The sequence below is a fragment of the Ruditapes philippinarum genome, unplaced genomic scaffold, assembly GCF_026571515.1.
Source record: "Ruditapes philippinarum isolate M1 unplaced genomic scaffold, ASM2657151v2 ctg2198_1_1_1_1, whole genome shotgun sequence".
Classification (NCBI taxonomy): domain Eukaryota; kingdom Metazoa; phylum Mollusca; class Bivalvia; order Venerida; family Veneridae; genus Ruditapes; species Ruditapes philippinarum.
Window position 1 is genome coordinate 57,126 of NW_026860985.1, and position 63,367 is coordinate 120,492.

Genomic DNA, 63,367 nt, shown 5'->3' on the forward strand with positions numbered 1-63,367 from the left:
TAACAACTATGTTTTTCTGCAATACTAGACCTAAATTGCTATCATTATTTCAAACAGATAATTCAATGACCTCAATTATTTTGTTGTTTCGAATAGGTTGTACTTTGTATAGTTTCAACAAAAGAACATTAGTGTCTTATTTCTATATCTTTTTCTAGTACTGGAATCAATGTCATAACGGGAAAAATAATTTATCCTTTTCGTTTTCTCGTCGTTTTTAGTTTGTTGCTGTTTGTTGTTGTTGTTGTTGTCATTATGTATTATATCAGACAAGTTAACAGTAAATACATTTTCTGTCCATACATTTTGTTTACAACAATACTTTCTTTCCATGTTCTGTATGCAAGTAAATGAAAACTGATAAACATATAGTTTGCTCCGTATCCATATGATAATGAATGGGCAGCATGGCAAAATAAACATTAGCAGACGACCAGAGAGTCTGATACCAAAGAACGAAAAACCAAACCACAATTATTTCAATTATTTATTTATTTTATACATAGTTTTTATCAAATATATATATACTATCGTTTATATACAAATAAAAGTTATTGCGTAAAAAAAAATATTGCACAAATCAATTGCTACAAGAAATGCAAATAAGTAATATTTTTGATATCTTACATGCAAACAAATATCGAGCGAAACCAAAATCGATACTTTAAATGCAGACAAAATATTCATTGTTTAAATGAATAATTGTTAAATTGATGTTCATAAAGGTTATCAGCAATATAATTATATGAGTTATGTAAAATATAAAATTATCACATCTTTTTTTTCTCAATTCATCCTATTAAATATAGTGCGACAAAAGAATTTATAACATATAACAGCATCCTAGATAGAATACAAATATTAAAAGCATCGCATTTAGTTAATCGTGCAGTATCAAATATTTAAAAATATGAACTGACACAATTTAGAAGCAGGGTGTTTAATTATTTAGACTAAACTACTTATCTTGCGTTCCGAACGCTCTTTAAACCAGTACAAATCAATTAAGATTCCAAGAGGATTAAATACTTAGGCTTATCAATCATAATTGACGTTGTAACGTCAGAGTCGAGACTTGCTTAATTCCTCTCATGACCAAATTATTAAAGTCATACCTAATCTTCTAGTTGATCGTTTCATAATATTTCGTTATTACATAGTAACTGTTACTGATTTTTTTCATTTTATTGAATAATCACACAGAGAATATTCTGCAATTTCAGTAACATTCGTTGCTTCGATAACATAACTGTTGGGTACAACTGTCTAATTCGATATTGCATCGGGTAAAACATGTCCGAAATTACCGACAATCCGTTTCAGAATTTATGTCCTCACATCACGAGTCTACCGTTTTTTAGGGTTGAACGCTAGTCAGTAACTCTATTAAATGCATCTTTAAAACACATCTTGGCATTTACGACTTGTTCTCTGCGTTATCTTCCTTGCCACCAAGACTATTTTTATATGTTCATGATTTGTGTTTCAGTATAGACCTTAAAGGTTTAGAAACACTGTCAGACCTCGGAGTTTGAATCTCATCATCGCCGCTTTCAGCCTGAATTTCTTTGAGTATTTGACAAAACAATTCTGATCCGTTCGGGATATCCCCACGATCTATTTTAAGAGAGTTGAATCTGTTCAGCTTCGATTTCTTCTTGCACTCTTTTAAGTCTCTTCCCGAATGTTCAAAATCAGTTTCATTTACACTGCCTACAAAATGGACTTTTTTCTGCCCACTCGCCGTGCTACTATCACTTTCGCAGCCACTTTCTTCACTTTCCGTGGACCGAATACGCTGCAAATGAACCGTCCTCATCCTACTGGTTATTTTCTTGGTTATATACTTTTCAAACAAAGTTTACTGACAACTAAGTATCAGTCACTTCTTTCTTTTTTTCAGTTCCTTGAAACTTCTTCCGAAGACTGTTTCACAGGATATCATAAAGCTATTTACTTTCTCTCCTCATTCACTGCTAGTCCTTTACACGCAACTTCAATGTCACTGAGTATAAATCATGTATTCTTAAGCTTTATAAATCTTTAAAATTCTCTCCAGTACGACTTCATCGATTAGCTCAGTTATAAAACCAATTTCCTTCTGAAAAATGGTATCTCCCACAAAGTTATATATACCACCGTAAACTGCTTGAAAGACAGAAATCTATATCGGATTTAACAGAGAATCGATCATGTTAATATACTTAAGTCCCGCCTTCTTTTCTTGTCTGCTCTTCGATTTGCTACTTTAGAAATCAATATTAAACAGTCAGGTATACAATGTGTATTAATTTATTATTTATGATATCTTTACCGTTATATCGACACTGGTAGTTTGTATACGACTAGGTTATAGAAGTAAGTAAACATATGTATGAAGTTGTAACAATAAGAAAGGAAAGTGGAATGGTCAACAGGCTTGATATGTATGTGTAATTGTTTGATTAATCTGATATTATTTGTAGGTTAAGTGGATTTTGTATTAGTTTCGGAAAAAGAAATGCGGTACTAATCAAACAAATAAAATATTACTTTGTTTATCTTTGGTTCTATTTATTTATTTATTTATTTATTTTTTTTTTTTTTGGGGGGGGGGGGGGGTCTGTTTTTTGTGGGTTTTTTATTGTTGTTGTTTTATTTATTATTTTCATTTTTTTTTCTTAATCTAACATTCCACATCTGCCTTTGTCCAACTTTTCTCAATTAGGGCACACACATTCGTTCACTTGGGGACCATACGCCGCTGCTCATGGAATGGCACGAATCGTGCTTTCGTAACGTAACGTTCACGAAACATTCTGTGTGCCACATTATCAGCAGATGTTCCTTAAATCTTGCAAGCTTGAATGTATCATGTTAAAATGGGTTTAAGTCGGTGCTATAGATCGTTTCCTGTAGCTCGCATTACAAACTGCCGACAAATTTTAGGGCAAACTTAACTTTCAAATATTCGAGGTCGGCTACCGTCAATATTTCAAATTCACGATTTCCATTATCAATAGATAAAATGCAATAGACAAACCAAAACGAAAATGCTGCACACATTATGAAATGAGCAGGCTGATTTACATCTTCTTTCATACTTTTCAATTTGAAACAAAATTAAATAAATGTGCAAATCTTAAATTTGAAAACTGAGGAATTAAATATAGACCAAATATTTGAAAGTAGCTATTGTATTGACCCCGATTTAGACCCAATAGATATTTTATAGAAACATTGATACATTTGTAAAATAGAAATATAGAGAAACACGAATGTAAATATTGAGCATTTTAATAAATCGAAATCTGCTTTGTAAAACTTTAAAGTCAGACAAAATCCTATTATTGCTATCCAAAAACGTAGTAATGAAACTTTGTCCCAGAACATTGGCCTTCATTGTTTGTTCATCTAAATAAACATTTTCTTTTACTGACAATGCCGTTAAAATTTAAATGGCCTTAAAGAACGTCCCGTTTGACCTTTTGATACGCGTTGAAATTGTCGATGTATTTCCTTCTTTATTTGATACTTATTTATTTACTTTAGACATTCTATGTATGACGTACAAAAGTGGGGTTTGCATCAAGTGACTAACACATGTATAATGTAATGTAGACCTAAAAAGAAAGTCATTAACCCTATTTTAGATCATGGATTTGCTATTGTTTTCGATGTTATTATAAACGTTGCAAACATGTCTACGACAGGCAGCAGTAGAAAATAAGTACAATGTATATGCCTACGAGGTATATACTCAAGAAATAATATCGGTTTCAACGATGTTTATCGTTCATTTAACACAGGTTTTGAGTTTGAAATTGACAATGAAGGGCATAGGCCTGAGTAGTTGATATTTTGCACCGATTTTTTTATATTTATTTGAAATTATCAGCTTCATAGATATGTATGATGAATTGTGTCAGATAGATGACTTTCCACGTCATATTTGACAAAATGGTAAACAATGTCTTCATAGGATCAACCTTCTATTACTGGTTAACGGGCACAGACGGTTGATAATTAAACCATAATTACGATTTAAATTCGGTACTTAATCAAATCTGCTAGTAAATACATGTAGAGAAAATTGCAGATGTTTGCTGACATTGCAATGTTGTAACTTTAGTCGAACCAACGCGTTTTGCATTATGCAAAGTAGTGCCTCTCTGGATGAAACAACGTGTTTTATATCTCTCCTTTTTACGTATGATTTACTTTTAGCCTTGTTCCACGATACTTAGTCTTGGTAAACTACCTTTATTTTATGAAATCAGACAGTATTTGTACATGGAGTGTAGAAAACATTGTCTTTCCATTTGACAAAATTATATAAATTAATAAATTTGCAAGAAAGCAAGAAATTTAAAATTGATCCCGGCGCTGCATGCCTCCAGATGAATCAAAGTATCTCACGAAAATCAAACGTGGAAGAAATGTACATTTTAAGAAAAGTAAAACGATAAATGATTTAAGTTATAATTTATATCTTATGTGTGATTAATGACTGATTTTGCTTTATTTATTAACATATTTCTACTGCGTTACTAACGCAGTTGGTGCTATTTTTGCATATTCTGATCTCATTTTGGTAATTGAGGTAGATTTTAAGTGCCGATTGCAATATGTCAATTACTATCTTTGTTCACTTCACAATATTTTATATTGATACATTTTCAAAACTTTCGTGGAAATTATGATGAACCTAGAGGCCTTAATCTTATGCATGTGAATGTTATTACATGTTATGTTTGTACTTGTATTTAGGACACGCAAAATGAATCGAGCCTTTCTGCAGAAAATCTTGCGTTTTAAGAATAATCATTTGAAACAAGGCTGCTTTGCAACAAAATGACAAGCTTCAAATTGCTATTGTTTTGCTTATGAAAAGAACAAGAAGTCAACTATATTATAAAACAATATAACATACGTTTATTCTTTGAGCAACATATAATAAACTATTGTCAAATACTTGCTCTATGTAAAATAAATGTTTATTGCGTAAATGTTATAATACCTGAAGAATGGTTTTGTATGTTTTGGCGAATTAAGCCAACTACATTCGGATTGACATGCGCAGGCAAGATTTGCAATAATACATGTATATAGACCAGTGTAAAGAAAAATATATGTCACAAATTAACATAATTTATCATGAAAAAACATGAAACAGACAGACAGACAGACAGACAGACAGACAGACATATATTCTATTTAGATTTATACAAAGTGCATTATCTACATACATATATAATTCATATATATAACCTGTCAACGTGATTAACAAAGAATATAGTAAGTAATATAAAAAGTGTTTGTAGTCAAGTTTACAAAGTAGTACAAAATGAAACAATGAAACAAATGAAAGTCATAAAAATGACATGGTTTCATTAATTCTTAAAATGTAAAAATAATCTCACTTGCGTTTATGTTAATGAATTATTTTGCACTACTTAAATTTGACAACAAACTGGCATACAAATTCAAAAATATGCTTATGAAGTTGCAAAAATTATGTTCTGTCGACGATTTAAGATTGTTTAGTTTGGTCGTCGATAAGAGAAGGTAGTTATATTGTGACCTTTAACACTACCCGTTTTATCATGAAGGTCTTAAAAATAACAGCATCTGAGAGCAAAGGTTTTGGTTCTCCTTAATGAGCCGAAATAGGACAAACTTTGGCCCTTAGTAATAGCGATATTTCAGAATAGCCTCTGGGGTAGCGCAAGTCTTGTAATCTTGACATTGTGGGTTCGACTTCCGGGGTGGCCAACTAAAATTACTAATCAGTCTTTTGCATGAGACTTTAAATCGAGGTCCCGTGCATAGGTGCTTAAACACTTGGCACGATAAAGAACCAGGAGAAGCTTCTGGAATTGGAGCGTCTTACTGTATCTGTAATTGCACTATCTTCCAAAATCTAAAATGACTAGGTGAACTCCCCATATGGGCCACCGGTGGCGAGTATAAATAAACGCAAATACACACACACACACACACACACACACACGCGCGCGCACCAACGCACGCACGCACGCGCACACACACACACACACACACACCATCTGGTTACAAATTACGTTATATATATACTAAGCTTACATTGCCCTTCTTCTGTATTTTTACGGATCACATAAATCTATATAACACAGGCATGTATTTATTCATAAAAGTATTATTTGAACATTAGCATATCATTTCGAAGAGTAATACGTTAGAAGTTAATACATTACGTTGTGTTAATGGTATACAAGCTATAAATATGGACACACAATGTATGAACGCAAAAGCACTTTCTATATTTGATAGACGTAATGTGTGTAAACGAGCTGTTGTTAACAGGACAATGATTAATGCTTTAACTATAGTATAAGGCACGACACTTAATTCAATAGAAACAAATATACTTTTGATGGTTCACAACTATTTTAGGTGTGCTGTGGACGGAAATTAAGTATAAAAAGGCTGTTTATATAATTAATGAAAAGAATATTCTACAAAAAAAATAAGATACTATAAAAATTTTACAGTTTATACAAATATTAAAATATATGGCACAGTTTGTACAGATATAAAATATATGGGCAAATAAGAAGTTTAAACATTCATAAAAATGGAAAGAAACTAAAATCCGAAAACTTATAAACCTGGAGAAAAATAAAAACAAATATCATTTGAAAATACTCAAGTTTACAACTGGCTTACGAAGTCATTATTTATCATGTTGTAAAGTTTATGTAGAAATTTTTACGACGCAGTCCGTTGCTGTGAAAAATTGAACGGAAGTAGTATTTTTCGCGCATGCGCAATTTGCGTAGTGCAAAAAGAGCCTCGCCCTAAATAGAAATCTAGTAGAAATTCATAGACAATTCCGAGTTAGTTCAAGGTAGAAAATCATATTAAATAACTTTTAACAGAAACACAAAAGATGCGGTTATAGCTTTGTGGCCAATATTGCCCCCAAAAAGCATGGAAAAGACGAGTGTTTAAGAACTCCCCCTTACGATCACTTGCCTGACATTGAGATTATTGTTGTAAAAAATGTAGAAAAATATATATTAGCAAATAGAAAAGTCAATTTAATTGTTGTTGCAATTGTCCATATAAAAACTATTTTTATAACATAAAATATATAACATTTCTATATGAATTTTATAACATTTAAAATTTAGGTTAATTATCATTCTGAAAAAGAAAAGTCGGAACACGTGATATAATGCATTTTAAGTTTTCAGTTTAGCTAATTTTATCCTTTATCCGAATTGACTGATATGCCAAACAGTATTTTTTAAGTCACATATACATGTATATTTAAATAAATTTTCAAACTCTTGAAAAGGATGAGTGGTTGAATAACACACATTTTATCCGGTTCCTTGTAACACATGGGAATGGACGTCACGTACACTACTTTTCACTTCACAAAATCAATAAACATTGATGAGATTGGTATAAATAAAAGTTACTTAAATTATGATTAATCATTTTCATAGTTTTAAGTAATTAACTATGTCATGGTACTAAAACGACCCGGTTGAATGATATAACTAGCTGGCAAATAACAACCGGTCACGTGTCAATCTGTTTGACACCTCCCGCCTGCTAATCCACTTTCAAAGGAATACCAAATAGTGTAATATTATGTATTACATGGGTAATAAAATGTGATCTTTAACACCCTGCAGTTTTAATTTAAATTACTGATGAAAAAGTCACCTAATGATACCTTGAACAGAGGACTTTTGGTCGTTGAATTTTAAGTCCCGCTAATTTTGTATATCTGTTATATATATATATATATCAATTCACGTTTTAAGTACTTACCGCTTTAATTCATCCAAAAAAATTCTTTTTTCTGGGTGACATGACTTGAGATCACGCCTTTTAAAGCCTTTAAGTACGCTAAAATGTATTCTATCGTTATTGCGCTTTTGCCCTACGCAGAATGCGCATGCGAGAAATGCAACATGCGTTGCTATGGAAAAATCGTAATGTAAAAAGGTGCATTGACACATACAGAGTGAATCTTTAGCCGAACACAACATCACATTGTCAAATTTACTGTATCAAACATTTAGATTCTAGAAAGCGGGGATAATCATGCAATATACAGTCAAAATAAAAGAAGGTAGCATAATAAAACTGATATTTAAACAAATCAATAGCAAAGAATACATCTCATTTTTAGGTAAATAGGTATTTATTTGAACAATACAACATTTCGACTCAAAAATCTTAAAAGATATTAACACATATGTCACTATATATAGTAACAAAATGTAGGATTTCTAGGTCATTCTTCAAAATCCGCAGCCTGCTGCTCGGCATAATTTTTATAATGGGCAAGTGAATGTGCGCACGTGCAAAATTAACTTTCAGTGACTTTCAAGATGGCTTCTGGCGTTGAATGAACTGTAGTTACTTTCACACAAACTTTTAAGTTTAAATGTCATTAAAAAAATCGCAGTCAACTAAGCTAAACATTGAATATTTATAAAAATAAGAAAACGATACAATAACTCAACACAAGACAAAACATGACCCTCAGAAATTTCAAACGTGATTTCAGATTGACTGTAGAAAAAAGATCATATCGGTGGCACATCAGAAAGCACAAAAGTTTATAAAAACTGGCACTTAATAGTATTTGCACACAAAATAAAAAGAGTATTTATCGATAATAACACAATAAACAATATTTTCTTACATCAATTTTGTGTTGTCATGTTTTCTAAGTTAACCGGATTGTTAAACTAAATGATATATATTTGTTATAGTCAATTGTCCGTTATTTAGAAAGGGCGACAATCAAGATTAGAGGCGATACCTAAACGCCGTATTTCGGACTTGAAATAAAATATTACTGCTTTTAGTACAACGAGGCCGACAGTATTTGAATATTTTACCAACCTTAAATGGGAATGGATTAGACTGTCTCTCTCATTAGCGAATATTGATTTGTATTTTAGAATAAGCACTGTCGTTTTGAAAGAAAATGCTCCAACTTTGTTGATCATTTCACATCTATTAGATATACATCACGATGGGATATATCAATAGATATGGTATTTTTATCATACATCTGTGCCGCTTTAACGACTCAGTAAAAACGGTATTTCACACCCGCGCATATGTTTTCACAAGACGGCACTTTTAAGCTTAAAGACACGCTAAATGAAAACGTTAAACAATAAACGCATCAATAAAAAATATTCTTCTTAACTCTAAACAGTTCTTCTTTCTAATACTTGATAAAATATTATTATTATTATATATTATTATTTTCGTGTAGTTTCATTACTGAATTTATTGACCTTGTTAAAAAAATTAATATTAAGCTCGCATAATGCTCGAATAATAAAATTTTATCAAAATTATTCAATAAATTTAGTATTGAACCTACACTCATTCAATATCCTCTTTTGTATTTTTTACTGTTTCCTCTTCAGATAAACCCCAGGACTGGTCATTGTGTCTCAGCTGTTCAGTACTTTGTCCTTTTGTATATTCATTACTGATACTTGTCAAATCATGACGTACTCTTTCAAAATTTCCTTCGAACATTTCTGTAAAAGACCTGCTATCCTCGTCTGCAGAAAGGATTGTCGATGCAGCGCCCTTTTTTTCTCTTGACTCGTCATTACGGGTAAAATTAAAGCAGCTTGGGCTTGAATTTCTTGAATCATTGCTAGGAGATTTTGTATAGTGTCTTTGATTTATGAAAGTGTTTAATTTTTGTTCGTTCGGACAGTCTGTGTTTTTTACGAAAGAACTTGTTTTGTTGAAACTAACAAAATCGTCTAGTAAATCTAAATCGTATGGAGACGGAGGGTCTGCTGAAAAGAATCGTAATAACAAACAAATTACAAACTATTTAATCTTAGTTGTAAAGCATAATTATTGTGCTCGAAATTTTCATTAAAGTAAGATAAAAGTTAAACTTTCTTAAATCTTAAATCGTGTATTATTTTATCAATATCAGACGTAAGCAGCAAAGCCAGGGAAGTCCTCGCAAAATATGTTTCGTTTTAAAGAATATCTCTTAATTAGATAATACAGAAAAAAATGTTTTGTATGTTTTAGAAAAAGATGCGCTTATTACTTTGTTGACTTTATTGTATCTTAATACTCACCGAAAACCTGAGGACAGTCTTCGGCAACACTGACACTTATAGGTGTATTGCTTTCTTTTGGCGCATGATCTTTAACAAACAAGGACTTAATTCACATTATTTCAAAAATATTTATTATAGAACTATTAATATTATGTGCAATGTCTGTTTGAAACTGCATAATTATATTTTAATACTAAAGTTAAGCATTTACTTTTCTGTTAGTTATTATAACAGGTTTCTTTTCAAAACAGTATATAAAAAACTAAAATTTAAACGGATAATGACCATGAACCATGACCATGAACAGAAAGATGATATGCTTACCGTGATTCAAAAAGATGTCTTCGTTCATCTCGTTTCTTAACTGTGTAGCGCTTACATCTTCAATACATAAAAATGATTCTTATTTCACTTGCATAGAAAAAAGGTTCTTAAACTGTTCGATTAGCATGGGACCTATAATGTTCCATTTGTTGATATAATTGTAGCATTTGTTTCTTTTTTTTCTTTTCTTAAAATGATATCAGAAACTGAAATGATTATGGATCATGAATTTTAAGAAATTACTTCATGAACAAAATTAATAATTACTGATTAATATAATGCTTACCGATATCCGGAAAAATATATTCGTCCAGAGCGTCAAAGGTTAAAGATGTAGCGCTAAGATCTTCAATACAGAAATAAATATTATAAAAAAGATCTCATCCAAATTGTATATACTTGCTCGATTGATCATCTTGATTATTTGTTTTATAAGCTTCACATGTACATAATCTTAATGCTTATTCATTATTATTATTATTATTTAAAAAAATCACGGATGTTTTTGTAAACATTGCCATTAGCCTGTATAAATTAATGTTAATTTTATTAATTAATTATTTTACCTGGGTTTTCATTTAGCCATTTGGTTACAAACTGTTCTGAGTGATCAGGATCACAATTACTTAAAGAGTTCAGCAAACCAGGTGTTTCCTCTGCAATGAAATTATTAAATTCAAATACATGGTAACACTCATAGTTAATTTACTCATGTTCTAACAATAAATTTCTAACTAAAACGAAGACAATATTTCAGTACAAATCTGACCTAAATTTTGAGAGACAACTACTGAATATGTTTATTATTATGACCTAAAAAAGAAAATGAACGCGTAGTTTTGATGTGCTAAGAGGGGATAAGATGAAATAACGAGGACTAAAGTTTAGCCCCAGAAGAAACAAGTTTAATTATCAACGTTGAACAATACAAAATCCGTCTGATTTATTTAACAATCACTGAATAAAATAATGAAGCCACATATCAGTATTGAATTTTTGTAATTGTTTTAGTAAAAAAATGTGTAAAGTTAAAAATGTGTAGTTACCGCTGTCATACTTGATGTGCATCGTCCCTTCAAATACAACACTTTGTCTTACACCTTGTCTAAGTCTGTAAATCCTTGGACATCTTTTAAAAGTTTCTAGATACGGCAATATGTTAATACGATTATTATCTGGTTCAATATCGAGTTAAATATAAACAATGATAATAACAGTCAAGCAATTTAGACGATTCTTCTGTAAGACTGCCAAACATTTGATTACTAATAAAGGAAAACAGTAAAACTGTTTCATACAAGCATGCTTATAACACAACTTCAACCACCCGCAGATGTGACTTAACATATAACAAAAATAAATTTAACTGAGTTTGAGGGATTTTCCTATTTTCGTTTATCATTATGATACATCAAACTTATTTTATTGTTATTTAGCATAATAACAAAGCAAGAAATAATTATATATGGATGCTGTTGGCAAGTGGGAGTACGTGATCCTGTATAACATTTTTTCATCAGAAAATAAATTGTTTTAGAACAAAACAGTATAATCGATCATATAAATGTTCATACTAAATCAATATTTTAAGCTTTTATTGTTTTTTATCAATATTTGGCATGGTTATGGTACATATGCCCATTGTAGATCAATCTACTTTTAAGTAGTTTACATAGGAATTAAGTTCGTTCTCATATACAAAATATCTCAATTATTACCTCTAAAATTTTCAACATGCTGTATAAACTGATTGTAATAAACAAATTACCCCCATATTTTCTGATCTGCTGTATAAGTGATCTATAGCCATAAAATTCAAGGGCCTCAATCATGCATTGTGCTCTTGAAAGAGGCCCAGCTATGACCTTTGACATCAGTTCTATCGCTCTCCCACGTCTTGTTGGTTTCGAACAAATGGAATTATATACGTCTTTGCTAATCTCTCCCTTTTCTACAAACAATTCTTTTATCCTTTTGGGCTCGATCTCCGATACTATGCAGCTATATGCTTCTATAAGACTTTCCTTAACTGATCGCATGTTCATATCTTAAAGGAATTAAAAATAGTCAAAAATAATAAGTTACATTATGATTATTTTTTCGCTTTCGGTATCAAGTTCAGCTGTATATTGCAAAATGTTTCACTTTTAGAATGGTGATTAACCAATGATTGAAAATGAAAACTGTTTAGAATAAAATATAAAAAATACCATAAAATCATAAAAACTGCCCAATCTTTTAAAAATTAACTCTGAACGGTATTCATAGACATTTCTGTTGGTCACATTGATTATTGACTATTTTTGCATAGTAGAATATATATATATATAATTTGTAAGTTTCAAATCATACACTGGTCTTACTTGTATCAAGTTTGAAGCAATATGCGTTCAAAAGTATAGTTTAGAAGTAACATTTGTTTTGTTTGCATAATTTCAATATTTTGTGCCATATTACTATTGCAATAAATCAAAACCATATAGCTTAGATTTGTAAATGTTCTACACAGACCAGTGTATGGAAGATAATTTTCATTCATGTTTTAAAGTATACTTTGTAATATATGCTGACAATGTCTCACCCGAGATTGCAAGTGTAACACATACACGAAGTATTTCTTAATATTAAATATTTGAATGCAGAATCTCTCAAAAAGTAAATAACTTGTAAATTAAATATATAATCAATGGTAACTATTAATAATGAAAGAAAAGAAATACTTGCAGTCACGTCATCTTGCTATGTAATTAGTTATTTACTTATGCATACATGTAATTGTCTCTTTTGAGAGTTTTTAATTTGCAAAATAAAGATTCTTCTTCTTCTTCTATAAAACTTCACACAATTATGGCAAAATTAGGAGTTATTTTGAGATTTATCTGGGCACTCACCATTCACACTTGAATGGACATAATGCAATGTTAAAAGATAATGACTTAATGGCAAGGTTTAACCGTTCGTTTGCATTAACGTTGTTTATAAGGTATTACCTTCTATGTTTAAAGGTATTACCTTCCTTACGCATTTTGCCACATTTAGGTACGCGACACTGAGGCATATTTTAATCTTTTTTCAGATCGGTTTGCTTGTGTTTATGTTGATGTGTAAGCTAAATATTATCATTGCAATCTTAACAATAAAATATTTTCATATTGTCATTTTTGATATTATAGCAATGAAACAATTTATTATGATTATACATGTATTACAGATTATTTAGAGTTTCATAAATTCTTAAAAAGAGTTCTTCTAAAAAAAGAGGTTAAGAATTTAAAAATAATCTTAATTGACTGCTTTACCTTCTTCTCTAGATTGGACCAGATAAGTTACAATTTCTGGTTTCTCATTCTCCAAGTATGTTGTAAACCTTTTAAAAACATGCTCATCTGTACACATTATAACGTCTAATCTGCCATCACTTGTGAAAATATCTGGCAATTTCTTTGGCTCTAACATATCTTCGAGGAAAGCTTTGTTTTGGCTAATGTCATCTTTCGTTACTTTGATATTGAATAGAAAAATATGGTGAATGGTTAGTAGAGCCAGAAATAACCGTTGTTGAGATAAATGATATTACATGCGAGTTTATCAGTCTAACCTTTTAATATTTTTATACTTGAAACATTTGATAAAGTTGATCAGTCAGAATTTATGTTATGTATATACTGTCTTTGTTACGGACGTCCGTGGCTGAAAGGTTAAGGATGTTGTCTTCAAACAACTAACCCCGCACCGCTGTGGGTTCCAATCCCGACAGAGACTTTGAATTATATCATGTGCGAAAGCTTTTCAGTTATCAGAACGTCGGTATTTTTACTCCGGTGTCCGTTTGTGCCTGAATTAATGCATGGAAAGGCATCGAGGTCTTTCTCGACCAATAAAGCTGTAATGTCCGCCATAAGACCTATAAAATATTGGTGTGGCGTTAAACTAAACCAAAAATAGAAAAAGAAAAAAATGGGATACTTTCAAATCAAACTGTTTTTTTAAAAAGAAAACATTTTTGATTTAAATGAGAAAAAAGTAGTTAGTTCAAAACAAAGATATAAAGTCTTACCATAGTGACCCTGGCGTCTGGAACTGTAGAGATAATTTATGATGGACTTCAGATTAAGTCGCTGCAGTTCCGACGTAAATTTCTCGATTACTGTCGATTCACATTTTTTCAAGAAATTCAAAAATAGTTTGCATCTCTGCTCACGTGAATTTGTCTCCACAATCTGCTCTCGAATATCCTGGTCTGACAACATTGTTACAAAAAGCATTGGCTCCATCTCTTGTAAAAGAAAGTTTTCGTTTCGTCGTATGTCATCTTTTGTTAAATAAAAATCTGAAAATGAATTAAGCCTGCTTTAACAATATTTAATCATATGTATATTTGTTATCTTAAAATCTTCCACGAGTACTCGAGTTAAAGGGGAAAGCATACAAATGTTATATTTTTCACAAAATGCTACAATAGAAGTGTTCTTTAAAATCATATTTAACCGCCAAAGGACGATCAAATAAATAAGACTAAGATACTTCTTTTTTTTATAAAATATGTATGCGTATACTTTTTATATGTGCATACGTTATTTTTGTTTTCTTTTTAGGAGTCATTTACATTTGTATCCAGTTTGAAGGTGTAAATACAATTAGTTGAATCATTGTTTCTAGTATGTGGTTCAATAATAGTTTTTACCTGCTGATACTTCTGTTTTGATTCCTGAAACCTTCCTGAGAATGTTTTCTTGATCCGTATCTACTAAGGCTTCACCAAATAAACAAACTTGTATGTCGTCATTTTCTGATTTAAGAATCATTCTTAGAAATGCTTCAGTCATAGATGGCTCCAATTCGTTGCGTTTTTTATTTTTGTCATCATTTAAAGTTTTGTAAGCGTTCGCCTTCCTCTCATTTGTTTCACTTTTGTCGTTATTTAGTGTGTAAAAATCAATGAAAATTTCTACCATTTTGTCTACATCTTTCATTTCTTTTTCCAGGAATGTGAAATGTTCAACTATCTTCTTTTTTGTCAACTTGCATGCACATGTTTCTGAAACAACAAGTATTCTAATCAGTTGGAACCTATCCAAATTTCAAACGTTTGCTTGATAACGTCATAGAAATTGACAATAATATTTAAATCTTATCTTAATTAAGTATGGTATTTAAAAATACGTTTATTCGACAACAATGTTGCATTAAATTTTCAGTCATTATTTAAAAAGACTCATAGGGTGCTTCTGTATCTTTCAGTAAATTACAATTACAATTTCAAAATGATTGAAATGGTCCCGTAAGATCTATGTGTCAAACCTTGCATAGAAAATGATAAAACGGTGATTTTTTTATGTAACCGGTGTGTATCGTAATAATAATTTAGTCGATATATCAACATACTGTAATATTTCGAATTTCCTTTAATATGTTCTATAATTTTCGTTCCTTTGAGTTCTGCTGAAAATTTCTCTAGTGGTGCATGTTCATTTGTTACCATGAACAATATAAATTTTTTGCATTTTGTTTTCTCATCTTCTTCTTCATTGTTTATCAGTACCATACCAGATGTCCTTCTTCTCTTTTGAAATATCTTACTGTAGTGTTTTGGTTCTAGATTTGTCTTTAGATAAACATAGTTTCTTGCAATGTCTTGTCGACTGATGATAAAATCTGCAAACAAAATAACAAAATGCTAAAGTTCTTGACGTCTGGATGAAACGTTTTTGTCACTTTGTTATTTTTTTAAGTCTGGACTATATCAACACGCAAGACAATTTGCAAGTTTAAGGGGCACAGGAGCTACTGACTAAAATGGTTTAATACAATATATTTTCGAATAAGATACACATTTCTAACAGCAAATGAAATTATAAATTTTAATACTGTTAATTCAAAGATTAATGTTATTCTCATATAATGGTGAAGTCATTTGATCAAATTTTGTATCATATTCATGCACTGGTAGAAGACATATGTCGAATTTATGTCATTTAATATTAAATTACAATAATATTTGCATACCAGGCCAGTTTATTTGAATTTTCAAGTTCACTTGTTTGACTTCTTTTCTCTTCAGATTATCAATTTTGCTGCGATCAATCATTTCTCTAACCCATCTTTCTAAGAACTTATCAGACGCTTCGCATTTCTGTAGAAGAAGCATGCGCGACCGTTCTGACATGCATTCAAATGTTATTTCGATGCATGAGAAAACTACCTTCTTTACTCCACACTGCATATCTTCCGATACCTGTGATATGATATTGTTCATCATCTATGATTCAATAACTTGACAGTGTATTTAAATTTTAATTCAATATTTAACAAAATGCAAATGAACTTCGTGATAGAAAAAATAACTGTGGAAAAACTTTACGAACCAGAATCAAAGTAAAAATATTGTTCATTAAAAATTACCAAACCAAGTTACTGCAATTATGCAAATATTATTTGGTTATTGTTTCTATTAATTAATCTTAGCCAAAACCGTTCAAATGATACCATTTGTACAAGAAAGTCGGCCGGTTTTGGAGAATTTTGCTCAACGATCATTTGTTCAACTTCCCTGGCTTCTCCTCTTGGTCCTACCATCACAACATTTATGCTAGTCTCACCTACAACATCTTATCGGAAAGCAATACAATAATCAGAGAATTATAAATACATATCAAAGACAGTGTCAATATTCTATATGAACCTAGCAATATTCATAAATAGAAGGCTCTAATGCTTTTCAAATATATTAAAAGGCAAAATTAGTAACAACTCGATTGATATGTAAAAGGTGACGCGCAGTAAACTTCATTATAGTCTCGTGATGATATATAATATGTAGCATTTACAAATAAATGTTGTCCATGTCTTAAAACATATTTATTTTGATTAAAGGAATATCTATTCAAATTGATCTAGTAGAAGCAATAATTTAATGAATTATATGTTAATATCTTCTTTTGAGAATGCTTATATTTCATTTCCATTTAAATCTATCAGTTCGTTATTGAAATAAATTCATAAACAAAACAAACCCATTCCAACTGCAACCTCCTTGAAATCTTCCATTTCTATTACCGGTGAGTCACTGGCTAAGGCAAAAATATTCATTTCAATCATATGTTTTCTCCTGTTTTTCTATGTGAGAAATAGTCACGAATTTCTTTACATTACGTACTGTCAAAACATTTCTTGAAGAAGTTTCAAAAATTTTATATCAAATGAAATCTCATTTCAGATCCTAAATGCATTTATAAAAAGTATCTCTGGAACTTGGCCAATATTCTGACATAAAAATATAATATTATACAATTATTGACTAGATGACATATTGACCGAGGCTATAGCCGAGGTCAATATGGCTTTCTGCCGGTGAATATCACATCATATTCAATGACACACTAGTCAATAATTGTTTTATTATATGAATAGGATATAAGAATTAAAAGAATCACAGAAAGTACAATCTTTTACATGTACAACTTTTGCCTGTTTCGTTGAAGCGCGGGAAAAAGTCGCAAGTGAAAGGCGTGCAACAACTTCCTGAGCGCTGCGCATACAAAAGTAATTCAAGTTTATGCTCATCATTGCATAGTAACTTTAACTTTAAACTATGATAGTAAAGTGATTATATTTTAATCGAGAAATATACTTTAAAGAACAATACGCAACAATATATTTTAATAAGCACGTGTGATTAACAGTCTATGATATGTGGTCATTGAACATGAGTCTCAATTTATTTTTACACTGGGAAAATCCAATTTAGCCAGTGAATATGATACTACACCCAGTTAATATGATTCTTCAAAAAGTTCTGTTGACTTCTGTTTGGACCATTGAGATTGCAGCTATATCAATATCATATAATATACCTTATTATGTATGCATTTTCTTGATTTTACATACTGTCAATTATTGACAAACAAGGTAATATATTAACATTTCTTCTCAAATATCAAGGTCGAGATAAGTAATCCATTTATTTTTACAGGCATAGTTATAAACAATGCATTTTATTCTTTTATTTTTAAGATTTAAAAACATGTTATGAGCCACGATCGACTTCTATAATTTTTCACACTTTCAGTGGAAATAAATAATGCATCATACATGGATTGAAATGATTCGGCCAATCCGCTGGTCATTTTATAGTATATATATCCGAGATGGTTTGGGAATGAATCCAAGGATTAACAATATTAATTTCTTCTGTCATATTTTCAAACAAAATTAAAATACATAAATTACAAGAAGGATTGAGTAGATAGCTTTAAGCTTAAATGAAACTATCTCATGTCCAGACCAGTTGAACTTAAATTACGTTCTGTCTTCTTTTGACATAATAAAAGCAGTAATAAATATTTACTTTCCATTTTATATACAAATTATCATTATACATGTATTTACCTTTAGTTGTATCCATCGGTGAGGCTGTATCGTTTTCAACGAGTTTTAATTCACTAGGGTATTCAGATTCTAGGACAGAATAGAACTCAATAAAATGATTTTTGGTCTTTCGAGAGATCGATTCCTCTAATTCTTTAAGTTTGTTGCTATTGGGAGAGGCATCAAGAATTGACTGATGTTCTTTAAACGTTAGAATTTCTTTGACAAGTAGTGTATCAATGATATCCAACAAATCTATTTCGTCTCCAATTAGTCTTAAAATGTAGGACAACCTTTTAGTCCATGCTTTGTCTTCTGTTACATCAACTGCTGTATCAAGTGTTCGAGGTTTGTTAAAATGATTAGGTTCTGAAATAAAAATGTTTGCACCATTACCTTTCCTTCTGAATCTGTTATATAAGACATATAAAATATGTACACAAATTATGTTCTTTCTTTGTTCTCTCTCTATTTGTCTGTGTAGCCACATAAAATGTAAATAGGCACATAAAAGCTTATGGAATGAATGTAAACAAAGAGAAGTACGGCTACGTATAATTCCTGCTGTCAAATAAGTATCCAAATGTTAGCATGGATAATCAGAGGAGCGGACGTATTTTTCCTTTTCTTAAAATTCTAAGCTTCAATATCCTTGCTGTATAACAAAATTTTACCCTCAAAGTTGTCAAAATCATCCATGAGGCGTCCGCATTTTGCCTTTTTGAACGAATCAAGAATCTTTCCAACAAACCATTCCTCGTTATGCGCCTTCCTAGACATTGTCACTATTGACTTAATGAGTTTATCGCACTTTTCAATTCTGTGTTTCATTTCGTCTATAATTTCCATATCAATTTCTGTGATCAAGCCCTTCGAGAATACAATGTCTGCTAGCTCGTTAGGTTCTAACTGACTTTTCATTTCCTTGTACTTCTTTTGAAGGAAACTTACCAATTTCCTGACGGTAACGTTTGTCTAAAATTGATTAATAACGATAGGTAGAGTTAAAATGCATTCTTATTACATGTATTTTAAATGTATTGTGTACGAAAATCGTTTAGAAAACGATAAAATATTCAATTTTCCAAATTATTTTAATCTTAATCGTTATAAATTAAAAAAACTAAGTGGTTGAACCATTTACATGACCTGTGCTATCTATACTGAATATTTGCAGTACGATATGTTAAAGCAGCTAGGTCAAATATTTTATTCAAACTTGAGAAAAATGTATTAAGATGTAAGGAAAAGTAAAAAGGTTCAAAATTCAAGTAATATTTTGCATATTAAATGCGATTAATGACTGATTTTTCAATATTTACAACTATATTTCTACTGCGTTATATATCTATAGCAGTAAAGGCCATTTATGCATATTTTGACCACGTTTTGGTAATTTAGGTGGTTTGAAAGTGCCATTGATGATGTGTAAATTGCTTTCTTTTGTTGACTTCACAATACTACATATTCAAATACATTTTCAAATTTTTCATGGAAATTAGCATGAATCTGGGGGCGTGTTGCTTTAAATCATTTTCAAAATTTGTTTTAAACATAGGTGTGTTCAATAAACATAATGTAATACAAGCACAGGGCAATTGCAAACTTAAAGATCAACCAAAATATAAGATTCTAATGCTGCAAGTATGTTCAGTTAAGGTATTGATTAAACGCTGTGATTAACACAAGTCTTTGCCCTTGATGCTAGCATACTGAAAAGTAGGAGGTACTTTAGGCAGACTGTTTTAAATTTTGCACTGCGTACACCGATTTGATCTATGAAATAACAAGTTAAATGTTGATGCTGCACATCAAAGACGCCGCCAAATGATGTGAACAGTCAATTAGCATTGAAAATCGTTCTCTATTACAGTGGAATATTGGAAGCACAAATCATTTTTTCTCCATGTTCTTGGTATGTGCTCGTTGTTAAATAATTAAGTTGCATTTTTTTGTAAAAAGTAGAACCTAATGCATAAATTCACAAAGTAATGCCATGTCTGAAATGTTTGTCTGTTGCAACAAAGATTGAAACGTTTGGTCGAAACAAAATGAATTGGATAACAAGTAAAATTGAAATGATTGGTATACTTAAAATAAATTCAAGACAATATGTGCCGAGAATATATCCATTTAAATATTGGTGCGAATTGCACAATGTTCAAATGATTTTGAGGACGAACTATTCTGCAGTGATCTCCCCTAACTGGTCATAGCGTAACCAGTGCGCAGAGTTTGGTGTACTTTATTAACGGTTGAGGCAGAACCCGCCTCTCTTAGAGTGGGCGTGGTTTAGGCTTTTTAACTTGTAATTTAATGATTCGAGAAGTGATATTGATAAAAATTGTCCTTGTTCCCTTCCACCCCGTCAACGAAGACTAAATGCTAGCATACGGGGCATCATATTAAAAGTGGCGACAATTTATGGCGGAGCCGAACTTCAACAGAGGCGGAGCAAATGAAATGAGTGACACTGCTTTAGTCGCTAACTGTCTTTAGAACGATCGACTATAGACTGGCTCATTGGCATGTTATTTATTATGAAGATAAAATAAGATAATGATAAAAATAATATGATATTCAAATATGGCACTATAACTTCAGTTAAACGTTTATTTTAATCACTTAAGGCTCTGTGACATGTTGTACATCAGAAAAGCTTATTTTATTAGAAAATTTTTAAAACAGTGTGATTTTGTTAAAACAAAAAAAATATACACAAAATCAAGTCTAAAATTGTCCCCATTGCTATATGGACAAACGCATATCTACTACACGTCGCGTGCACGCGGCGTCTAATCAGTTCAACCTTTCATATTTTGTTTGAGCTATATAATATAGTTTGATCATCATTAGCTAAAACAAACTGCAGGTCAGTTTCAACCGCGCTTACCTTAACAGAAGGACTGAAGTTAAAAGCAGGTGTACTATGGTCAGAGGTGTCCATATCTGCAAAATAAGCTGTTATTAGCAAGCTTTAAATAAAAACACGATTTTCGAGGGTGCCGATATCTCCAATAAGTTGCGCATAACATGTTTACAATGAAAACATAACTTCAAAAGTGACAATATCTGCAAGACAGTTACGCTAAGCATGTTTTAGATAAATGTGGATTTTCATTTTTTTTATCTGCAAAAAAGTTTTACTTCCAGAAATATCAGAGGTGTCAATATCTGCAAAAAACCTGCAATTAAAATGCTTTAAATAAGCACAATTTCAGAGGTTTTGTTGTGCTTGTGGCATTTTAGTGCTATCTATTCGGCATCTTTCCTGTTGGGTTGTTCCAGTATTCCACACTTGAATACTGTTGAATCACCCTTAGAATATGAGGCCTGCTTTTTAAATGTGTCTTTTGACATTAAATCTGTAATATGCAGGCTTCATAACCTCAGATCCCTTTCAAAATTCCATTTTAGTTAGTTCCGCCTATTGTTTTCTCGTTTAGGGCACACGCATTATTTACTTGGGGACCATACGCCGCTTTTCATCGAATGGCACTAACGTGTCACATTGAAAGTTCCATGATAACCGCCATATGAACACATCTGCGGATGTTTCAAAATTCTAAATTTTACCAGTTCATGTTAAATGTTAAATTCTGCTTAAGCCGCTGCAAGGGGGCGTGGACGGTAGTTTGTACTTGATACTACCGTCCATGAACAGGCTCAATCAAACCGGGCCTGCAACATTTTCAATTTTGCCGCGTTGGGCTTTCTATAGGGATTCTTTTTCACTCTATTCAATATCAGCAAAATAAGCTACGCTAAGTATGCTTTAGATTAAACACCTTTTTAGAAGTGCAAGTTTCTGTAAAATAAGCTGCATTTAGCATGTTTTAAGTTTAAACATAATTCCAAAGATGTACATATCTGCAAATAAGCTGCAGTAAGCATGCTTTAATCAAAACACAATCCATGTATTGTCCATATCTGCAAATGAAATAAGCTGAATTCCAGCATGCTTTAAACAAAAACACCATATCAATGTCGTCGCTATCTGCAAACAAAATAAGTTGACGTTACCTAGCTTTAAATAAGAGCACACTTTTAGAAATGTCCATATCTGTAAGGTAAGCTTTAAATAAAAGAAAACAATTTCAGATGTACCATAATCAGCAAAATAAGCTACGATAACATGCTGTAAAGCAAAATACAACTTTATTTCATTCTTTATAAAATGATTTTAAATTTTGATATAGAACTAGGAAGAAACAAATTCCACATTACCTGACTCAACACTGATACTGGTACAATAGTCACCATACTGTTGTTTGTAGGTATCTGTTGGTGACAACAAGGTATGCATTTCCAATTTACTTGATGACTCCTGGCGGCCTAAATAATACCATATAAAAACATATGATTAAATTTTTCTAAAGTAATGAAACGCCGATTTATCGTCAAAAACATTTTTTTGTATTGGAAGTTTTGAATTGTCCCTGATTACAGATAATAAAATAATAAAACACAGATCATTATCAATAACAAATAACCATGTATCAGTATTTGTGAAAAATAAAAATAAATAACATGCAATTTGATGTGATAGATATAAATGAATTATTTGCATGTATAACATGGCAATTGAAAAAAAAATGCAAAAATGTAGCAGAAGAAATCATAATATTATTTAGTTTCATTACGTATAGATATATTTTGACACATGAGATGTAAATTAATGTTCCACGATAGTATAATCTTAAATGTGCAAGTTAAAAGGTAGTTTTAGTTCTAGTAGATAAATCTTTGTTCTGAGTTAACAAGAATACTTAAAAGACATTTAAATTTCTATCCAGTCAAACAAACGGTAAGAGGTTTTCATATAAATTTAATTTTTGTTGAAAACATCTGCTAAAGGCTTAAAATCTAACTGATGATATGCTTACTTTGTGAACGGTGAGGACTCTCTTGGGATATGTACGACGGTACTGACTGCGAAGGCCTTTCAGCAAATGATACTGGTGGTTCATTTGCTGTATTTGGTGGTACGTGTACCAAATACATAGTGTCACCTGCGACATGTTTGGGTAATTCTGAAGGATAGTTAGAAGAGGGTGATTTCTGTACCCGCTTTCGATATGGTTTATCCCGATCACGACCTAAATAAAAGAAAATATACAACCTGTTTATATTTCATCATAATCTTAATATATATATTCATTTTCACCTACTACTGTCTAATCGCTAAATCAAGTTGATACTTTTGCAAAAATGATATACTCTGCATTCACATAAGTATTTCATACACCTATAATTAAATTGTCTTGTGTATAATTTATAGACTTTGTTTTTGGAATTCGTACGTTTATAAACCCCGTTATAGGTACAAAGTGGTCGGGGAGCTTCCACAGTGTACCTTACAATGTAAAGCAATACATTAAAAAGTTCACAATCACATACAATTTCATTTGATAATTATTTTCTATAATACTATAAATACTAATATATGAATACTATATGCAACAAGCCTTAAGAATAACGTATAAAAACATGAAAATTTTAAAATGGTTTTCAATATTCAAACAATTGTTCATTGTTCAAGTAGAGTGAGTTCAGATAATTTCTTGTTATTTACTTTTGAATATTTTGACAAAGGCCCATTCTCAGTAATAATTGGATGAAAAAAACTTCCTTTTAATAGTTCCTTCACTGTTGTAAACTGACAATATTTATGACAGTTTCTACAACAAATAACTTTGATTTCAATTAAGCCACTTTAATGTATATACTTTACTTCTTGTCTAATATGTTAATTTAGTTAAAAAGTGACATAATCAGAACCACAACTTGTGTACAAATTGAACATTTCTAGAGAAAGAATAATGACAAATACAGAATATTACAATCTTTACAATTAGAAATGTTTTCATTCAAGTTTGATTTTTACAGAAACAAGTTATGTACTATTTAAGTGGTATAAAATTGTTAGAGGAAACAAAAGCCATATGAATAAACTCAATAAAGAGTTTGGTGTCGACTTTGAGTGTATTAAAACTAAAAAAAGTTCCTTTTTTAGAATGGACGAGATAAGGGAAGATGGAATTCTGCTTATACTTTACTCTTTTAGATTTATTAAAATTATAAATAATAAAATAATCAATAATTAAAAGATTAATTCGAGATATACTTCTCAGTCTTATTCTTCTCTTATATATATGAAATTTTGCATTCAAATTTTTTATTATTTGGTTTGTAACACTGTCCAGATGAGTGTTACCGAATAGAATATAAAAGAGGCTCATATTATTGACATTAATGCTACATTTTCTTAAGTAAATAATTGGTCGCAAGAATTATATCATTCATTCTAAATTGGAACCATAATACTTTTTGATCTTTGTTAATTTTATATGTATTGAATTGGTTTGAAAGTTAGGATCAATTTGACCAGATATTTCATTCAATAAAATCCATTTTTGTAATGTTCTGATAATTTTAATCATATTATCATAGATAGAGCGGCATCCGTTTTATATTTGATGATTGTTAATATAGTTTGTGGGATAGGGAGATTATTTTTGTTTTTCTGCTAAGTATTGTACATTTAATTCTGGTAGATATAAATGGTCTGCTGCTAAAATAATCCTTTAATCCTACTATACAAGATATGTTTGTAAAACATGTATGTCCCCTATCGGCAGCCAATTAATCATGTGGCCAGGTTAGTGTGACTGACTTTGACCTTTTCACCAAAAATTCAATAAAGGTTATCTACTGGTCATGCCTAGTCACTAGGTCATTGTGACCGTAACGGTTTTGTGCATAAATTTGATTACAAAGTGATCACAAATCTTACCAAATAATGTATGCATAAATTTTATCTTGTCGTGTAGGCCTACTTAATAATATATTTTTTATTGTATTATTTGTTGGAAACTGTTTTTACATACAAGGTCAATGTCACTTTAACTCTTAAATCAATCGGGGTTATCTATTAGTTAATACCAATGCATCAGTGAAGTTTGAAGGTAAAGGGCCCATAGGTTTTTGATATAGTGATAAAAAAACCGGTTTTCCTTTGAAGTCAATATGACCGATTGACCCCCAAAATCATTTGAGGTCATCTTCTGACCACATGCAATGCAATTGTGTAGTTTGGAGGTCAAGGATTGATGGGTTGTCGAGTTATTGACATTAACATTTGACCCCTTGATCCCAAACACATTAGGGGTCCTCTCCTATGCAGTTTGAGGACAAAAGGCCAAAGGGTTTTTTAAGGTATTGATCGGAAACTGTTTTTACCTTCATGGTCAATATGATCATTGCTTTTGACCCCGTAACACCAAAATCAACATGCTAATACCAATGCATCTACAAAGTGCGAGGGCAAAAAGCCCATGGGTTGTCCAGTTATTGATCGGAAACCGTTTTTGTGAAGGTCAAAGTCCCGTGAGTTGTTGAGTTATGAATTAGAAACCATTTTAAACATTCAAGATGAATTTTTGTTTGTTTGTTTGGATTTTTACGACACGTCAACACATAACTGGCCATATCGTGCCGAATGCTATAATAGGCTTAAAATGTTATGTAAAACTTTGTAAATGACAATGAAAATGAGCCAATTAGATCCTAGAATACAGGTTTATCTCTTTCAAAAAATCAATGATGTTTTTTGATGGAATTGTATAAAAGAGTTCTTTGAGTGAATTTACACAATAAAATCTATAACGGGCCTGTGAAAAATCATGACATTCAAGAAAAAAATGCTTGACAGTAAAATTTTTATTACAAGCAACACAGAAGGGGCATTGTCATTCGTGAGAGGATAAGAGTGGGTAATTTTAGTGTGTCCCATTCGGCATCGAAAAGAACTGTTTGATCATGGCGGTTTGACAGAGATAGAGATGGTGACACATCAAGAGATGGGTTTATATCGTGAAATTTTTTTAAAAACGGCATTGTCCGAATTTGCTTTCCATTCAGATGATACGAGTTAATTTATAGCCGGTCTAAAATAAGTCAGTTTTTTGAAAATTTAATGATTGTTTAGCTAAAGCACCTAATTTTTCATTTCCTCGTATACCTACATGAATTGGAATCCAAAATAATTTAACAGATTTTGTTTTAAGTATATCATAAAATCGTAAAAGAAGTTTCCTTATCATGATATTGTCAGATTTTTTATTTTTAATGGATTTTAAAACAGAAAGCGAGTCAGAAATTATCACAAATTATCATGGGTATGCTGTACTACGTATGACAATGCTTAAACTATAGCTTTCACTTCAGCAGTAAAAATTGATGCATTATCTGGTATCCTCATACTAGATGTTAATTTCTTTTCAAACACAGCCGCACCTACTTTGCAACCTTCTTTTGAACCATCCGTATAAATGCGTATACAATCTTCTCATTCTTCCTTAATTGCTAGAAACTACTCTTTGAAATGTTCAGGTGAATTTGATGACCTTTTTCATATTTGAAAGGTTAATATTTATTATCAGGGAATTATAAGTCCAAGGTGGAATATCCTCATCGTCATTTTGAAGGATACTGTTTGGATTAATTTTAAGTTTATCTAAATCATCTTTTAAATGAAGGCCTAATGGTTTAAATTCCATTGGTTTGTTAACAAATTTTTCGGTATAACTTGGTTTGAAAATATTTTTAGCTGGATTTTACTATTAGATGAAATTCTAGTTGCATATTGAAGTGATAGCTTTTTTCGACGAAAATGAAGCGATGGTTCCCCAGCTTCAGCATATATACTTTCTACAGGTGTAGAGCGAAAAGCACCTAAAGCTAAACGTAAACCCTGGTGATGTATGGTATCTATTATTTGAAGATATGATTTTCTTGCAGACCCATATGCTACAGAAGCATAATCTAATTTTGATCGGATAAGACTTTTGTATAATTTCAGTAATGTGGAAGAATTTGATCCCAAATTTTTACTTGATAAAACCTTCAGTAACTTTAAAGCTTTAAGGCATTTTTTTTCAAATGTGGTATGAAAGAAAGTTTTTTATCAAATATAATTCCTAAAATCTTAGCTTCTTCAACAACTGAAATTTTAGAACCAGATATGTAAAGTTCAAGGTCATTATGCACTGTTTCCGCAATCGACAAAAATGAACACATTGAGTTTTTTACTTTGACAATTTAAAACCATTTTCTATTGCCCACTTTTGAATTTTATCTAAATTTTGTTGAAGTTGCCTTCAATTGTTCTCGTACTTTTCGATCGATAGAGAACAATCTATGCCTGGTGTAAGAGCGCTAGCAATATTGTTTATTTTCAGGCCAAAAAGTGTAACAGAAAGTATGCTTCCTTAAGAAACACCTTGTTCTTGTTGGTGGTTCTCAGAAAAAAGTTGAACCAAGGCTTACTTTAAAGTGCCAAACGTTTAGAAATCCAGAAATGAAAAGAGGAAGTCTGCCTTTAAGTCCAGCATCCTTTAGATCTTTTAGGATACTAGTACCATATTTCCAAGTAGTATCGTAAGCCTTCTCAAGATCAAAGAAAATTGATACCAGGTGTTGTTTATTTACTAAGGCTTCTGTAATAAAAGTTTCAAGTCGTACAAGATGATCGTTTGTACTTCGCTGTAAACGAAAACCTGACTAAAAATTAGTGATAATTCCATTATTTTCTAGATACCAAACTAACCGATTATTTATCATTCTTTCGAATGTTTTGTAGAGACAGCTTGATAGAGAAATTGGACGATAGTTTGTAGGGTCAGTTGAATCTTTTCCAGGTTTAGGGATAGGAATAACTAACACATTTTTCCAAGTGTTGGGAAATGTTCCAGAAGTTTGAAGAAGAGTTCTTTTCAAAAGTTTTAGCCAACATTTCTGCAATATCCGTTTTTTTTTTGTTTTGTCACATTGGCCATCACCAGTTTTTAAGTGAACTCTTCTTATACTTACCACTTATATTTCCCAGACTTCCCTAATAGGAGTCTTTCAATTAATATTTGAATCATATGCTTGCCATGAGTGGCGTTTAGGTTGACGAATTGATCTTCTAGCTATTCTATAATTTTCAAGGTTTTCTGTTGTAGGGCGATGTTCAAACTTTTTAAGTGAAGCTTTACGTATACGAACGTTTTTTTACATTCATCGTTAAACCATGTTTTTTTTTTATTTTGCTACTTTTATTATTTTTTGTTAATGGAATAACTTTGCATGCAATCGTATGTAATGCTGAATAGACATTTCAGCTGCATCAGCAGAAGTGAAATAAAATTCATTTTTTGTTAGATCAATAGAACAGAGCCTAGTAAATGTTTCCCAATCTGCTTTCTTAAATTTAAAAATTTGACGTCTTTCATCTGGTATAGTCATTTGATGGTAGTAACAATGGATAATGATCATGCCGTACTGGTCATCTTAAACTTTCCAATCGAAGTCCAAGTATATAGCAGAGTGGACAATCGAGAGGACGATATAAGAAAACGTACCTGTAGCTGGATGTAAATATGTAGGTGACCGATTGTTTAATATACAAAACTGGAAGTTATCTATCAATTTTTCAGTTATATTACCCTTGTTATTTGTAGATATACTGCCCTCCATAGGATTATGAGCATTAAAGTCGCCTAAGAATAGGAAAGGTGGTGGTAATTGTCAATCAATACTCTCAAGTTCATCACTTGTTACCGTTATATTTGGAGGAAGATAGAGAGAACAAATTGTTAGAGGTCGATGTAAGGTCACATGCACTGCTATAGCTTGTAATTTTGTGCTATGTTTTAGTTCTTTTCTTTTTGAGGAACGCAATTTGCGATATCAATGCTTGTATCACCTGATGTTCTGGCGTTACATGAGAAGAGAATTTGTTGTTTTGAGGGGCATTTTGTTGATTTGTTGACGTTGGTTGAATGTTATTGTGGTGATCTTAATTGATCAGAGTTTATTGGTTGTAATTAGTTGTTTTGGTTGTTGAGTTATATCTATTTGGTAAGATATACTTCGTTGCAATTGGTTGATTTTGTCTGGTAAAGATTATATCAATTGATAATATGTTTTGAGAATATATGTAAAGAATGTTATGCTATACTATGAAGTCAAATCAAGTATGAAGACAATACACCAAGAACTTAAAATTAAAATGTTTCAAGTTTGCGGAAGGCAACTGCCAACATGACTGTAACATAAGTTCTATTTTTTTCTTCAAAAAAGAAAAGATCTAAAATTAGCCTGACCATTTGTTTATCATGCAATTGATTATAAATGAAGTATTCCATTTAAAGAATTAGAAACTTTTTTGGATTAGGTACGCATGTGAACACATGTCAGCCTCAATATTTTTATATATATTATTATCATATTATATATTCATATTACAAATAATGATCTTATCTTTGCCCTCTTTATGTCAATGACTTGAAACATTATCTCGGCAAGTTCTGTTTATCTGACTCAACTCAACAAGTACTGTTACCTGTGAATCCCCATGAAAACATGATTCCTCTTAACTCATACTATGTCCTTTCAATAAACAACATACACTGTAACACTATTTAATAATGTATTATATTAAAGAGCGCTTTGACGATCAGTGTGTTGTATGTAATACATTCATATATTCAATCATAACATGTAACAATGCATGGTCACTATGATAAATGTATCAAAACATATATATTCATTTTAACACATTCATAGAGATTCAGAGAATAAAATCATCATACAAAATATATCACATCTAGGTTGTTAAAATTTAAACAGTAATGCTAAACACTTTTCTTGCCAATTTTTATTTTTTTAACCTGATAATTACTCACCAATCGTCTAAATCTGAATGCCCTTATACTACAAATAGCTTAAGTACGAAACCTTCGTGCAAAATGTAAACAATAGGATACTATATTCGGCCAATGAAAAATAATTTTCCTCGTATTCCCTTTCCTCTCAACAGAGGAAAATCATATTTCCTCTTAACACAAACCATATCCTTACAATGAACAACAGACAGTGTAACACTATATAATTATGTATTAATTAATGTATTATATGTAAGGACATTTCGACGACCAGAATAAATTGAAAGAAAGGGAAACTAAAAACTGGCAAATATCAACAATGTACCAAATCAAAACAATGACATTCTATTAATATTAGATTTTTTTATAGTCTTAAAGAGAGAAAAACGGCTAAACGCCCTTTCAATGACCCAACGACCATGTCTCTTAAACATATGTTCTTAATTTTTGCCACAGATATGGAACAAAACTTTTATTAAACTAATTCCTAAGTCAACTATTAGTGACCCAAAAGAAGCAGTCTTATCGGGGTATAGCAAAAACACCAGTTATATAAAAAATATAATGTACATTAATAAATAAAAGACTAAATGCATGGTGTTTTGAAAAAAAAAATCTGAGGGTCAGAATGGGCTTAGACCAGGTCGGAGTACGGTAGATCACGTTCAATCTTTAACCAGTATTATTGATACTGGAAAAAACAACGTCTGTCAATTTTCTGTGCCTTTATAGACTTTTAAAAGGCATTTGACTCAATAAATAGAGAGTTTTATACATTGCATTGTATAAACTTGGTTTTCACAATCAACTGATAAATGCTATAAAGTCAATTTATCATTATGTACTCTACTCTGTTAAACTGATTTGTTTTATGTGAACACCGGAATTTAACAGGGTAAGGATTCACCTTTACTATTTAACCTGTATATTAATGATCTGGCCTTTAACATTAAAGCCACAGGCAGTGGGGTTGATATTGACGGTGAAAACGTACCAATTCTGTTATATGCCGATGTAATGTTACTTATAGCAGAAAGTGAAAATGATCTTTAAAGTATGTTAAATGTTCTTCATAACTGGTGCATTACAAATCCTAAGAATGTTAACCCACTTAAATCAAACATTCTTCACTTTAGATTTCCATCTTTAACTTGGTCAGGTTAGGTATTTTCTAGATAGTACATATATATATATAGGAACACATAAACGTTATTTAGTTTTCTCCTATTCAATATTGTTAAAACAGGTTTATATATCCTACTTAATCAATGTCTGAGAGGGCATCAAAACCATTGTTTAGAATTTGTGCTTCTCGAATCAAGTCGACAGCACCCCCCCCCCTCCCAGACGAAAAGTCGAGAATCAACAAGTTAAAATGGCGTGGGCGCGGAGCGAAAACACGCTAATTAACGAGGGCATGGGTCGAAGTTTAATAAATAAAACTTGGCACAGCGGGGGCGCGGAGCGAGATTTAAGAATTAAAACGGCGGGGTCGCAGTACGAAAACACGCTAAAAAGTGGGGGCGCGGGGCGATTTTTATAAAACTTCGCCGCGCGTCCCTGCTAATTAGCGTGTTTTTTTCCCGCGACCCCGCCAGGCGAAAGATTGATAATTAACAAGTAAAACTGGCGGGTGCACCGGATAAAAATACGTTCATTAGCGGGGCCCTAATTAGCGAGTTTTGCTCCGGGCCACGCCGTTTTATTTCTTTAATCTCTTTCACTTCGCCCCGCGACCTCGGTAATATGCATGTTTTCGATCCGCGCCCCCGCCATTTTAACTTGATAATTCTCGCTTGATTTGGTCGCGGGGCGAAAACACGAATGGCATATATCAGCCACCATAGACAGGTCAATGAAAATTCAATTCTAGCGAATATAATATTTAATACTACTCTTGTCAGCAACTTATAGCATATCACTTGAGCAAAATATTATGCAATCTGTACCGTGAAGTGAAAGCATATAGCAACGTCAAAAAACAAGGGAAGTTACTCCATTTTACCATATGTCTAATTAAATCAGATTTACTTCCCCTAACATATAACACTCAAAGCATTCAACATCGATATTTCCAAAAATATCGTATTAGCCATTCTACCATTTTGTGTAATATTTAGCCTCTGTAGGGCCAAAACGGTGCTGATTTCCGTAGCGGGACAATTAATATTCAATCTGCATGATCTAAGATATCTTCAAAACCCTGTAAAAAGGATAAAAAGGAGGAATAAACAATCACAATTCTCCAGCTCAAATAACTGTTTTTAAGTATTTACACCTAGAGAACTAAGATGCTAAAACTTAAAAAACATAAAATCTCGGCAATTTATGATTATGTTCTGAAGCGAACCAGTAAATACTCATTTTTCTAATTTGTTTTTCAATCAAAGCAAAGATTTCTAGTGATTTACCCCAATCATCATTGGCAACGTTTTTAGACAGATAATCTGCTTTTCTCATTAAGGGAACAAGGTATCCAATTTTTTTCAAGCGAAATAAAGTAAAATACACATAATTTTAAAATGTCTAATAAAATATCTTGTCATTGGTTGTTCATGAAACTTTAGTGACTATTGAAACAACACCCTGATTATCTGAAAACCATTTTACTCGCTGATTCATTAGCACATGCGTTATTGGTCGAAGTGTAATGTGTACAGAGCAATTATATTAAACAAATATATAATATTTTTTCTTTGGGCTTCCTGGCGTTTGATTAGATAGAAATGATTATGAAATTATCATATATCATAAAGAATCAGTTTGAACTGATACAATTAAACACACTATTAAATTCTCAAAAGTCAAAATATATTAAATATGTTAAAGATTTAACAATACGACATAATTCAACACTATAGATATCAAGCTGCAACCAGATAATTTCCTATAGTCCAGAAACTACCTCTCCAACTATGAAGCGAGGCTTCTGTTAAGATACATAAAAGAAATATTACCTGCTGGTAGGGATTTACAACAAGTTCCAACTATATTTTATCTATACAAAGCCTATTCGTGTAAACTCTACCTCTGGATTTTTAATACTTATATGTTACCATGTTACCCGGACTCAAATGCAATTTCATAACTTTGATATAGTGACTCTAAATCCGTGAAGCTAGGCTTCAATTGGATATAAATACTTTTGGCCAATTATTCGTCTTACCTAAGCTAGGTTTCTATTAGGTTGGCGAAATATATGACTTGTATGAAGTAAGGCTTCAATTACATAGCATACTCTAATCTCGATGAATACTTCTACAGACTGCCTAATTTTGACTCCGGTCGCCTTATTAATACCTGTTGAGATTATCACTTAAGGTATTAGCACCCTAATGCATTACCTCCGCTTTAAAGAGTATTCAAATAGGCTAGAACTACTGTTAACTACATTGAAAATGAGGGGCCGCGGGTTCAATCCCCAGAAGGGTCAACTTTTTTTTCTTTCCTTTTTTCTTTTAACATTTTTTATGTATCTCTCATGTCCCATTTGGAAAGAAAAAATTGTTTAATTTAGATTTTTTAATTTATATAGGTATTTATTGGCTAAATTATGCTAAATCTAGTAATAAATATGGTACCTGATATTTTCAAAGTGTAATAAAATCAAAACTAGACGGTAAAAGTATTTCATATTTTACAAGATCAACCAATATACCTTTTTAAAAATTTAGGGAAACTTTGAAAACAGGCACTCATTTGGGTAAATTTTAAGAATTTTTTAAATTAGGCTTTCTAAGTAGAAAAATGGTCACACATGTGGTAAAAATGGGTGGGGGTAGGGGTAACATTTTTATACAGATTTTTCTAAATTTTAAGTAGAAACCATAATTTTGCTTATGTGGATTGTTAGCTGAATGGTACCATTTGTTTCTTACCAAAATTAATGGAAAACATTTTTCATTAGAATGTTATTGCAGATTATTTAAAGGTTCCGCATTTCTAAAAAAGGACCCTCATAACATCCTAGCATGAAGTTCAGAAAAGTGGCCATAACTTGATTTCCGTACGGTAAACTTTGTTTAGATATTGCATACAGGTGTACTTTAAGGTATACATCTGACCTATGATGTCAATTTTTTAGTTTCTGATAGTGCCCATTAGGGTCCTAATACCTTAAGCATGTCTTTATTTTCATTTGCTGCTCAAAATAATCATTATCGCTCAGACGTTAATTACATAATATGATATCAAACGTTTATTGACGTTTATTGAAAATACGTATACCAAACGTATATTCTAAAGTACCTAAACTAAGATATATCGCGCAATATAAACAAATAACGTAATAGTTAAGTAACAGTTAAATTATTTCAGTAAATGATAATCTTCATTCAAAACAAAAAAGTAAATGTCTTAACGTTACAGAAGTACAGAGTACAATGCATAAATTTCCCTCCAAATAGAGGATTTCTGACTTTCTTCTGGTGACCATTGATTATTTGAAACACCGTTTATAGTATTTACTTCATAACCAGCAAATCATAGTGACGAGGCGTCACTGGAAACTACTCTTGATCAGATCTGAGACTGGAAAATGTTCCGGGAAATATCATTATCTAACTTTTCAATGTAAAACATGATTTGCGCAATACTTTCCTAAGAAAGACAAATGTAAGAATTCTATGATTGAGACTGTAAAATGTCAATACTAAAACAACAGGCCATTATCTGTGACATATTACAATAGTCAAAGAGAGGACATGACCTTCTAAAATAGCTTGCTACTTTCCTTACTAGCACACGGTTGTGTACTTTCAAATCATGCAATACCTGAGAAGCAGTTAACATAGCCCTATCTATTCTTTCATCAGAAACCATGATAATTACATCTCGACAATTCAAAATGGCCTCTAAAATTTGTATAGTATGTGTTGGGCGCCAAACACATTTATTTGCATTTGGAATAAATTCTGATAATAACAGATCCTTAATTATCTCATGACTAAGCAACAGTGTTGTCTCATAATCACACGCACAACCGAAACCATCGTATAAAAATGTTAATACTAATTCATTTTTCCTCACTTTTCCATTTTGCAATTAAAGAGTAAACATGTAACACGCATTCGATAAGCCAAACGGTTAAACAAAAAAACATATAAAAACTCACTTGACCATCATCACCAACCCAATTAGTGCGGTTCAAAAATTGCAATAAAATGATAAGCAGCAGTAATATCAAATTTTATCATATAAATCATCTTTGCAAATACGATAAAGCTATCCTTAAATCTTCAAATTTTACCGACTGTTGTGTTGTCCATTGTTTATACGATGACTTAATATCAATCTCTCTTTACCATTATTTTGAATGGATACAGTTAATGGATTAACAACTCGTGGAGGACTATAAATGCGTACAATAAGAGATATATCTAACAAATCTTTAATTGCAGATGAAACAAATTCTCGTTCAGACAAAGCAGATCTATAATTGTTTTTTACAAAATGTAATTGTAGGTGTTGTAGGTGTTGAATAAAATGGAATTTTGTAACTAAACTTCAATACATCAAAAATAAAATCAGATGCACCTATTTCGCGCCAAAATTAAATATCTTTCTCAGTCTACCTCTAAAAAATAAATATCATTTTGACCTCTTCGTATTTTGGGGAAGCCTGGATTAAAAATAAAATCAAGTATATTTTACTTTTACCCCAATTTAAATTTTTTTGACTGATGTCGGGTTTCCGATGATTTGGCTAAGAAAGGACAGTTTCTGAGGAAGTGTCCGAATTCCCCACAAGCGCAACATTGTCCTGTAGCGGCCGAGCCATAGTTCTCGGAAACATTGTAGAAACGTGGTCCTCTAAGACAGTGGCGAAAAAGACTCCCTCTTTCGAATCTGCCGGAAGCAAACCTTAAAGATGAACCATAAAGCCAAAGGTCATAACGTACTTGAAGTGAAGAAACTTGATTGCTCACATAATTTCTGACTGTGCCCTAGCCTGCAGTACTTGTGTCTGCTATTTTTATATGTTTGTTCCGATCTTGTATTAAGTTGATAACCTCTTCTCACAGTTCACAACTATACTGATATTATACGGACCTTTTTTTATTTGCCCACTTAGCCTACTTAAATTTTTGTCAATGCTGCTATTTGGTTCGTACTGTAGTGTGTGTGTCTTTCAAATTTGCACGTTAATTCTTTTAATTGATTTTCATTTATTAACTTCTGAAGATAAAGATCTTGATTTGCCTTGTATTTTATCTCTTAAGGTTTGAAAATTTTGCCTCTGGGAACAAAGTTAATCCAAAACAAGCTTTACTTGATTCTGGAAACAATTCTGCTAAGAAATCAAGACTACGTAGTGAATTGTCCAAGTTTTCCTCTGACATTACAAGAACAAGTAAGGACACAGTAAAATTAAGCTGATTATGCCTGGTCAATTGTCCAAAGCTAAATTCCCAATACTACAAATGACTGTAGAACGAAAAAAAAAACAAGAATAAAAAACAACAAGGCAAAGGCAACGTTCACAGGACGCGGCCCCCGACACACTCAAACATAAGGGTGAAAGGAGTGGGACATGAAACCTTCGCACAAACACTATACAATAGAATACTACATTGGGCCAATAGAAAATGATTTTCCTCTTACTCATTTTTGCTCAACCGAGGGTATTATATGAATTTTCCAAGAACACCTGATGTGTGCAATAATAAATTACACAAAAATAGCGATTGGTATCTTTGGAAGGGTTTATATATTTTACACTATTAAGTGTTGAGAATTGAGTACCGCTCATGCCGATGCTAGAGGGGCATGAGGGATGTTGCACTTATTCATTATCCCTCATGTACAGACTCAATCAAACCGAGTCTGCAGTTTTCATGTTATTTTGTGGTGATTAATACTTCCGAGGGATCACTTTATTTCTAGATTATTGAACACGATAAAGTACTTAAATAAAAAAATAATATGTTTTGTTTTAGTAATATTAATAAATACTGTTTTTAAAACTGATGCTTGAATAGTGAAACAAAAGAGCATGTAGGTTGATAGTTACCGTACTCGGAGTAGATCTGCACAGTATTTACAGACTCATGTAGCCTTAAAAAACCTCGATCGCTACTCTGTCCCGTTCTTCAAATCGCCACTTTGGTCTTTAAATACTACGCAGTCCTGTTTTTCGTTCAGTAACTATTAACTATTACAAAAGTTTAGCTTTTGCTTTGTTATCAATATAATCTCGTGAAGTTCTGTTTCTATTTTCTGTGTTAACTTAACAAGTATATGTACCTGACCCTATAACATAACGAAAACCCACGAAAAACATGAGAATTTTTAAATAAAACCCGATTGAATGGTTAATATTATTGTGTGGGACCAAACACAGATATGATTTGACCATCTGATACTTATACGACACTTATACGACACTATACACCTAATTCTGTTATCACATCGCCGAAATGGATAAACATTCTTTTATACATATATTAATTAACATTTAAAGGATAAGAAGATAAGGACAATAACATGTAATCAATAATGAAAGCTTACATCTAGATGTCAAAGTCCTTTGGATACATCTTCCTCTTGGTTGACTCATCCCTGTGTCAACTTCACTAAACGACGTGTTTGTGGACATCTTTTCAGTCTGCAAAAATAGTGTTTAAATTTAGAAAAGACTACTTTTAAAAGGTCTGTAGTATGTTTAACTTAGTATATTTTATGAAGAGCAAATGATCATTGATTTCAACACGCTCAGACCAATCTCAGTCCGATTTTAATAATATTCAACACCACCTTTCGTTCGTCCACTTAAACGTCAAAAGCATTCGTAATAAACTTGACTTAATTTAAGAACTTCATGACTTTGATATACTGGCCACCTCAGAAGCTTGGTCCGAATATACCTACCGAAGATCTCGCTTTCACATACTTATGGAGGAGTTATAGTATATATCAAAAATAATTTACATTACATCAGAAGACGTGATCTTGAACTTAACTTTCTTGAAAGTATCTCGTTTGAACTTATTCTCGAAAACAATAAAAATATTCTTCTTTTGGAGTTTTTTATCGAGCACCCAACTTGTATACAATTTACAACGGTCTTGTTGAAGACTCAGTTGCTCTTGCTGTAGATACTAATATAACATATATAATTATAACATGAGATTTTAACTATAATGCCTTAAACAATATATCAAATAGAAAAAATTCACCACATTTTACTGAAAATTCTGAGTCAAAAAAAAAACTTGATAGTTGTCATCAACAAAAAGAACATATTCCATTCTTTTGTTGGTGAACATTTCTTAGACCAAGATTCGCGATATCACATTCCTATTTACTGTTTTTTGAAATTAAAAAAAATGTAATCAAAAATCATTCCCAAGGTTTTATTGGGAATATAAGTGCGGTGATTTTGAAAAAATAAGAAATGATATACAGGCTACTAACTTGAACAATTGCTTTGATACTGACATAAACATATATATTTACAAAATGACAGATAAATTATTAGATATTGCCATAGATTGTATTCCTAATAAGATGATATACGTTATATATATGATATATCATATGTTCGCCCTTCAGATGTCTCATGGATGACACGCACTATCCGAAGTCATATACGAATAAGAAAACGATTATATAAAAAAAGATAAACTAAAACAAACAACAACTCATTTGCGAAAAAATTCAGACAATTTAGAAATTACTAATCAGAGAAACAATATCCAATTTCTATTGTAATATGGCATATAAACTTAAAAAACAATCATTCTCTAAGGATTGGTGGACAACTTTAAAAACATTTATTTCATCTTCAACCAGTCAAATAATACCCCCAACTTTAGAGCAACATAATCAAATTACATTTTCAAACGAAGAGAAAGCAAATCTCCTAAATGAATACTTCCTACAGCAAACACAAGTCGATAACTCAGACAAAGTTGTCTCTGATCTTGGTCCTCCATTGAATGACAATATACTATCTGACTTGGTTCTTACTCCAGACGAAACACAATCAGATCACTTTAAATCGACAAAACGTCTGGGCCTGATGGAATCAGTAATATTATTTTTAAAGAAGCTCCTCAAAAACTTTCTGTTCCCTTCTGTAAATTATCCAAAGTTGTATCATGCCTTATTCTTGGGAAGAACTGTAATTTTCAAAAACGGCGATCTATCCTTACCCAGTAACGTTCGTCCTATTTCACCATGGAGAAAGTATTTGAACGACTTATATTTAAACATCTCTTTAACCATTTGCAGGAGAACAATTTCCTTACTCCAGTTTATTCAGGATTTACACCAGGCGATTCAACAGTCAATCAATTAATGTCTATATACGATACACTTTGCAAAGCCCTTGATTACGGGCTAAAAGTACGGGTTATGTTCTTTGACATAAGTTAAGCTTTCGACAAGGTTTGGCATAAGGGTTTTCTCATTAAATTGAAACAAGCTGGAATTTCTGGAAAGATTTTTACTTGGTTTTTCGAATATTTAAGCGATAGACAACAACGTGTTGTCCTTTCTTACTCTAAATCGTCGATTGGTTATCTTTCAGCTGGTGTTCCCCAAGGCTAAATTCTTGGTCCTCTTCTCTTTCTCGTATTTAGGGGGCGTAAGGGATGTTGCACTTATTCATTATCCCTCATGTACAGACTCGATCAAACCGAGTCTGCAATTCGTATGTAATTTTGTTGTGAATAATGCTTCCGAGGGATCACTTTGTTTCCAGAGTTTTATTAACGATATTGTTAAAGATATACGACCTTGTATTTATTTATACGCTGATGTCACTAGTCTTTATCTTGTGGTTGAAAAGCCTCAACAGCTGCTACCACATTTACAGTCGGATATAGACAGAATTTCATTATGGACAGATACATGGCTTGTTTCATTTAATCATTATAAATCTGAATCTTTGTTAGTCTCTAGAAAGAGATATCCAAATCAACATCCAGAGCTACAAATGAATAATCAGACTATTACTGAAGTTTCTTACCACAAACATCTTGGAATTTTAATTTCAAATAACTGCACATGGCACTCACACATAGATTATAATTATAACAAATAAAGCATGAAATATGGTAAATATTATGAGAAAACTTAAATTTCGTCTAAATAGAAAATCATTAGAGACAATTTACACTTCTTTCATTCGTTGATTACTTGAATATGCTGATGTTTTATGGGGAAATGCTGCAAATTGTGAATTAGAGGAATTAAACAAAATCCAAAACGAATTTTCTCGTATCGCTTCCGGATGTACAAGACTTGTTTCACTCATAAATCTTTCAAATGAAATAAACTGGGGATATCTCGAAGAAAGACGATATATTCATAGAATGATCCTCCTTTTTAAAATTCAAAACGGACTAGCTCCAGTTTATCTTTTCTCAATTCTCCCAACAACAACTTATGATAGGTACAACCTAAGAAATATTGACAACATACCAGGTATATATGCCAGAACAACACTTTATTTTAACTCATTTTTTTCGACTGCAATAAGGGAATGGAATAATCTTCCACACGATGTCCGCAACTTCCAACTCTTTCATCATTCAAACACAATTTTTAGAAAAACAAATAACACACGCCTAACTATTATTTTTCTGGTGAAAGAAAACTTCAAGTTCTTCATACTAGACTTCGAACAAAGTGTAGTTCTTTAGACTACCATTTGTTTTTGAAAAACATAGCTGCATCACCTTTATGTCTTTGTGCCCAAAAAGAAAATTAATTTTTATTTCTTCTTCGAGTGTACACAATTTGTTACAGCTCGACAGAAGTTATTTCGCAATTTGAATAATGTTGACATTGATTTAAATGTTCTATTTTATGGCAACCCAGACCTTTCTGACCAAGCTAATGACGTTATGTTTTCACACGCACACACATCCACCAAGGGACAAAAAGATACATTTCACACCCAAACACTTAATCATTATATTTCTATACTTGAGACACCTCAATATTCATATTTTTCCCCTTCTTCACTACCTTTTCATCTTTCTGTGTTCTTCTCAAATACTGTTTAAACATGTATTAATATAAATATTAATTCGAACCAATAATACAATTATTCTAAATGTAATCGATAGATCATATACTATGTTTCTTAGAGCATTTAAATACATATCAGATTCTGTGTTTTCATTTTTCTAATATAAACTAATGATTTTTGTTTTATATTTTATTCGTCTCAGATTATTAAGTATGTAATTATTTATTTATTCTTTTCTTTAGTAAGTAATTGGAATACAAAGAAAAGAATAAAGATCAACAAGGCAAAGGCAACGTTCACATGACGCAGCCCCACCCCCTCCCCACCGACACACCCAAGTAGGGCACCTAGAATGTACCAAACGAAACCCCGGAGTGGACACAAGAATATTTAAGAATATTTGAATAACTCTGTGTATATTGTTAATTGTAACATGTATATATATTCTGAGAAATAAAATATGTTTAAAATAAACTAATGACCCCAGGGCTTTTATTTGAACAAACTGATAGAAATTCACTAGAAGATGTTCCATGCTGAATATCTCAGCTCGAAGTATTTGGGGTTTTTAAAAGAAGATTTTTTTATACATATAAGGAAAATCAATGACCCACCTGGCTTTTATTTGAACAAAAGTGGAAGACACTCACTAGACAATGTTTCATGCTTAATATATAAGCTCTAGCTATTTGGGTTTTCTAAAAGAATAGTTTTTAAGTTTTTCTATATACATAAAAGGAAAATCAATGACCCCAAGGCCGGGTCTAATTTTGACCCAACGGCTTTATTTGAACAAACGTTGTCGACACTCACTATAAAATGTTTCATGCCTAATATCTAGGCGCTAGCTTTTTTGAATTTTTCAAGTTTTTACTATATACATATAAGAAAATCAATGACCACCCAGGGAGGGGCCAATTTTGACCCAACGGCTTTTATTTGAACAAACGTTGTAGATAGTCACTAGAAAATGTTTCATGTTTTATATCTAACCTCTAGCAATTTGGGCTTTTAAAAAAAATACTTTTAAAAGTTTTTATTATATACATATAAGGAAAATCAATGACCCCCCAGGATTTTGACCCTAGGACTTATTGGTAGACAACAATTACAAGATGTTTTATGCTAAATATCAAAGCCCTAGTTCGTTTTGTTTATAACTCTCAATATTAATATAACAATTCGATGTAGTAAGTTTGCATTCATTTTAAATATTCGTCTGTTATTGTGTATATGTAACTGCAATCTTTATACGTCACACAGAACATTGAAAAATGCAAAAAGTTTTTAATGATTTACCCCGTTTGCGTCGTCTAAGTTTAGGTAACCTGTTTAAACTGGTCATAATTTTTATTTGTTTGGGTCGTCTGACGAAACAAATAATGGTAGCGAAATGTCAGACCCTGATGTTCTTATTTGCAAATGCCGAAAGAAGTCCAAACTCCTCGAAGCAGTTACTTCCCTTCATATGTACATTAACGCCGGAAAAAATTAAGAGGAGATCACTGCGTAAAGATTGTCAAATGACAGGCGCATTAATTTTTGTAACGAAAAATATTTCCCGATTGGTCGAAGATTTCTAATATTGTGTTATTCTTATAGATATACATGCTTATATTCAGCTCCATGATTATTTACTTCAGTGTTAAACAACAGGTTTACCGTGAACAAAATATATCGAAATTAATAAGGGTTACAAACTCTTATTAAGAATAATCTGGTATTATTCTGGCTGCTATCTTTAAACTCCCTGTGGTCGAGGGGTATACACGCTCGCTTTAGGAGCGAGAGGTCCGGAGTTCAAATTCCAGTTCAGGCTACCCATGTTGTTGTTTTTTTTTTGTTTTTTTTTTGTTTCTTTATACATTGAATTGAATATTAGTGTTGCAATTAGTTTCATAGCCAATTTATTATAGTTTTAACACAGGAAACAGAATTTGGTGACACTTTGCAAACAAATTGGTTTATAATCTCAAAACCTTCACCTTTCTCAGAGCAGATATATCTTTGTCTCTGACATTCTGAGACCCAAACAAATTCAGCGCCTTCTGTGCTTTTATTTTAACATTGATCACAGTTACTTAAGCATCAAAATTAGAATTTCTGAAAAACGATTGAAAACAAAGTCGGTTAAATTCATTTAATCTTAATCATACAGTTCTGAACCTAGAAACCACTTATTATTTCATTTTAAGTTTGGGCAAAAACTATTTTAAAAGTTTAAAGCTCTTACCTTTAAAAATCATTTACAAACTGTATTCATGTTGACGTACTTGCTTTTGGTTACATTCTTGGATGAGTTTAACTGTACTGTAAATAAGACGTTAAGCTGGAAACGTTGTGACCCGTGAGTATAGTTATTTTACCACATCTTGTTACATTTAACAATCAAACTCATGTTAATACTTTTTAAAAGAACAAAACATGTAAAGTTATTCAACCCGACAATCATTAAAAATGTTGCAGGAGATTAAGCTTTGTTGAAAAACCTAATAATCGCAACTTTTCGGCCCTTTCCGTCAGTCTGCGTATTTAATCGTCAATAAGAGTGACTTAAGCGCTTAATTGAGAATTCCAAAAATAGATATTGGAAAAATGATAGAAAACGAAAGTGATACATTTCATGACTTTGAAATCTTCAATTTGTAAGTTCGTTGCTTTATCCCATGTTTAAAATGTAAACCCTTGAACCATAGAAATTTTTGTTTAAAAACACCGATAAATGTTCAATAATCATGTGTCTTTGGAAACCTGCGACCGAAATGGAACAAAAACAGTAATTTTAGTAATGCGAATGTCTCCGGATTTACATGTAACCGTTTTTACATTTTTTATAAACATTCAAACAAAAAACCTTTGTGAATTAATTCCTAACATTTATTTAAATTCTCATGAAGATCTCCGAAATGTCATAAGACACTTACACAACTAGTACTGGGCATGTGCATTTTAACCGGGAAGTAAATAGTAAACCTCGCATATAAGCGTACCACGTGACGTTATTTACACAAAGCGTTACTCGTGTGTTTCAATAATAAGATACCATAAACTAAATAAAAGGAATCGGGTTTTAAATACCAAAATATAAATGTTATCTCTTTTAATTCAAGACACGTAAAACAAAATTAAGTTAAGGACTTGAAATTATTGCAACGAGTGCATTTAAAGTATAATTACAATTATGTCGAGGTTCTTTCTTGAAAAATGAAGAACTAAGCCGAACAATAAATAAATTAAGAACTTTTTTACTTGGCAGATAAATTGAACGGAAATGGTAAGGAGATTCGACAATTATCAATAGTTATTGCACATATACACATACATGTATGTATCAACAAATCAAACTATCAACACACTATGTTGATTTTAATACTAAAGTGTCACGTTAGATATATCATACTGAATGAGTCCGCTTTGTATCATTCGAACTGATTAAAGGAATATGAAACTACTAGGCAGTAATGTTAACCATAATGAGACAATATAGATAACGCAGTATTTGGCTTCCTCAGATCGGTAAAATTATGATTGAAACTATGTCTGACAATCGTAATCACTTTAATGATCAACATTATTTTTGTCCAATCACATTGTAGTGTTTTTCAAATTTCTGCTAAGTCTAACTTTGGTTAATGTGTACTAACTAAATAAAATTTACTTAATCTGTTGTCTAACCAGTCTAACAAATTTCAATAATGCATTATATTAGGGAGGAGTTAGAGGTGTAAAATTGTAAAATATCTAGGTTAGCAAAACAATGCCAACGTTAAAAAAATTAGGCGAGGTCAGGTGTTTCTAAATGTGAGGATACAATCATTTAGTTTATTACATAGATAATAAATGTGGGGCACACAGAGACAAATGATTACATAGTAACTTTTTTATATCCGTTTAACTCTTAGAAAAATGTCTGTTATAAATTGCTGACTCTTTTAAACTTTATACATGTATTTTCCAAAAAAAGTAACCAAAACATTATTTTCTTTCAATTGATAGGAATGAACTGCATTAACAATCCTTTATATTATGAATACAATGATTACATTTTTGGCTGGAAAACTCATTGAAAATGGACCCCTTCCACCTGTAAACCTAATATTGAACTGTTTTTCAAATGAGCAAATCAATAGGGATTTTAAATATTGGTGAATAACTTGAAGCTTATAACGAATTTGTATCAATTTATAATCTCTAATGTATTTTTCTCACATTTTCCATTTACAATGTTCGAGGGTTGATCAATATATTCATGGACTCTATTAATAACTTAATAATAAATCAAGATATTATAAAGAATGTATAGGTTAGGCGACCAATTATTTTTGTTAATGCGTATTATTAAAAATTCACCTATTTAATGATCAACATTATTTTTTCAACCAAAAACAAGGTATTTCTCTAAATCACCGATAGCTCCGCCCTTTCCCTCTATAAGATGTCTACACCTTGTCAAGTTTCTAACATGTCACATTCAGATAAGCTAAATAAATGGCCCTTTTACATATAATCAGGCACATTTTTTACTGAAATGTCACAGAATTTATACCTTTATCTACAGTAAGACTATCGTGTTTCTATAAATATCTGAAACAAAAACAACGAGGAAGGAAAACAATGCAATTAGGTAAAAAATGGAGTTAATGAAATGTGTACATCCTTTAAAATAAATGGAAAATGTGAGCAAAATACATTAGAGATAATTTGTTTTAAATTCAAGTTATTCACTAACATTTACAATCCCTTTTGATTTGCTCTTTTGAAAAACAGTTCATTTTTTTACTATGTGTCAATTTTGGTTTAAAGGTGGAGGGGGTCCATTTTCAATGGGTTTTCCAGCCAAAAAATGTAATCATTGTATCCTTAATATCAAGGATTGTTAATGCAGTTCATTTCTATCAAGTGAAAGAAAAATTTTTTTGGTTACTTTTTCTAGAAAATATAAAGTTAAAACAGTCAGCAATTTATAACAGACATTTTTCTTAGAGTTAAAAGGGTATAAAAAAATTACTATGTAATCATTTGTCCCTACGTGCCCCACATGTATTATCTATGTAATAAATCAATTGATTGTATCCTCACATTAAGAAAGCCTAATTTTTTAACGTTGGCATTGTTTTGCTAACCTATATATCTTATAATTCAGAGTGCAAACAACACCTCTAACTCCTCCCTAATAATGATCAACATTATTTTTTGTCCAATCACATTGTAGTATTTTTCAAATTTCTACTTAGTCTAACTTTGGTTAATGTGTACTAGCCAAATAAAATTCACTTAATCTGTCGTCTAACCGCAGTCTAACAAATTTCAATAATGCATTATATTAGGGAGGAGTTAGAGGTATGGTTTACACTCTGATTTGTAAAATGTCAAGGTTAGCAAAACAATGCCAACATAAAAAAAATTAGTCGAGGTCAGGTGTTTCTAAATGTGAGGATGCAATCAATTGATTTATTACATAGATAATACATGTTGGGCACGCAGAGACAAATGATTACATAGTAACTTTTTTATATCCTTTTAATTCTAAGTAAAATGTCTGTTATAAATTGCTGACTGTTTTAAACTTTATATTTTCCAAAACATATTTTTTTTCACTTGATAGGAATGAACTGCATTAACAATCATTGATATTAAGAATACATTGATTACATTTTTCGGCTGGAAAACTGATTGTTAATGGACCCGTCCACCTGTAAACCTAAATTGATACACATAAAAATACAAAAATGAACTGTTTTACTGTAGATAAAGGTATAAATTCTGTGACATTTCAGTAAAAAATGTGCCTGATTATTTATTGATCGGGCCATTTATTTAGCATATCTAAATGTGATATGTTAGAAACTTGACAAGGTGTAGACATCTTGTAGAGCAAAAGGGCGGAGCTATCGGTGATTTAGTGAAATGCCTTGTTTTTGGTTGAAAAAATAATGTTGATCATTAAATAGGTTAATGTTTAATAATATGTATTAACAAAAATAATTGGTCGCCTGCCTGCGGCAGGCTTGACCAATTATTTTTGTTAATACATATTATTAAACACTAACCTATACATACTTCAACAACAGTTTTAGACAGGAACCCAATTTTTTTGGAATTTCCATATTCTTTTTTTAGATTTGGATTTTCCAACGAAATTTCCTTGTTTTGTTACTAAAATTAGCTAGAGTAATATTCAAGGTTTTTTATAAACTTTTTTTTATAGATTTATAGCACAATTATTTTTGTATATAATTTAAATTAGACTACACTATGAAATTTAAGTTAAATAAAAGTTCTGCAGCATGAAGAATATACTATTTTTGAAAAAAACTGGAATTCCACTTAGTGTTAAATTATGAAATGATTATTTTACCTGCGTGCAATTTTTAAGACTGACAAGTAAAGTCTATAAAAACATTTCTTGTATTGTAACGGACGTTTTACAAAAGCTCGTTGTGTTTATAAGACTCAATATAAATATAACAATTCGATGTAGTAAGCTTGAGTTCATTTTGAATATTCGTCTGTAATTGTTTTATATCTAACTGAAATCTTTATACGTCACACTTAACATTGAAAAATGCAAAAAGTTTTTAATAATTTACCCGGTTCGCGTCGTCTAAGTTTAGATAACCTGTTTAAACTGGTCATAATTTTTTTAACATTGATTTCAGTAACTTAAGCATTAAAATCAGAATTTCTGAAAAACGATTGAAAACAAAGTCGGTTAAATTCATTAAATCTTAACTATACAGTTATGAAATTAGAAAGCACTTACTATTTTATTCTAAGTTTGGGCAATAACTATTTTAAAAATTTAAAGCACTTACCTTTAAAAATCATTTACAAACTGTATCCATGTTGACGTACTTGCTTTTGGTTTCATTCTTGGATGAGTTTAACTGTACTATAATGGAAACGTTGTGACCCGTGAGTATAGTTATTTTACCACATCTTGTTACATTTAACAATCAAACTCATATAAATACTTTTTAAAAGAACAAAACATGTAAAGTTATTCAACCCGACAAAAAGGAGATAAAAACCTAATAATCGCAACTTTTCGGCCCTTTTCGTCAGTCTGCGTATATAATCGTCAATAAGAGTTGCTTAATTTAGAATTCTAAAAATAGATATTGGAAAAATTATAGAAAACGACAGTGATCCATTTCATGACTTTGAAAGTTCGTTGCTTAATCCCATGGTTTAAATGTAAACCCATGAACCATAGAAATATTTCAAAACACTGATAAATGTTCAATAATCATGTTTCTTTGGAAACCTGCATTCCAAATGGAACAAGCACAGTAATTTTAGTAATTAGAATGTTTCCTGTATTTACATGTAACCATTTTTACATTTTTTATAAACATTCAAACAAAAAATCTTTCTGAATTACATGAATTAATTCCTAAAATTTATGTAAATTCTCATGAAGATATCCGACATGTCATAAGACACTTACACAACTGAAACTGGGCATGTGCATTTTAACCGGGTAGTAAATAGTAAACCTCGCATATAAGCGTACCACTTGACGTTATTTACAAAGGAAATTATCACAGTGTGTTTCAATAATAAGATAAAAAAGAATCGGTTTTTAAATACCAATATATAAATGTTATGTCTTTTAATTCAAGACACGTAAAACAAAATTAAGTTAAGGAATTGAAATATAGAATTTAATGCTTTTTCTGTAAAATAACATATTTTAAATTTAGTTTCCAACGAGTGCATTTAAAGTATAATTACAATTATGTCTAGGTTCTTTCTTGAAATATGAAGAACTAAGCCGAACAATAAATAAAATAAGGACTTTTTACTTGGCAGGCAAATTGAACGGAAATCGTAAGGGGATTCGACAATTATCAATAGTTATTGCACATATACACATATGTATCAACAAATCAAACTTTCAACACAATATGTTGATTTTAATACTAAAAGTGTCACGTTAGATATATTATACTGAATGAGTCCGCTTTGTATCTTTCGAACTGATTAAAGGAATATGAAACTACTAGGCAGAAATGTGAACCATAATGAGACGATATAGATAACGCAGTATTTGGCTTCCTCAGATCGGTAAAATTATGGATGAAACTATGTCTGACAATCGTAATCACTTTAATGATCAACATTATTTTTGTCCAATCACATTGTAGTATTTTTCAAATTTCTGCTAAGTCTAACTTTGGTTAATGTGTACTAACTAAATAAAATTTACTTAATCTGTCGTCTAACCAGTCTAACAAATTTCAATAATGCATTATATTAGGGAGGAGTTAGAGGTGTGGTTTGCACTCTGAATTGTAAAATATCTAGGTTAGCAAAACAATGCCAACGTTAAAAAAATTAGGCGAGGTCAGGTGTTTCTAAATGTGAGGATACAATCATTTAGTTTATTACATAGATTATAAATGTGGGGCACACAGAGACAAATGATTACATAGTAACTTGTTTATATCCTTTTAACTCTAAGAAAAATGTCCGTTATAAATTGCTGACTCTTTTAAACTTTATATTTTCTAAAAAAAAGTAACTAAAACATTATTTTCTTTCACTTGATAGGAATGAACTGCATTAATAATCCTTTATATTATGAATACAATGATTACATTTTTGGCTGGAAAACATTATTATATATATAATTTAAATTAGACGACACTATGAAATTTAAGTTAAATAAAAGTTCTGCAGCATGAAGAATATACTATTTTTGAAAAACTGGAATTCCACTGTTAAATTATGAAATGATTATATTACCTGCGTGCTATTTTAAGACTGACAAGTAAAGTCTATAAAAACATTTCTTGTATTGTAACGGACGTTTTACAAAAATAACTTATATAAAGAGACACGCGCCTTGTTAACATTTTAATATTAGGGTTATTTTATCATCTGTCATTTTATGAAAATGTGTTGGAATGATCACTTTCAAAATATTTTCTTTGACATGCATAGTCCAATAAGTTATGCAGGGCCTGAATGATATACAAATTATTGTAGAAGGAGGGCAAATTCACGCCATTAGACAGTGGTTACAGAATGTGGATGATTACAGTTAACAGATACCTCTAATGGAAAAGTGATATCTCAGGGCCTATATTTTCTCCGGGATGTTGAATTGGCAGATGTATCTAGTTTAGCAAAAGAAATGATCAAATTAGACACTTAGTCATCGTTATAGACGTTTTCTCTCGCCATTTGCGGATTGTTCCGTTAAAGAATAAACAGCACGACTACATAATAGGTGGCTTAACAGAAATACTGCAGTCAGGACATTAGAACGGATCCAGGAAGTGAATGGAAAATCAGATGGGTGAAAACATTTTTCGATAAACAAGAAATTCCATTACTACGTCACTCGGAATGTTACTGGGAACAGGACTTGAAAAGACATTTCAAAAATAAGCATTCGTAGGCGTACCTTTACATTTGGAAAAAAATTAATTCCTTGATACCTGTATCAGAAACGTGATTATTTTTGATGATATGGCATCAAAAGCTACGAAAGATCAACAAGTTACAGACCTCTTTACGGAAGGCAGTCATCATAACTGAATCTTTCAGTTATTGCACTGAACCAAAATAGACGATGATGACAAACTCACAAAGAGAGTGAAATACGATACTGATGGATACTTAGAGATAGGAAAAAAAATATGTGTATATGGAACTTGCTGAGTTAACGAAGCAAATAAATATTCAAGAATGACAAGATAAAGTACAACATATATAAAACAAGGACTATCAGAAGATAAGGCTGAGAAAGCAAATCAAAAACTGCGTGAAGAAGACACTGGAGTGTTATGAAAAGGTTTACTATTATTTTGTCTTATATACTGAAATTGCAAGGAGGACAGGTATATACCAAAATAATGATGTCTGTACAGAAATAAATGCAAAATATTGAACTCGAGCGTGCTGTTCGTCTGACCTTAGGAAAGTACAAAAATATATTTTGGTCATTTCTTGACGAGTCATATTCAAACGGTGCCGAAAGCAATTGGGATGATAATAATGATGATGGTGATGATGGAAGTGATGGTGAATTGAATGACACGGAAACAGATATAAACTAACATATGTGCCTTAACGCAGTTGTGATTTGTTGACAAAATGTAAAACAAGAGGGCCATGATGGCCCTGAAGTCGCTCACCTGTATATAGGCCCCCGTAGCGGGGCCAGTTTAAACCCCAGGGCTTTTATTTGAACAAGCTTGGTAGACACCCATTAGAAGATGTTTCATGCTAAACATCTCAGGTCTAGCTGGTCAAGTTTTTTTCTTTACACATATAGTTAAAAACAATGACACACCTGGAGCAGGGCCAGTTTGGACCCAAGGGCTTTTATTTGAACAATCTTTGTAGACACTTACTAGAAAATGTTTCATGCTTAATATCTGAACTCTAGCTATTCGTATTTTTCGAAGAAGATTTTTAAGTTTTTGCTATACACATATAAGGAAAATCAATGAGCCCCGGGGTGGGGCCAATTTTGACCCCAGGGCTTTTATTTGAACAAACTTTGTAGACACTTACAAGAAGATGTTTCATGCTTAATATCTAAACTCTAGCTATTTGGGGTTTTTTTTCAAAGAAGATTTTTAAGTTTTTGCTATACAAATATAAGGAAAATCAATGTCCCCTGGGGCGGGGCCAATTTTGACCCCAGGGCTTTTATTTGAACAAACTCAGTAGACACTCACTTAAGATGCTTCGTGCTTAATATCTAAACTCTAGCTATTTGAGTTTTTCAAAAGCAGATTTTTTAAGTTTTTGTTTTACACATATAAGGAAAATGAATGACCCCCGGGGCAGGGCCAATTTTGACCCCAAGGCTTTTATTTGAACAAACTTGGTAGACACTCACTAGAAGATGTTTCATGCTTAGTATCTAAACTCTAGCTATTTGGTTTTTTTCAAAGAAGATTTTTTTAAGTTTTTGCTATACACATATAAGGAAAATCAATGACCCCCGGGGCGGGACCAATTTTGACCCCAGGGCTCTTATTTGAAAAAAAATTGGTAGACATCCATTAGAACATGTTTCATGCTTAATATCTTAGCTCTAGCTCTTTGGGTTCTTTAAAAGAAGATATTTTAAGTTTTTACTATGTGCATATAGGGAAAATCAATTACCCCCGGGGCGGGGCCAATTTTGACCCCAGGGCTTTTATTTGAACAATCTTGTTAGATACCCATTAGAAGATGTCTCATGCTAAATTTCTTAGCTCTAGCTCTTTGGGTTCTTGAAAAGAAGATTTTTTAAGTTTTTACTATATGCATAAAGGGAAAATCAATGACCCCCTGGGGGCGGGGCCAATTTTGACCCCAGGGCTTTTATTTGAACAAATTTGGTAGATACTCACTAGAAGATGTTTCATGCCACATATCTAAGCTCTAGCTCTTTGGGTTTTTTAGAAGAAGATATTTAAAGTTTTTTCTTTTGGTTGCCATGGCAACCAGAGTTCTGCATGAAATGGAATTCTTTGAACAACTTTGTTAAGGCTTCACACAAGGAACATCCCTGTGAAGTTTCATTATGATCTGCCTTATGGTTTCAGAGGAGATGTCGTTTTAAAAGTGTGAACGGACAACGGACGACGGACGACGTACGACGGACGAAGAGTGATCCTAATAGCTCACCCTGAGCATATGCTCAGGTGAGCTTAAAAAAGCATGATAGTGCTTTTTTCGAGCAGATGTATGTATAAATATAATTCAACACTGTTGACGTTTGATATTCAGTGTATATATTCGCTTATACTATTTGATGTAAATAAAGTGTACATAAAAACTATCATACGTGGCTTTGTACTGTTTTAATTAACATTAATTTTTCAGCCTTTAGTCGCTTTCAAAAAGGGCATAACAGTAATAAACTAGTTGTAAGGATCTAACCCATGTCCTTGCATATCTAGATTATTATCACAGCTTTAACTGTACATATATAAACTGTTAGTTCAAAGTTAATTAAAGAATTATAACAAATTCGTGACATAAATGATGATTTATTTATTTCCCATATTAACACAAACAATAATTTCAACATACAGTGACATATAATTCACAAATATATTACAGAAAATTAAACATATTAAAACATACATAAAAAGAAGGTTTTTAATGGTTCATGACCGTGCGCGAGCGTGTCTATTCCTGACTTCAAGACATATCTTTTATTGTCATAAGGAGACAGTGTGGTTTTTGAGACTGTTACACTATACAGCTGACTTTTTATCGTATTCATTTTATGGTCCATTGTAGTATGCTAAAAACGCATTGCTCATAAGCTTCGTGCCTCAGCTGTTTTTTCAATAACACACTTTTTTATCCCCTAAGCTGTTTGTTTTTGCTCGCCGCCGTTAATAAGGGAATACATATTATATTTGGGCGTAAACCAACAAATGATTCAATAGTATCCCACCACATTAATCTTTCATTTTAGCAAAAACCTTAAGGTAAGTCTCACTGTTAAGAGAATGTGTCTTTGTGAATTTTTATTATGCATGTCAGAGTACCAGTTCATAGGTTAAAGAGTCCGTATCAGTGATGAGTAACTGAGCTTTGGTCCGATACTAAGCTTTCATGAATTCATAATGGAACTGGTACATACATATTTTTTCATATATATCTAGAATACAGAATCCTGCATAAATCGGTCTATAAAAGACTAAATTTGTCTTTCTAAAATTTACAGACACTAAATCATTATCAAATATTTTGAAACTTTGGCTTGGCACATACTTTTCTCAGTCATTTTTGAAGTTTTGGAAGCTCTACATTTATTCTTTTCCTCATGTTTTCCATAGCTTTTCCAAACACAGCTTATTCATTAACTTGTTAAAGTCTTTATCAAATGCAGTCGTGGCCACCTTACGTTTCTGTGTGTGTAAAGGTCAATATAGGGGTTCAGCCAACCGACTGAGTGAGCGCTAGAATGCGATATAGTTGTGTCAGCTTGAAACAATGTGATAGGTAGTAATTCAAATTTCTATAATGGACCACAAACTTCAAGTTAGGCATTTATATTAAGCTTTTTAGAGGGTTTATCTTTTAAGGTCAATGTCTTGAGGGAATGAAGTGATAACATGCCATTGGTTACAGTTATTGTCTCAGGTGTAACAGATAGTCGTGCAGCTCACTAGGATAATCTAAGTCCACCTCGAAGATATACCCATTATCTGAATAGTCATCATTTTTTTTATATGTGTAGGGACTGAATTTGTTTTTTCTGATAACCAACTGAAATCCTCTCTAGGGAGGGAATCAGACATAATGACTGCATATTAAAAATTCATACCGAACTACGTGGTATATTTATGGGGCTTTGGAGGATTATACCCTGGGAGTTGGGGGTTCTTGGCTTTAGCATACTTTTTACAAATCATGGACAGGTTTTAGATAAAGATCATGTTTTCACCAAAGTTGCGCATATTAAATGTCTGCCAGACTTTTGAGCATGTTCATAATCTCCGGAGCAAAAATCATTGTCGTTCAATTTGTTATAGAAATGCTCTTTCGGGGTAGATGTGTTTGCTGAAAACAACCTGGAGATATGAAACAATCATATGGGAATATATCTTTACGAAGCAAAAGGATTTGTTGAAGAGAATCTTGAAAATGTTTTGTTGTGTTTGGAAATACATGCGTGCCTGCTTTCGCCAGATTGGACACTAATGTATCTAATGAAGCATTTAGAAATTGAAGTGAATCAATAAATCTTAAATTCCCCATTGCAGAGAGGATGCATTTTTTTCTATATTATAAGGAATATAAGAAATGTGCCTGTCTTTAAACTTGCCCGCGGCTGACATTAAATGGTTCATTTTGTAACACCTCAAGTTGTGAAAGATCACGGGGATATAGAAACTATGTGTGCTCTTTCCGTGTCTGAACTGGTATTGTTAATTACAGTCCCTATGGGCAGCACCTCTGTACTCGGCAGACAAATGATCATAATCACGAACTCTATCATTATCAAGGGGTTCTACGCAAATATGACAATTATAGCCATTTGTAATGACATTTCTACGAATGAAGTTTCATAGGTTTGCCCTTTTTCAAGAGTTCGCAAATTTCATTTTCCTCTTGTTACAAACGACTAAAAATGTTATCAATAACATTATGTCCCCTATACACTTCGACAGGCTTTGACGTCTCATCATGAGCACATTTCACTAAAAAGAGCAACCGCATGCCTCATGATTTTAATATAGTGTTTTGGATGACTTGGCAAGATTAGGGTTACATGAATCAATTTGACGTGCAAAACTTTCAAATTCGGTGTAAATAACAAAAAGTACTTTTAATTGCTTGAGAATATTGGTAAGCTGAACCCATTGACTTTTCAATGAAATCAGCCTTATTTCACAAAATGCTCATGCGGTAATGAGCTAAATGGCCCTAGTTCAGTTAAATCAACAAACTTATAAATCAATGTGGAGTACAGTATTGCACATGTTCACTGAACAAAAAAAAATTCTGGAAACAAAGTGATCCCTCGGAAGCATTAATCACAACAAAATTACAAGAGAATTGCAGACTCGGTTTGATTGAGTCTGTACATGAGGGATAAATGGAGTGGTAAATCAATTGAAAGCCAATAATTACAATAATATGTCCATCATGCAATGTTCTGTCTCCTAACAGAAGACAAAGATTTTTTATCAAACAATAACATTTCCTCTTGAAAACAGTAAGAGATAATAGATTAACGTGCTTAGGCACGTTTCTGTCATTAGTTATTTGAAGGGTAAATATTTCATAGTGTTTTCATCGACACACATTGACAGAAATGTTGTTATCTCTTTTAATTGTGGTTATTTGACACAATGGAACAGGAAAGTCAGAGCAATTTAGATTCAAATCGTTCTTATACTGAATGTAATGCTTGACACAATCAGGTATTTCATTTCGAGAAACATGATAATTGAGCTAAGGGCTGACCATATAAAACCGTTCTGGCCATTATTTTTCATGTTCAGTCTACCTTTTTCATCTTAGGCAAAGGAATATTGCTGCTTCCTTCCAGTGGTAAGTATTCTGTGGTACTAACTTCAATATTGATAATGTTGTCAAAAGACCACTCACTATTGGAACTAGTTTGTTTTCTTCCGACTGATAGTTAGATTGATGTTCGTTGATTTCTAGAGAATTATTAACTAGAATGAAAATTTGTTTCGGTTATCTCAATGATAGAACGACTGATTATTAAATAAATAACAGGTATTGTGTACATTTTATTTCACATAAATTAACCAAATGAATTAGTACCTAAAATAAAAGTTTGTTCACGAATATAAAGTTTATAATGTAGAAGTATAAAGGAGTCTTTCATGAATGATATGAAATACTATGAATAGTTATTATAGTGAATTAAACTGTTTCTAAATTGCATGGTTTTTAAATTGCATGTTTTCTTAATTGCATGGTTTTTAAATTGCTTGGTTTATAAAATGATTTATACCAAGACATTTATATAGGTGATGGTCGCCAGTCAACAACAAATTTAAGTACTTTAGCTACTATTTATTCAATCGTTAAACCTCAAAATAAATGTCGTCTACGGTCCGTTATCATTCCCTTTATCTTCTCACCCATTTGATCCGCCCCTTCCTTCACTTACCCCCTTAAAGGATGTCTAATGTGTTTGGTTATTTTATAACCAACTTGATATATTAACACAAGTTTAATTTATCAACATTAATTGTAGATCTTTGTAGATTTTTTTCACTCAAATATTTGCTTTTACTTTTTAAATGTACATAATAATCATATCTAATCAAGACTGCCTTAGCCACCCCCTGATTATAACGACTCCCTGTTTATCCGACCTTGTTTCAGTCCTCCCAACGTATTTCCCTATATAAATGGTCTGAATTATACGACTCCCTGTCATATGTGACAAGCGACCCTAATTGTTAGGTCCCAATGCATTGCTTTGACTGATTTAAACGACTTTCACACCTTTTAATTGTCCGTTTATCAGATAAATAATACTTGTTTTAACACCCAGAGGGCCAAAATAATTAAGTCCAATTATTATCCAGTAGTCAGTACACCTCAAACAACCTCTACACAACATTTGCATCAATACACAGTTTACATGTACATACAGGTATCAAGTGAAGTAGTATATGGTAAGCATGATGCAATCAATGTGTGTTAACAAATTATAATGACCTGAGCAAACTGGGTCAGATTTCTTTACTGTTTATGTAATGCCAACGGAAGATTTTTTAGGCAGCATTTTTTTATTTCACCTTTCTATGGCTACATGAATTATACGTGAAAATGTTGATAGATCTACCTTCCATTTAAAGAGAAAAAACTTTGGATATGAACATGTCTTAAAGTATGATATTTATTTTAAGGATTTTGAATGCATCAGATTCAAGTTTATTTGTACTTAAATGATTCAATATAAATATAATATAAAATGAAAATTATTTTTATATGATATACATGCAATTAATTATATTTGTTTAACAGGGATTCTCATTTTATTTACATCAAATATTTAAAGAACCTATGTTTATTTACAATTGGTTACATATTATTCCTTCACACAGTTATGTATTTTAATTTTCTTTGAGACTGTATTAAGAGACTCCCTGTCATATGTGACCTTTTTCTGAGAGTCCCTTGGAAAGTCACATATGACAGTCTTGACTGTATATACTTACAAAAGCCCCCCCCCCCCCTATTACGCCTCAATAACTTTCACTGGTAATTTGGAAATCCAAAGTGTGATAAAAAAAAAGAACAATGATTAGATGATAAAAATAACTGTATCTTATAACACACAGGAAAACCCACCTAGTAAAGTGGCTGATTACCATTGTATACACACCGGTCTCTCAGTAAGACCGGTGTTACTGATTATCACATGACGCGGCGTTGTCAGCTGTTATAAGCCAGTTACATACTTTATTGACAATATCTCAGTTAATGCACACTTCTATAGAAACAGTGTACGTAATTTCAAATAAGGCACTGTTATGTTACTTCACTTGGTTCATGCCTGATAGTAGATATAGATCTAGCCTAATTAATTTGGCGTGAACGGTTTGACCCATTTTACAGACTTTTTTTTCTTACTGTCAAACCGTTACGCCTAATTTTAACTGTCATTTTTACGCACGGAAAATCTACCGGTAACACTATCGATAGTTTGGACTGATTTTTACTGCTTAAACCTGAAAGTAACTTCAATTACCTCTAAAGATCAATAGAATATAAATTTTAGTACTAACTTCTCCTAGAAAAAATAGTAGATTGTACCTGTCTTAACGCATACATGCGATTTATTTCAAATTTGTACTGTCTACTATATCTTAGGCGGACATGTTATGACGTCATCGTAAAAAATCGATTCCGTGAAAGCTGGTAGTAGCTACCAGTGTGTCTAGCAGGTAAGTGTGGGTTACGCATGAAGATTAAATTAAACGAAATATCGGGGGAAATAAATCTATTCATTATTTTTTAATAAATATGTGCATTATTAAATACTATTGAAAAGTATCATTGTATTTAACCTAAAATGCAATGGTCGCAAATAGGCTCTGTACAAGTACTGTTGTTTAATATTTTTTAAATATTTTAATCCATATACTCAACATTTATCAATTGGTGGTTTGCCTTCTTGTTTACTGCTAATGACTGCCAAATGTCACTCTCGGATAAAATACTGACTTCATTTATACATGCATATTTATATGACAATTAAGAACGTAAAAGAAATATTTAAGGAAACTTTTTGAAATACACTTCAAATTATTCAGTATTTGTACAAATAATATTTCAAGAGCTCTTTTTCACCGATTGCCGATATATAATACCAAATTAAACTTATTGATAAAGTTAAATGTCTTCTTGACGTACTTTATTAATTTACTAAAAAGGAACTTTATTGTGATCCAGCCATATGCTGTGTAACTAACTATAAAGGAAGGGTCACATATTTTAATTGAAATAAATTTTAAGTAGAGGATATTAAAAAAAAGTCATTGAGAAGATCAGAATTTTCAAATGAACAGATTAAGAGACTTATAAATGTATAAGGTGTATGTCTTGTTGTTTCATACTGTTTTGGTGACACTTTTGTTTGTGTCCCTTGTTGTTTTCTCGTCTATGGTAAGTTTCTTCCCTTTGCCCCTAGTTTTATTTCGCCCCCTCCCCCGAATTTCCTATCCCCTTCTCCTGTGCCCGTTAACTTAGTGGTCCTGTTTCATACTGTTTTGGTGACACTTTTGTTTGTGTCCTTTGTTGTTTTTTCGTCTTTGGTAAGTATCTTCCCTTTGCCCCTAGTTTTATTTCTTTATTTCGCCCCCTCCCCGAATTTCCTATCCCCTTCCCCTGTGCTCGTTAACTTAGTGGTCCTATTAATCATTCATTTATTTATTTTCTTTGATTTCCTTCTCAGTTACATTTTAGTGATAAGCCTGACCGTGCTCTCCCTTGCGCCCTTTCCCGTTTTAATTTAGGATCCTCCTGGGCTCCTTGTCAATGGTTCATGTTCCTGGGTCGTGTGGGGTTTGCGTTCATTGAACGCCGCCTTTCCTTGTTCACCTTGTTTATCATATTGTATACATGTATACCGAACCGTAACAAACAGATAATGATTATCAATACAAGGTTCGGCAAGCAAGCAGAGAAATGTAAAGAAACAGAAAAAACTTATCCACATTCATGTATCCACCCTCCAAAAAACCCCACCAAAAACGCCTGAAACTGCAAAATAGAAACATAAATACACAGGAGTGCCAAAGACGGCTCTGGTAGGTTCAAGTGCTCCCTTTCGCCGGTTTAAACAGAATTGATCACTTAAACATAATAATGTTGAAATTTTTAATAAACATCCACAGATGTGTACATAATACGGCGGTAATCATGGAACTTTCAATGTGACACATTCGAGGTGCCGTTCAACGGGAACTAGATAACATGGAATTTTTAATGGGTATCAGAGGTTTTGGTGCCTTTTGCGACAGTCGTTCCAACATTTCTCCCATCTGTCTTACATTGTTATGCTATTCAACATCTAAATACTGTGTTTTTATCATAAACCCCGTCAAATCTGTGCGACAATTGTATTTTACTGAGGACTGTCTGAAATTCCATTTTATAGTTAGAAATTTTAAGATTTTTTTTCAGAGTTTTAAAGTTATTTTTGGTTGTTTTAAACTTCTTCCCATACACAACCGTCCTCAATTTCTTTTAAAGATAATAAACTAGAAATTGATATGGAGTGTAATATAAATTGAAATTCTTCTTTGCTTCATCATGTATAGTATAATTATAATTCATTAAGATGTACCTACAATTACATTGTATTTTCGTATGTGGGAAATCATGGCAAGGTTATAAAATAAAAAGGTAGTTCAGAAATTTCACCTAATGATCACAGATGTTAAAAAATCCAACTTAATAATATCTAATTTGACAATTTAAACGGATTTAAATGCAGTATGATCTGACATCGGACATCATAAACTATTTAATTTCTAAGTAAGGTTATCATAATTTCCTTTACACATTCTCTTTTTAATGCTGAAATATTTGTGTGTGAATAAAAGAGTTATTCCTGCAATAATTCATATAAATAACATAAACAAATTGTATAATAAAGCTTGGCAAATACAATCGATTGCCGCCGATATCTGTGTTACACCATGGATTTTACCAGTGTTTACAATTTTACCATGACACCGCTTTCCAATATGGCCGCTTTCAATAATTTTCAACGATTAAAAAAATTAAAGTGGAATATTTAGACTTCTGTTCGACTTTGAAGTATGATAATTTGGAACCTGGCATAAAAAACGATTCTGTTTCAGGTAATGTAGACCGTTTCTTTGAAACTTTTCTAGTTTTCGCTCCCAACAACTTCTAATTGGGAAGCGTCCGTGCATAAAAATGCAGTTCGTGGTTGGACTTGGAAAAAGACAGCGCCCGTCCAAAATTATCTCGGTGTCTTTGACAAGTCTAATAAGTTGGACTAATATAGATCAAACTGAAAAATAACGAATATATTCAGATTGGGGATACCTATTGTTATTCTGTTGAGTCCGAGATACAATATGCTTGGTGATAATCCCAATATACCAGTTGGAAATCCCAATGTTCTCAGTTATTGAAGTGTTATGTTGTGTGCTGAATGTATTTTATTCAGTCAAGTCAATGTATTGTCGGGTGCATTAGTCGTTTTGTTCAGTTCTTAAAACAAACAAGCATGTGGTAACACAATTATTTTGAGTTAAAAAGATACATTATATTTAGGGTGTTACAGTTATTATGTTCGGTTATAGTAATATGATGTTCGGTGCGCTTCTCGTTATGTTTAACCATGAAAATAAACACTTGAATTGTACTATCATTTTGTTTGGTTGAGGCAGTGTATTATTGGGTGATACTTTCATAATTTTCAGTTGCAATAACATGTTGGGTGCTTTATTCATTCTGTTCAGTCGTGAAATAGAACTGTTAAATGATATATCATTATTTTGTGTGCTGATTATATCTTCTTCATATAGTTATACAAGGGTAGCTTCCAGTGCTTTGATTCTACCCAAGCTTACATTCAATGTCATAACTCACACGGGGCATATCCATATCGGTACCCTCTTTGCGAAATCTACTCAAACGGTACCCTCTTTGCACATGCACAGGCAATTCTCTGATCATAACAAACCAGCGATAGATAAGTATCCCAAGAAATGTCATTGTAACGAGGAAAGGATGTATGTCATGCGGTAAAGTAGTATACCACTGAACACTAGAATGTTTCTTTTATGTGTTGTTTTGTCATGTGCCCATTTTTCAGTTACTGTAACTTCCCAATAAGCTACATAAAATCAACATGCCTTGCCTCGCCCACCGCCTCGACATATTTTTCGGGTTTAAATGAACCAGTGGCTTGGTTATATATGCATCATACATATTACATATGTTCATTTATATATCCTCTTCAGACAAATTGAAGTAATTGATCAGAAATAAATGTTAAATTCAGAAAAAAACATCCTACTTTCGGTTTTACAGGGGCATGGGCTTCCTCTTTGCTACTGATTTTTTTATGTCACAGGTACCCTCTCTTTCATTGTTTTTTTAATGCACGGGTACTCTCTTTTAAATTATTAAAAAGCATAGTACACAAAGAAAGCAAGTACCATAAGATTTTATGATACAATTAGTCAAAATTCAACCGCAATGCTTCGGCTTTGCTTTTATAATATCTATCATGAGTGCAAGTATAAATTGGTTAAATTCAAAAACCAGCTTGATACCAATCTTATTTTTCTTAAATGTCCGAGGTAACACATTTTTCCATTAAAATTCACGGTGCATATCCATATCGGTACCCTCTTTGCGAAATCAGGCTATTCTTTGCTAAAAACCAGAGGAAAAGAGGTATGTCATGTGAAAAATATGTATACCACGGAACACTACAATGTGTTATCTTCGAGTTTTTATTGTAGTGTGTCCATTTTCAATTATTGCAACCCCACAATAAGCTACATAAAAATGGCATGTCTTGTCTCGCCCATCACTTCGACATTTTTTTTCGGGCTGAAATGAACCACTGGCTTGATTGCTATTGATTCTTTGCTATGGATTTTTTTATATCACAGGTACCCTCTTGATACACGGGTACCCGTCCTAGCACAGTGTAGAAGCAAGAAACGCGAAAGATGGAATAAGACTTTATAATACAGGTAGTTGAAATTCGACCGCAATTTTCGGCTTTACATATATTCAATAAATAAATAAATAAATAAGATTAGATAAGATAAACAAATGAATAAATATTAAAAATGAATAAAAAATAAATAAATTAATAGATAAACAAGTGCAAATACATTATATGAAATCTATCATGAGCGGAATTATAA

At 31.9% G+C, this 63,367-nt stretch overlaps 1 protein-coding gene across 5 annotated transcripts; it reads right to left on the minus strand.

The window, feature by feature from the left end:
• Positions 1 to 5,926: 5,926 nt before the first annotated feature.
• Positions 5,927 to 48,908, minus strand: LOC132714131 (uncharacterized). 5 transcript variants are annotated; one of them, XM_060696901.1, is made up of 22 exons: positions 48,296 to 48,908; positions 43,714 to 43,790; positions 38,009 to 38,105; positions 23,675 to 23,887; positions 23,016 to 23,123; positions 21,682 to 21,737; positions 19,463 to 19,763; positions 18,810 to 19,157; positions 17,435 to 17,491; positions 16,908 to 17,029; positions 16,428 to 16,656; positions 15,807 to 16,076; positions 15,106 to 15,459; positions 14,479 to 14,751; positions 13,721 to 13,921; positions 12,190 to 12,468; positions 11,468 to 11,563; positions 10,988 to 11,077; positions 10,708 to 10,767; positions 10,422 to 10,478; positions 10,116 to 10,184; positions 5,928 to 9,818 (listed from the first exon to the last, which is right to left on the minus strand). In XM_060696901.1, exons 3-22 carry the CDS (start codon positions 38,094 to 38,096, stop codon positions 9,388 to 9,390), a joined length of 3,702 nt encoding a protein of 1,233 aa, XP_060552884.1. In that variant the 5' UTR covers positions 38,097 to 38,105; positions 43,714 to 43,790; positions 48,296 to 48,908; the 3' UTR covers positions 5,928 to 9,387. The 5 variants fall into 5 exon arrangements, with proteins under 5 accessions (XP_060552886.1, XP_060552884.1, XP_060552883.1 ...); XM_060696903.1 differs by lacking the exon at positions 48,296 to 48,908 and having other exon boundaries at positions 5,927 to 9,815; positions 43,714 to 44,074; XM_060696900.1 differs by lacking the exon at positions 43,714 to 43,790.
• Positions 48,909 to 63,367: the final 14,459 nt, after the last annotated feature.

What these genes read in the sequence shown, in the direction of transcription:
- LOC132714131 (XM_060696900.1), bottom strand. Translation starts at nt 38,096, where the DNA reads ATGTCCACAAACACGTCGTTTAGTGAAGTTGACACAGGGATGAGTCAA. An exon ending in CAGTATCAGTGTTGAGTCAG is followed by an intron (nt 21,738 to 23,015) that starts GTAATGTGGAAT and finishes CTTATTTTGCAG; the next exon opens with ATATGGACACCTCTGACCAT. An exon ending in GGAGGTTGCAGTTGGAATGG is followed by an intron (nt 17,030 to 17,434) that starts GTTTGTTTTGTT and finishes CTTTCCGATAAG; the next exon opens with ATGTTGTAGGTGAGACTAGC.